At 45.6% G+C, this 72089-nt stretch overlaps 1 protein-coding gene across 4 annotated transcripts; it reads right to left on the reverse strand.

Moving 5' to 3' along the window:
- Positions 1-7062: 7062 nt before the first annotated feature.
- LOC136572541 (N-glycosylase/DNA lyase-like) lies at positions 7063-36204 on the reverse strand. Of its 4 annotated transcripts, none has more exons than XM_066573218.1 (8): positions 35907-36201; positions 18432-18542; positions 15463-15845; positions 14836-15015; positions 11763-11941; positions 10384-10500; positions 9387-9436; positions 7063-7234 (listed from the first exon to the last, which is right to left on the reverse strand). In XM_066573218.1, the coding sequence occupies exons 2-8, from the start codon at positions 18539-18541 to the stop codon at positions 7213-7215; spliced, it is 1041 nt and encodes a 346-aa protein (XP_066429315.1). In that variant the 5' UTR covers position 18542; positions 35907-36201; the 3' UTR covers positions 7063-7212. The 4 variants fall into 4 exon arrangements, with proteins under 4 accessions (XP_066429315.1, XP_066429306.1, XP_066429324.1 ...); XM_066573209.1 differs by having other exon boundaries at positions 10384-10531; positions 35907-36199; XM_066573227.1 differs by lacking the exon at positions 10384-10500 and having other exon boundaries at positions 35907-36204.
- Between the last annotated feature and the right edge of the window lie 35885 nt (positions 36205-72089).

Here is a 72089-nt window from a genome sequence, read left to right on the forward strand (position 1 = left end):
TATATTCTTCTATGTAGTTATATTTTAGTAGTTATATTCTTGTACATAGGGGGCAGTATTATATTAGTTATATTCTTGTATGTAACAGACAGTATTCTAGTAGTTATATTACTTTATATAGGGGGCAGTATTCTAGTAATAATATCTTTGTACATAGTAGTCCGTATTCTAGTACTTATATTCTTGTACATGAGACAGTATTATAGTAGTTGCATTCTTGTACATACGGGGCAGTACTGTAACAGTTATATTCTTGTACATAGGGGACAGTATTCTAGTAGTTATATTCCTGTACTTAGTGGGCAGTACTATAGTAGTTAGATTCTTGGGTACTGGTGTATCTTGTCTCCACCACAAAAATGGTTGTAGACCTGGAATTGTGCTGTGAAAGGTATAGGGAACACCTACAGCTGCTGATTGGCTTGGCTCCTGTCTCTGCTGTGCAATGCCTCCTTTTCAGCTTCAAGCGGCTTCCCCACCGGGCTCCTTGCAATGCCCCCAGCTGTGACATCATGGGACGGCTTCGCCTGTGTTCAGTGGGAGCATCAGCACCGTAGAGGGGAAGGGGTATGGAGTGGCGTAATAAATACCTTATTTGACAGCAGCACTCCACAATGCCCCTGAAATAGAGGGGAAGCACACCACGTGGGCTGAGATGCACGCTCCTGATAGGATGCGGATTATTCGTCTATGAAGATCCAGACCAACTTTTTGAGATGGAGCAGCATTTGGGGGACAAACCTTTAAAAGGACATATTTGTTTATTCAATGCATAGACACAATGTTTCGACCATTTGATAAAGACTAAAGATGAGCGAACGTGTCCGTTACGGACACATCCGCACCCGGACACCGGCTTTGCCGAACACTGCAGTGTTCGCGTGTAAAGGTCCGGGTGCCGCCGGGGGGCGGGGAGATGCGCGGCGGCGCGGGCGGCAGTAGCGGGGAACAGGGGGGAGCCCTCTCTCCCTCCCCCCCCCACTCCCCGCCGCACCCCCCCGCGCTGCCACGGCGGCCCCCGAACTTTTTCGCCCGAACACTGAAGTGTTCGCAAAGTTCGGTGTTCGGGCGAAAAAGGGGCGGGGCCGAACGTGTTCGCTCATCTCTAATAAAGACCATTGTCATGTCTATAGATTGAATAAAGAAATATTTCCTTTCAAAGGAAACCTGCATTGGACTTTTTTGCACTCCGAAAGGTTGGCCAGAGTCTTCCAGATGTTTCATGCACCACCAGGCATAAGGCCTTTCCCATAAGCATTCCCCAACTGACAAGAACTAAACCAACCTACCTGCCTACCTACCTATTCCTCTCCATGGAAGAATTGAACCTACAGCAGCGGACAATTAGATTTTTGTAGGCCGCTGTCTCCCCCTTGTGGGCTGAATTAAAAAGCGCTCTGTTAAAAATAAAAATTATCCAGCTCCTGTGGCTTCTCGGGTGAGATACAGGAGGACACATCTGCCCACTTTCAGCTGCAGCAGAAACTGCCTTAAGATGATCGCCAAGCTCTGACATTTAGTTCTATACTGCCCGTGTCACAATAGACTGATGACATCACAATGTAGTCTCAATTGCCAGACAGATGGGCTCATTAGCATACAGTGTGTATGCATGTCTGTGTTATCTATCTATTGACACATTATAAAATCTATAATAAAGATTATTATTAATCAATATAGAGCATAGAAACTACTACTATATATAATCCATATTTATAGTTATGTATGGTGGAAAAAAAGTCCTGCTGTACATGTAAATTCTTCAGCCTTTGCTGAGGGTGATGATGATGATAATGATAATCTATCATTATTCTTACTAGTGCTATAAATGGCAACCCAGGGGAAGGCAATAAACCACTATGGGGTTGAAGCCAATTTTCCTCATTTTAGGGAACAAGTTCTGTCTGTCCCCACTGGAAATGCGTCCAGCCAAAGAGATCCCTCGGAGCGACGCATCTTCAGAGGTAAACAAGTGATTGCAAAGTAATCACCCACTGAACGATCCTGCAAAGGGAGGGAGGGGAAGAGTGCTGCAGGCACTGCAAGACTAGGATGTGTGAGCGAGCCCGGTGCAAAAGGAATAGGGATAAGGAGTGGGGCAATTCACAAGGCTGTGCTATGCAAATGATTTTCAATCCGCTGCAGTAGATTGTGGGTGCTATCAGAAGGCTGCCTGAGCTTGCTGAAAATGCTGCTCCAACTGAACCAACCTACCTGCCTGCCTACCTACCTACCTACCTATTCATCTTCATGGAAGAATTGAACCTACCTGTTTTTTTTTTTTTGCTTTTTTTTTTTTTAAGTGCCACAGCTGCCTGTGTAGTGGCCCGGAGTAATGGGGCCCCTCCAGAAAAGTTTGCATACACTTGTCTAACTGTATTGTCAGTATCCTCAGTGTTGCATGATTGATGTGCATTGCATAGCTGCAGCATTGTAAGTGCTAACTGTCTGGTATGTAAGATGTTTGTCTGGAAATGTATCATTTTAAGTTGTTAGTTTGGAAGTCATGTGATCATGCTTCATATGTGTTTGCAAGTTAGCAAGTCAGTAGTAGTAGCCAGTCAATAGAAGTAACCAGGCAGTCAGGGAGTAGGCTGAGAGAAGAATTGGAGAATGGAAGTTGCCTGAGACTACTGCCCCCAGGAGTCATTTTCAGTAAACTAAGGAGAAGAAATCACCAAGCAGAGCTGTGACGCATCTAAAAGAGTGAGTGTTGACAGGATAAGAGTTTGGAGAAGAATAGAGTTTACTTGTCCAGGAGCGGAGCTGCACAGATAACTTGGACTGTGGGTCCGATAGCGATCCTGTGTTTTGCCTCCCTGTCTCATCATTCACGCTGTCTGCACCCATGCTAAGCTTTGGCCAAATTATTGCTGGACTGTTTGAAGTTGGCGTATTTCAGTAAAGCAATTTTGCCAACTGTTTCCGGCTTTGTTTACATCTATACTCTGTATGTGTTAACTCTCATTTTATTATCCAGTATCACCGCAGAGGAAGGAACGGTGGCGTCACGTGACATCGAACTGTAGTTTTTCAACACCGCTTGAATTGTTTTACCCTTGACGGCTACCCTAGCGGTGGCCTGGACGGGTCACGTTCTTCCCTTATGGGAACAGGATGGGTGTAATGTGCCTGTATAAAAAGATCAGAGAGAAAATGCCTCAGCCATTATTTTCCAGACCGGTGATGAGAAAGGTTGAGTGTCTAGGAATTTTTTTTGTTTTTTCCAGTCCACTGAGTTCTCTGAAGAAGTGTCAGAGAGACAAGACTGAGCCATCTGCTAAGAATGCAGAGACAAAAAGAAAATTCTTCACCTGGATCTCATTCTTATATTGCCAGGATGCATTACGCCCTGAGAAAAGGGCGTGTGAAATTGTTAGACCCTGTTATCTTGCCAAGTTTACATTCCGTGACTGTGGAGGGAGAAGCTAATATATCTGCACAAAATGTCGCCCAGTTTTGCTGTTCTTCTTCACCACCACAAGAGCCCACGAAAACTTCCCACCAAGGAGGTCCCACGAAGGCTGTGGAAAAAGTAGGGGGATCTCCCTTGCCATGGAGCAACAGTCTGCAGTTGAGAACCGCACATAGGAGGAGACTTCCTCTGCCACCAGCGAACCACTAGACTTGTCTCGGCAGACTAACAAGAATGCTGACCCAGGAGAGCTGGCAGCCAGAGTTATTCCTGGAATTTCTGCTGGCTATTCTCCTGTTCAACCCCGTTTTTATCGGGGCGACGAGCCGGAGCTGCAGCAGCTGGTTCTGCCACTACCAGCACCCGTTTATGTACCGTCTACACCGGTCTCCCCACAGCCGGAGAACTGCCTGAGGGAGTCTAAGAAATGGGACCCTATCTGGCCAGAGAGTGCGCCCTCTGCTTCAGCATCCACCTCTTCTACCGCTGCTCCTCCTGTGAGGAAGTGTCTAGGAAGCCTGCAACGATACCTTAATGGAGACGGCTATGTTGAAAGCCAGTACCCACCGTGGATACTGATCCAACAAGAGAATGCTGAGATCTGAAAACTATTGGCTCCATACCTGCTATCTTATGTAAAAGAATATGGAAACCAGAACTTTAACTTTATTTTTGCGGATAACCGGAGAGACTGTACAGCCAAGCGCTCCGAGCGGAGGATACAGAAGACAAACGGGGTGTCCCTGCTTGCTTTCTTCATCCAGCTGTTCCCTGCTTCGAGCGCCCAGCTGTTAGACAGCCTTGCGCTTTGAGTGGAAGATGCAGAAGACAAGCGGGGTGTCCCCGTTTGTCGCCTGCATCCAGCTGTTCTCTGCATGGAGCGCCCGTCTGTTATACAGCAGAGAGCACCGTGTGGGGTCTGGAGAACATAGCTGGACCGCTCTGTTCTTCATATACAGCCTGTCATCAGGGAGTGGGATACAGCTGAAACAATAGTATCAGCTGTATTCCGCTGTGAATCCCTGATAAGACTCATCGTTGTCCTTCAGCACACCTATGGCTGCCGGTCCACAGGCGTTGTGGTATCCTGTGGTGGATGTCCGCCGCGGGATACCGATGCGCGGGAGTAGGAGTAGGACAGGTAGGCTGACCGCGGAGAATCGCGGCAAGTCACAGCTGCTGGTGGACAGGGGGGAAGTGCTCTCCATAGCAACGCTATGGAGAGCTTTCACTGCGTTCCCCACATCTGGATTATCGCCGCGGGGAATGCAATGAAAACCCGCCTGTGGACAGACAGCCTTAATTTGGCGTTTTCTTCTGTTCCTTTTATTTATGTATAGAACAAAATAAACATTTCAACATTCTTCTGTGTCTTGTCTGGGGGCTACTCGTCCAGCCCCTCTCTCTCCGCCGTCTGGTCCCCCTAAGATAGCTCGCCGAGCGCCAACCCCTCCCCTCTTGTCCATTTTAGTCCAAAATTATATGAAAGTACAGAAGTAGTTTGAAGAGGAAAGCCAGATAAGTTGAATAGAAAATCTGAAAGAGGGATTAGTAGGGGACTTTAGGGAAGGGAAAATACCCTGGGGACATAGAGCAATACTGTTCATGAAAATTCACCTGGGATCTCTTATGTCATCAAACCACTCCTCAACCAAGATGTTAGAGAGGGGGAGTCTTGGAACTCCACCCAGATGGCCCAATAGCATTTTGAGATGTCTGCTTCTAAGCTCCTCCATCTATATCACGGAGTCCATGGCCTCCAACCACACCACTCTCAGAATAGCAATGCTCTGCCTCCAATATCCTGGGATTATCTGTCTCATTGCCATAATAAAGTGTTTGAGCAGACCTTTCTTCAACTGGGAGATTAGACCAGGGAGGATAGATAGGAGTGCCAATTCCGGTGTGAACTGCAGTGAAGATGCACACATGGCTTGGTATAATTGGGCAACATCTTGCCAAAAGGGGGCAATACCACATACGTAGCATGGAGCCCCTGCCTGACATACACCTCCCTCCAGCACTGTTCCGAGACTGAGGGGTGCATTCTATGCAGTCTGACCGGGGTTCTATACCACTGCGAAAGTATTTTGAAGTTGAGCGATATATTCATTTTACTTGACAGGGCATAAGATTTAGACCAGAGCTTTCTGGGAACAGTCCTCCCCAATGCCTCGTCCCACTTCCTGATCCAACTAGGGTCAGAGTTCCTCATCCGACCATCCAACAGGAGCGCGTGCACTAGTACGATCACGTGTGTGGGTGCCTTCTCTGCTGTGCATTGTCTTTTAAATGGTGTGAGATATACTGTCTGGTCAGAGTTTGGGGCAAGCATGGTAATATAGTTATGTAAATGGGAATACAATAACCAGGATCTCCTTGGCAGACTGTGTACTCCTTTTAACAGATCGGGGTTCCTTACCAGTGGGTTAAATAGTCCCGGTCTCGATATCATCAAACTCCCTCTAGCTCACCCATGCCAGGCATGTAGCAATGTCTGTATTAAAGTTGAGGCGCCAATCCTCCCTCAATTCAGTCCCCCTGGTATCCAGAATGCTCCCTTAATTCTAATAGGGCTTTTGACCTGCTCCACTTCCACACAGAATTTAGTCCTAGAATGTAGACAAATGTCTATAATGCAGTTGCCGATTGTTTTGGGTCGCTGCAAGCTGGATTCCTAAATATTTTATGGACGAGTTTCTCCACCTAAATGGGAAGTGTTCCACTTTCCCCACCGGGATAGATAGATTTAATATTTCTGAATGTTAGTTTTGAAGTTACTAATCCTACTATATTAGAAAATTCTTGTAGAAGCATAGGGATATCTACTCTCGGAGATGTGATGTAGAGCAGCATGTCGTCTGCGTACAGTGCCAGTTTGTGGGTCTGCTTGTTTAGATGAATCCCTCTAATGGAGGGGTTGCTCCTGATGGTGTTCGACAGATCTTGAGTCTTTTTATGTGAGTATTGCTGATTATGTTTTAAACAACTGCTGTAGAGGACCACAGCTGAAAAGTAATTTTGTAGCAGAGGCTTTCTACATCTCAAATGTGGGCATCTCCAATGGCACAAAGGGGCCTTCCTGGAGAGTTTGGTGCCATTGTTAAACTATAAAAGTTACATTAGTTCACATGTTTTTCTGCTGCTTGCGAAACAGGATCTAATTACCAAAAAACTTTGTATAGTGAAGCCTACAATAAATTTAGAATCTGTGCATTATGGGAACAAAATTTAGTTAGCAATGTTAAGCCGGGCTCACATGGCCGTATGGTAATGCGGTGCGTAAAAAAATTGTGCATTTACTGGGTTGCAAACACACCCTTAGAGAACAATAATTCTCTTAGGTACTAAAATAAAATACTTTCATTGACGCCATTTACTACATATTAGGCGTGTGTACATTGCGCATGCAATACGCAAAGCAAATATGTTCATGTGAGCCCGGCCTTATACTGTTTACCTGGACAGCCTAAGGCTAACATCTGTGGAGTTTAAAGAAAAACCCTACAACATTGGAAAAGATGCCAGAAACCATTATTCTGCTAGTTAGTATATTTATTAAGTGACTGTACCATTGTACCATATGCTGCAAAGAAGTTTTGCATTTGAAATTTATTTATAAAAAACTTATACCACCGACACAGGAGTAATATAGAATTAATACTTTATTTCTGTTGTACACAGGGAAATGATTATGTATAGAAAAACACAAAAGAAAAAGAAATACTATTTTTATCCTTTTAGCTTCTTTTTTGTTTTTGCGTTTGGTTTATATCCTGAACTCTCTCTGAATTTCTTTAGATCTGAACAAAATAAAACCTGTAAATTAAAAAAAATGCAATTAGTAAGAGGTGGAAAAAATGGTTTTCCAATTCTTCAAAATGGATGGCTTATCCTTAGATCAGATCGGTGGCGTCTGACTCTCAGCACCACCACCTAACAGCTCTCTGAAGGGGCCACCACCATGACTGTTTACAATGCTCCGTACAGCACAGCCCTAGTTTTATTAGGAGCGTTGGTGCCAGATATTTCGTCTCAGTCCCATTCACTTGAATGGGAAGAAGCTGTAGTATGAAGCAAAGCCGTTACTAAACAGGAATCTGCCTGGTAAACAAGGAAGTTCCTTAAAGAAGCTGTTCATCTGGGGTGGCAACAGTCAGTTCCCCATCAATCTACTGTTGATGGCCTATCCTAAGGATAGGCTATCAATTTTAACACCTTGATACCATCTGTCATATTTTTATGATAGATGCGCGCAAGAAGTGTAGATGTGCCCAAGAAGTGTATGGAGCAGGCTCATACAGCTGGCACTCACCCTCAACGGCTAGGATCAGAGGTCACTATTATGTCAGCCGTTTACTTCCTTGGATGCCATGTTCTTTATTGATCTAGGCATCTAAGTGGTCATTAAAATGCCACCATGGGATTGTCATGGTAACCTGTAACCAACGTCACACAGCTCCATTAAATAGCAAAGCTATGGGTTTTAGAGACTTTTGACACAAAGCAATTTTACAAAACAGATTTTTTCCCCCAAGAATCATAACAAAAGCTTTCTATAATTTGGTATCGCCATTATAAATACCCCGAAACAGCTATCTTTTCATGGAGTCTGGCTTTGCTTTTAATTCTCAGTCATTGTTACAAGGCTAATATAAAGAGTCTAACTTTGGTTTGAAGGAATGCTGCCCTCCAATAGGTGGCACTGTGGAGATATTATTCCATCTCCCTTATTTGCATTATCATACTGACAGATACCATACCATTTTACTTGCAGTGAACTTCGTAGAAACGAAACCTAAAAATTGTTCGCATTGCGATTTACACAAGCCCACATATGGTTACGTTGACATTAGAGATGAGCGAGCATACTCGCTAAGGGTAATTGCTCGAGCGAGCATTGCCCTTAGCGAGTACCTGCCCGCTCGAGAGAAAAGGTTCTGGTGCCAGCGCGGGGGAGCGGTGAGTAGCGGCAGCCAGCAGGGGGGAGAGATCTCCCCTCCGTTCCTCCCCGCAGCTCCCTGCCCGCCGCCGGCACCCGAACCTTTTCTCTCGAGCAGGCAGGTACTCGCTAAGGGCAATGCTCGCTCAAGCAATTGCCCTTAGAGAGTATACTCGCTCATCACTAGTTGACATAAAAACAAGAAAACACTATGGCTTTTGGAAGTCAAGGATGAAAAAAAAAAGAAAACTAGTTGTGGTGCCAATGAGTAAAATGATAGCAGCAACAGAAAGCTCGATTAGACCATGATTTGCAAGTCAACTTTAGAGTTTTAACTCAACTGTAAAAACAAGTTTTATATCATTTTTAATCAATAGGACAGTTATTTAGGCAGTACACAAAATTCATATTCACCTTGCATCTAAAAGTGAACTTTCCACTATTAGTCTAAAAAACTAAGAACTCAGGACCCATCTGTATGGCTCATTTCACAACATGTTTGTAGATTAAAGAAAATAAATAGATGTCAACTTTATGGACCTGTAGACAATTTTTCTCATTGGAGGATACAGCGAAGACCTTATGGTATAGCTCCTGCCACTAGGAGGCAGACACTAAGCAAAAAAGGAGGTAACTCCTCCTACCAGCTATATTCCTCCTGTGGCCACTAAGCTAAATCAGTTTTAGCTTAGTATGCATAGGAGGCAGACCTTCCTGCTGCAGGTCCTCCAAATCCTGGAATTCCTTGGACTTTTAGGGTTAGCAGGGTGACAGAACTCCACTGAGGAGGGACATCCAGGTTGCTCTAACTCCCCTGCTGATTCCCTGCCTCTGAAAGGCAAGGTGACACAGAGAAACCCTAACTTCTTTGTGACCCGCCAGCGAAGATCGTCTCGCTTAAGATTCCTGGGATCCCCTCATTTTTGTCTTGGCTCAAAAGACTGCATCAAAAATGCCACTAAAACTCCACCTCAAACCGCCACAAAAATTGTATATGTGATTGAAGTCTTATAAGCAAATGAAACTTACTCCTTGAGCCCATCCAGCGTAGGGACCCCAAATACTGCGAAAATAATCTCCTGAAAAGCAAGAAATATGAAAAGACATATTAGATAGTTACAGAATTACTTAGGCTGAAAATAAGAAACACACTTCTTTCAAGTTCAATCTTTCTCAGATCAATCATACATCACTGAATGTCAGAGAGCAGCTTAGGGTACTTTTCCACTGGACGACTATGCTTTCACACAGAAGTGACGATTGAGTGAATAGAGACAGAGCGCAGAAAAGATTTCTTCCCGACGCCGACCCACCTCCGTTCACTGAGAAGAGGAAGTTGTTCAAAGATGAAAGGCTGCCTGTTTATACTGAGCGAGAAGTCATTTACTAGTGGCTTCAATGAGCTAAAATGAAGTGACTGGTGACTAAATTTATGAACAGATGCCCATGGCATAAAATAAAACAATAGGAAGGATTCTCCCCTCTCTTCGCCCTCAGAAAAAAGTGTGTAACGACCTCCGCGACAACCCGGGCTCTGCTGACGGCGGAAGCCAGGTGACTGCTGCATTTAAACAGAGCCAACTGCTTGTTCTCCTGGCATCAACGCTCACATCCTGGGCACCAAGATGCCAGGAGCTTGGAACAAAGACATTGTAGTCTCTGGCTGCAGCGGTCAACTGGCTTCCACTGTCAGCAAAGACTAACAGTATCAACAACCGACAACTCACTTCCTAATCTTCTCTATTTATCTGCAAACACCATACAAATATCTTTTCCTCCTGCATTCAAGATGTGGTCTTACAAGAGATTTATAGAAACAATATTACACTCGGTCTCTCTTTTTATAAATTACAAAATCTTATGTTTTTGCAGCTGCTACTTGGCACTAAATCAATGTCCTTGAGAGGTCAGCTTGCCAACCAACTACCCTCTGTGCCATGTACCTCACTCCTATCTGCATTGCCCAGAAAACTGGAAATGGACATGAAAGACATAAATCTTCCCAACAATTCTTGAATGTTCATACCAATTTCCCGGTAAACCCGCTCTGTGAGAGTCTTGTTGCCATGACCGAGCTGAGGTAAATAGTCTCTTTTTGCAATCTGCCATACATGAGTGTCCACAGGTACCGCCTCCGGTTTATCTAGAGCCATCAAACAAACACAATCTGCAACCTAAAAAAATATACCAAATTCAAATAGAAGCATGTATTCTGGAAACTAACAGTGCAGTCTGAACAACTGCAAGATCCATCATTATAGTACCTTAAGGCCGAATGCCCGCGGACGGATTATCGCTGCAGAATTCGTGGTCAGCCACCTGCCGCGAATTCTGCAGCAATGCCAATCCATAGACATGCTGTGGTAAACGATTCTCCCCTGTCTACGAGGGAAATCAACTGCGATTTTCTGCTTGCAGGGTAGAATCGCAGTATGTTCTATTCTGTGCAGAAATAAAAAAAAAAAAAAATAGCACGGACGGCTCCTATTGCAGTGAGCACTGAGGAAGTACAGCAAGAATCCGTGTCACAGCGCAGAGCGTCATGTACTGCACTGTGCATGCGTGCCAGTTGAGACACTTCCGGTGGGTTCGGTGAGGTGGGTATAGGGTCTTTGGTGGGCGCCGGGTATTATTCCGCTGCGATATTTTGCAGTCAGAATCTGACCTGGCTGTGGGCATCAGGCCTAATATTACTGTAATCTACTACTGATGGCAATTCCAGTCTTTTCAGCTACTTAGTAGGTTACAATAATAATCTTTATTTATATAGTGCCAACACATTTCGTGTAACCACGGTTACATGTAGTAACCAGTTGATGGAGACACTAGGGGTGAGAGTTCTGCTCCAACGAGCTTACATACTACAGATAATAAGGGGATACGGAAGGTAAAGGGGCTGGAGATGTGCACGGTATGGCGGGGTGGAGAGTGTGGGATGCTATACACAGACAATGGTCAGACAATACGTGATGGGGCTGAATCAGTAGGACTGCAGGGGCGGTTGATGGTGGCTAGCAGGAACTGCAGTCGGTAGGACAGGGAGCATGTTATCAGGTGGATTACAGAGGGGTTTGGTTTAGGGAATATGGTACGCCTCCCTGAAGAGGTGCGTTTTTAAAGCACGCCTGCAGTTTTGTGTGTCAGTGATTGCCCGGTTAGTAATAATATGTGCAGTTAAGGGCTAACTTCATCATGAACATTTTGCTAAAGCTGCTCATGCATAGTAGATATGTTTCTACCAATTCTGATGGAATCCCCACTAGATCAAATGTCCCCAAACATTTGGATTGGATTTGGAGAACAGACTGAAGTTAACAAAGTAACACAATTTTAGTTCAAACAAGAACCATTTTTATTACTTGTACTGAATGGTCATAGCTTCTAAAGTGAAAATATCACACTCACTTTGCCTCCTACCCCCGGCAGGGCACATAAAGCAGACTTTGCTTCCTCATAGGGAACCAGTCGAAGGGTGTCCAACCAATCACTATCTTGCTTCTGTAAAATTGACCTGGCACTCTCACTGACAAACTTTGCTCTGTAACCGAAACCCAAATCTCGCAACTTTGCCTCAGTGTCATCAGCTGTAACAAACACAAGAAAACATCATACATTTGGATTTACTATAACCACGACCATTTGTATTTGCATCGAAACACATGGCTAGAAGACACAGCTTAACTAATTTAGTAGAGTATATGACATTTGGCTGAGTATATATAAAAGTACTCTAGCATCTTACACCTATCTGGCACACTAGGAGTCATTTATATCTTGGCATATGCAAATAATAATAATAATAATAATGAGTAAAGGCCCCTTTCCACGAGACAAATGTCTGTCAAACGATGCCTGACACTTGTCCCCGTACATACTCGCTCCCATGCTACTGCACAGTAGCAAGTATCGTTGGCTCACAGCGAGGCAGCAGAAGGAGATTACTCTCCTTGCTCTCCCCCGCCCCTCTCCGTTAACTGAACACAGCGGACGTTCAATACTGAATGGCTGGTATCTACACTGAACGACCAGCGTTCAGCTCATCGTCCATCACTTATTCTGCATGGACGATGAGCTGAACGATGATCATTCAGTGTAAATAGCAGCTGTTCATTATTGAACGGCCGCTATGTTATGTGAATGGAAAAAGGCAGGGGGAAGAGCGAGGAGATAAATTTCCTGCAGCCTCTCCGCCCACCTGCTGGCCGCTCTGTCAGCCAGCGATACTTGCTCCTGTGTGATAGCACGGGAGCGAGTGCATGCGGGGACGAGTGTCGGGCCTAGTTTGCTCGACATTCGTCCTGTGTAAATGGGCTTTAACCGTGTACACTATTAATGTTCAGTAAGCAATAATGCTTGAAAGAATACAGCCGATTGGGCAGAGTAGCCTTCAGTCAGCACTGGTACACTGTTGTCACCAACAGGGATGTACTGAATATTCAGAACAAACATATTAGCTCCAAGCAGCTTATTTATGGGAGTGCAACATCTACAGCAAACTTAGAATATTATTAGGCTCATGAAATCCATTTTTACCAAAAATTGTCACAACACTCTATGGGGAAAGCCGCTTTTCCGCCACTGAAAGCCTGCATAGGAGTGCATTACAATACGCACTCCTATGCAGGCGGCCGCAGTTTGGCCACGCGAAATCTCGCGCGGCAAACAAACTGCGGCATGTCCTATTTTTGTGCGGGGCCTGGCAGCCGGCACATGAAGGAGCCGGGGCCACCGGGCGCGGGTGAGTACGCGCTTGTCTCTGCAGGCGCTCGGGTCGGGTCCCACGGCGAGAATTCTCGCCGCCGGATCCGACCCGCTCGTCTGCAGGCGGCCGAAGTTTGTTGTGATTTGAGGCACAATATAAGGTAAACGATAACAGAAAACAACCCAACATTATCTTATGGTAAATAGGTTTATTGACAGCAGTATCACACTAAATTGCAGTATGTTACAAATGGTATATAGTAGTATAAAATTTGTATATTTCAATACACAAATATGCAATCCATATACTAAAATTATACACAAATATACCAAATATGCCATTAGAAAATACCTTTTAGCCCCCTAGCGATACGCATACATCTGTAAACACGCACAATGCCACTTCCTCATATTGAGAGACCTGTTTATCACCAAGGGGCCTAAAGGCCTATTTAGACACAACGATAATCACTCAAAAGATGTTGCTCAAGCGACTTTTGAGCGATCATCGGTGTCATTTACAGCGCAAGATGATCGCTCAAGATGAGCGATCACCTTGCGCTGTTAGCGGAGGATGCAGAAGATAAGCGGGGTGTCCCTGCTTGCCTTCTGCATACAGCTGTTCCCCCGCTCCAGTGCCCGGCTGTCATACAGCCCAGTGCTGGGAGTGGAGGATGCAGAAGACAAGTGGGTTGTCCCTGCTTGTCTTCTGCATCCAGAGGTTTTCGGCTCGGAGAGCCTGGTAGTTATACAGCCGAGCGCTCCGTGCCAGGTATGGAGAACAGAGCTGGTCTTCATACCAAGCCTGTTAATAGGGAGCAGGATACAGCTGAAACAATAGTATCAGCTGTATCCCGCTGTGAATCCCTGATAAGGCTAATCATCGTCTTTCTGATGAGCGACAGCTTAACGAAATCTGCACGATGGGCGAACATTTTGAGCAGCTTTTGAGCGAATTTTGAGCGATAATCGTTGTGTCTAAATGGGCCTTTAGGCTTGGTCTTGGTTTAGCCTAAAGCCAGCATGGAGTTCCCATACTTGGAAGAGCCAGGGCTTACCTGTCTACTGGCAGCAGGGCTCCTGCTCTAAAGGCCCAGGTGCAGAGAAACTTCTGACCCTGCCGTTTAACTCCTTACATGCTGTGATAAACAGCAATCACACCATGAAAGTGGTTGACAGGGAAAGGGGTTCCCCCTGTCACTCATCAGCACCCAGAAATGCGATTATCAGGTGTTGTCAAAAGTATATTACACTGCACTAAATAAGCATCTAAAAAAAGTGGAAAAGTTAGTTTAATTGCAAAAAGACCTTTATTATTAACAAAAAAAAAACATATCAACTTTTTTAAAGTCTCACATTTCTTTAATGTTTGTAAAAAAATCTCACCCCACCCAAGCCTCCTTTTCTAGACAGTTTATAAAAGTGGAGTAAGAAGCGTAGAAAAGCAACAATTTTCAACATTTTTGAGCAACACACTACTTGTGTAAAAATTCTGTGACTTTCTGATGATTGCAAACTACAGAAGACTTTGATACATTTGTCATTTGCCAAGTGGATTCTAAATGACTGATATTTCTTTTTTTAAGTGCTCATTTGTGAGTATAAAGACTCTTTAACATGTTAAAGCTGTTTTGCACTAGGTTATTTCTAATCATTTGTATATCTGCCTGAGATGTAACTGCATGCCGAGTTTTGCAGCAAAGGGCAATTCCTTCTAGGTGCTTGATTTTTTTTTTGTATGCATAGCCAGTCAGATGAAAACTGCCATGTTACCTGCCTGCCAGTGCCTGGAGTGTGGGGAATGAATAGTACTCCACCGTGTCAAGTTGGCATAGCCTTCTTCCCAGAGCAGTGCACAATCGCTCAATCATTCCAGTGATGCGAGAGATGTGGTTGTTGGAGGTACAGATGAAAGAAAAAAGGCATTCTACAGGATCCTGACGCAAAACTCGAATTCCTGGAAGACAGACAAAAGGCAATTACAGATTATATGTATGTAAATACACAGACACACACTGAAATTAACATTTTAGTTAGTTAAAGGGTATTTTCTCAATTCAATACTATATTTTTCTGTAATTCGGGAGAGGTACTCTTTCTCCTTGTGGAGGAGGACATGCAGGCACAAGGAGACTAATAGGTCATGCAATGCTCCTCTGGGAAATTTGGTATGCAAATGGAGAATGGTATAATGTCTCAGCAGCATCACTTATTAGAAGGCAGCTTCCCTAGAAGTCTATGTACAAGCTGCTAACAGGCCTTGTAACATGACTGGGAATTTAAGTTAGCCCACATACCAAATTTCTCAGTTATAAATAGAGTGAGAGGTCCCTAATAACGTTTTCTGCATTTATGGCTGGATGACACAGGTAAAAAATGTAGGGTTTTATATTATGTATATTACCTGAAAATTCCTTAGCTACTTTCAGAAAGTTCTGGTCAGACGCTCCCCATAAACTGTAGAGCTCACTGAGACTAACATGCAACTGGAAGTAATCCTGCAGGATGTCACCGTCTTTTGTACAATCTGTATGTAGAGAGCCATCATCTCCGGCTACCTCCTCATTCTCCTGCTTTATGGTGTCTTTTTTCCGCTTTATTGATTCTGGGACAGTATGGGGCAGCTTTCGTTTTGCCAACCTCTTCTGAGTGCTCTTTTCCAACCGACTTTCCATTGTCCCTGGGCTGGGATACACTGCGTACCACAAGTGGCCACCTTTCTGAGTCAGAGTCCACACACGTCCATGTAATACCCCTGTCCAGTACCCGGGACTGCTTTCTCTCCACCTAAATGTTTCATGGTGAAAAAAAAAACTGTAATTTAGAATTTTTCAATATGCACTGATACAACAAACGCTATACGTATGGTTATCTACAGCAGGCCTCATTTATGTAAATGGTGTATAAAATTTGGAGATGTGCAGAATTTAGTTAGTTCACAACTTTTCTGTCTACAATAGGCACAAGTGTACTGATTGTTATGAAAAGCTATAAAGGCCCATTTACAAGGAGCGATGATCGCTCAGACGGCAGTTTGAGTGACAGCTTTGAGCGATCATTTTGCCACTCAGCTACTTAATAGCTATTTAGTGTGTAAATGAAGCCTTTAGCTGAATGCAGTTAATAGCCAGAGGGCACTTATCTGAGCTCAGATCCTTTGTTCTCCATCAGGAAACAATGTTATCAGCACTCCCCATGGAGAACTGCTGCTAAGGCTGAATTGATCCATCATATGTGGCTCTGCCGAGCTCTCGCAGCTGCTGTGTAAGTCCCACGCCTGTACTATGAAGATACATCGGCGCATGCACTCTCTACATGGTATGCGGGGACGCGCTGTTGTGGTCTCGCGGCCGCTGATGCAAAATCCCGCGTCTGCGTTATGCAGACATATCGGCGCATATGATGTCTGAGAAGGACGTAATGACGTTACCATCCACGTGACGCGTTGCCGTTTATGCGACGCGTGACGTAGCGATCTATCTCCTAATGCATTCTCATGACGACCACCCCCAAGAAGGAGGTATGTTGGCATATGCATCTCTGATTGGTGGACTATGTGGAATGGAGGGCGGCACTGGACCATACTCGTCATGATGTTTGTATGAAGCTAATAGATTTCACCTGAGAAGGGGAGGATTATTTGTGATGTGTATATGTTTCATTGGCTGTTACTCTTTGTCTTGTACTATTTATATGTGGGTGTTACCACTCTGTAATTAAGCTTGAGAAAGGCCAAGATGGCCGAAACGTTGCTTGTCTTTTTGTGTGTGATGGAGGAATAAAAACTACCTACAATTTTGCACCTTCAATGCTGCTGAAGTCTTCCTTCTTCGTCTCTAAAGATTCTTTCTCTCCCGCTCCCCGCCGCAACTCACCTGTCACCGGCGCCGGCCCCCGAATCTTTAGAGACGAGCGGGGAGATACTCGGCTAAGGCACTACTCGCTCGAGTAATGTGCCTTAGAGAGTATACTCGCTCATCTCTACTCTCTATACGTCTATCCAGTATACTTTCATAGCCATACATTCCACATATCCTCGTATTTTGGCAAGTAATTAGAATGAATTGCCATCAATTTCCCCATCCAGGCATGCAATGTCAGTAAGTCTTGAAGGTTTTCTAATGTCGGGGTCAACAGTTTTTTTCCAATGTTTGGCAATTAGGTAAGATGCAGACATAAAAATATGTCCTATCATCTTTCTAAGTGGGTCGTGTATCCCTTCTAAATGTAAGAGCAGGAGGGCACTTTTGTACAGAAATGTCGGGCGCGCGCATGGGCAGAAGGTGACGTGAGGTCTTGGAAGGACCATACCGCCAGGGGACATCATAGAGGATGAGGGTGAGTATTTTCAACTTCTTCCATGGATCTGATCCATGAGGGGAGGTGAAATTTTAGCTTTATTTTACTTTTTACAACTTTTTCATGATCGCCGTTATCCATTGGATAGCGGCGATCACAGAGCCCGGCAACATCTCCTGCCTCCCGGCTACCTTCAGTAGCCGGAAAACAGGAGATTTCAAATGCCCCATGGCGATCTCGTTATCTGCGCATGCGTCGCCATTTTAACTAAGGTGCACATGCGCAGAAGAAGTCGGAGGGTCCGTTCCAGCCCAGATCGTCGCCGGACATCACGCAGGATGGAGGTGAGTAGTTTTAGCCTCCCTCATGGGTACATTCTGTGAGGGGAGCTGAAACTTTAACTTTTTATTTACCTTATTGCGATCGGCGCCATCCATCGGATAGCACCGATCGCATTGCCGGGTGGGGGCTCCCCGTGGGCCCTCATGATTGCTCCATGTTGTCAGCTACCCCCTGGAACCGACAACATGGAGCTGTCACGTCCACAGCCCATGGGGCTTTAATCCTCAGAAGATGCATGTTTTTACATCCTCTGGGATTAAAGCCCACTTAGCTAGGATGTAAAAACACTATGGGGCCGTCACTAAGGGGTAAAAGCATGCAGATTTGTTTTGCTGACCTTTTAGCACAGAAAACAAGTCGCAGCATGCTCCATTGCAGTGCGGTTCCCACAGTAAAGCAGGAGTTTAAAAAAAATCTCCACTGCACATGTGCGATGGCTGGCACTCCTGCACACATCTGCAGTCAAGAAAATTGAAGATCCAGACAGACACACAGAAGACCCAAACGGGTAAGCAGGGTTGGATTCCGCTCCGAGGACATGAGGCCTAATGTGTTCCGGAAAAAGTAAGGGTGCTAAAATGAGGCTGCGGGAGATAAGCTACAGAGTTTTCCAGTCACGAATTTGCAAGAAGTTTGCAGTCACAAAGGGGGACAAACGTAGTTCATTTACTTGTTGTCAGGAATATGTTACACTTATAAAAGAAACAAAAAATACAACAAAACCAAACCAACCGAAAAGACTGACCACCTGCCAGAACATAATCCAGGCGGAGCTCAGAGAGATGGCATGGCATGGAGCGCCAGAGATGCGGACAGATTGTCAGAGACGATAAATGTTTCATCCTGTAAGAATGACAAGCAGAAGTTAGTGTGATGTTATCTGCGTATCCAGTCATACACCGACTACTGCACTGCTATATGAACGTGCTAGAGATAAAGATCACTAATTAGAATCCATTTATGGGTACGTTCACACCTAGTGGAAAGTCTGCATCATTTCCGTATCATTCTTGGTGCAGATCTGCAGCGGACTTTACCCCTTCTATGGAAAGGGTGAAATCCGCACCGTTTCCGTACGTTGGTGTAAATCTGCAGCTGCGTCTGAACGCACCCTATGGAATATTTTTGTTAAAGGGAAAAAAATAATTCTCTTTTAACCCCTTAATGATGCAGCGCCTTTTTTTTCTACTTTTGTTTTTTCCTCCCCTCTTTTAAAAAATTGTATCTCCCTTATTTGTCCATGTATGAGGGCTTGTTTTTTGCGGGACGAGTTGTATTTTTCAATGGTGCTATTTAATGTACCTTATAAGGTACTGAAAAATGTTTAAAAAATTCTAAGTGGAGTAAAATCTAAAAAAAAACAAACAAAAAAAACAAAACACGTCATTCCGCCATCTTTCAGTGCATCCTGTTTCTAGCTACAACAAAAATGACACAATAATTTTATTCTATGAGTCAGTACTATTATTATACTAAACTTTTATAGTGTTTTTTTGCTGTACTACTAAGAAAAAAATACAAGACATTTAATTTTTTAGAATTATTCTCTGCTGCAAAAACTTTATTTTTCCATCGACATAGTTGAGTATGGGCTCATTTTTGGTGAGACATCCTGTAGTTTATGTTCGTACCATTTTGGAATAAATAAGACTTTTTGATCGCTTTTTTATTGCATTTTTTCTGGGAGACTGACTGAAAAAGTGCATTTCTGATGTTCTTTTTTTTTTCCGGACGAAGTTCACCGTGTGCTGTAAATAATGCGCTGTAAATAGATCAGACTTTTACAGATGTGGCGATACCAATTATGTATTTTTGTTTTATGATTTAGATTTTATTATAGATATGGCAAAAGGAGGGTGATTTAAATTTTTATTATTATTATTTTTTTTTTTACACAATTAGTAAAACTTTATTGATCTGACTTTAACTTTTTTTTTTTTAGGACCACAACTTGATCGCTCCTGCCATGGCATTACATCATACTGCAATCTGACAGGCAGCCTATCAATCCATCCCTGGCTGCCACCAGCACAGCTTTCTGCAATCTCACACGGGGCGTTAAAGGGTTAAAAAACGCGATTGGCTGTGCTACTGATTGCAGCTATTGCCCGCGGGTGTCAGCTGTAATAAACAGCAGGCGCCCCACGATCTCTCTTCATAATACCCCAATGCTGCATGATGTAAATGTACGTCATATAGAGGGAAGGGGTTAGGGACCGTCACCTTTTTTTCCCCCATTTTTGTTTTTTCCTCCCCAATTTTAAAAAATCATAACTCTTTTATTTTAAATTCCGCCATCTTTGATTGCGTCTTCTTTCTACGGTGTAAACATTGCAACAAAAATGACCTGATAACTTTATTTTAAGGGTCAGTACGATTACTAGGATACCAAATTTACCAAGTTTTTTTTGTTGTATTGCTTTTATTAATAAATTTTTAAAATTACTATCTGCTGCCATTTTCTGACAGCTATAACTTTTTAGTTTTTCCGTTGACATTGTTATGCTACATCTCATATTCTGCGAGATGTCCTGTAGTTTTCGTTGGTACCATTCTGGAGTACATATGACTTTTTATTACATTTTTTGACCATAAAAGTGCAATTCTGGCGTTCTTTCTTTTTTTTCTGACGACGTTCACCATGTGGAGTATATAATGTTTTACATTGATAGATCGGACTTTTGCAGGCACAGCGATACCAAATATGTATTCTTGTTTTATTATTTCGATTCTTTTATTATAAAATAGCAAAAGGATTTTTTTAACTTTTATTACTGGTTTTTTTTTTCATAATTAGTAAAACTTTTTTAACCCCTTAACGACTGCCCCATCGGGAAACTACGTCCTCAGAAAGTGGGCTTTAATCCTAGAGGACGTAGTTTTATGCATCCTCTTTGGATTAATGCCCACTGGCCTGAGGACATGACAGCTCCATGCTGTCAGTGCCCGCAGGTAGCCGACAGCATGGAGCTGTCATCCCAGGATGCGGGCAGTCCCCCCCGGTATTGCGATCGGCGCTATGCAATGGATAGCGCCGATCGCAAAAAAGTAAATAAAACAGTGTAAAAAAGTAGTAATTCAGCTGCTATGATGGATCGGATCCATCACGGCAGCTGAAAATACTCACACGGCTTGTCGGCGGTGTCCCCCGGAGATCTGGTCCTCCCGGACCCGCCGGCGGCCTTCTGCGCATGCGCGCCAGGCGATGACGTCACGCGCACGCGCAGAAGCCCGGGTGTCCCCGGCAAATTTAAAATCTCCTGGCTTCCGGCTCCTGAAGGTAGCCGGGAACCAGGAGGTGTTACCGGGGACCACTGTGAGCGGTCCCCGGGCCCGCGATCACCGCTATCCATTGGATACCGGTGATCGCGAAAAAGTTGAAAAAGTAAAAGAAAAGTAAAGTTTCACCTCCCCTCATGGATCGGATCCATGAGGGGAAGTGAAAATACTCACCCCCGGTCCTCTGCGATGTCCCGATGTCCCGGGACCCGAAATCCCCATCTGCGCATGCGCGCCCGATGATTGACATCGGGCGCGTGCACAGAGGGGCTCGAGCCCCGGGAAATTCAAAATTGCTCTGCTCCTGGCTGCCATGTGTAGCCAAGAGCAGAGGGATGTCACTGGGGACATGATCACTGTCATCCAATGGATGACAGTGATCATGTAAAGTAAAAAAAAAGTGCAAAAAGTAAAAAAATAAAAATAAAAAAAGGGGTAAAAAGTAAAAAAAAAAGTTTTAAAAAGTTAAAAAAGCTTGCGTTTCATCTCCCCCCACGGATAATATCCGTGAGGGAGGATGAAATGACGTACCTAAGGCCCCCGGATTTATCCGCGGACCTCACCCCAGCTTCTGCACATGCGCCCGTTGCCAATATGGATAATGGCGATCACATAAAAGTTAAAAAAAGGGGAAGGTTCATCTCCCCTCACGGATGCGATCGGTGAGAGGAGATGAAACTTTTTACCGGAGGCCTCCGTATTTGCACCCCGACGCAATCTTCTTCCGTGAACTTTCCCGTATTCTGCGCATGCGACCGCCGGCAAAACACCGGACACATGCGCAGGAGTCGGGGAGCCCAGGAGACTTAAAATCTCCTTGCTTGACCGTTGGTCGCCAAGAGCCTGAAGCAGTAGCGGGTGGCCTCATTGAGCGGTCCCCGGTCACGTGAAAAAATGGTAGCGATCTACCTTTGGCCGGTCTCACATGACCGGATAGGAATTACGGATCCGCATGCGTCTGATCCGCGGTAATACACAGATCAATCGCATTGGATTACACAATTCCGCTCATATTAGCAGGTTGGAATTGCGTAATCCACTCGCAGAAAAGAGAACACAGCAGGTTCTATTTTACCGCGGATATCGGCAACATAGAGCCCATTGTGCTCCATGGTCATGGATATACCCGCAGCCCACACGCAACTACCTTGTATACGGGCTGCGGGTACCCGCGTCATCGCTAAGTGGCGGTGTGGGAAATGCAAACAACAACAAAAAAAAATGTGTACTGCGAATGACCGCCTGTGTGAGTAGGCAGTTATGCGCAGTACATTACGCGGCCGTACGCAGGGTCACAGCCGGGCTCACAGCTGGGATCCGCTGCGGGCCTCCGCAAGCGGATTCCACCTACGGCTGCGTAAGCCCGGCGTTATTCAGACCGCTACCTGTAATACGTAATTTACAAGAACGCTTGCCTTCCTGCAGTTTCAGGAGCAGCTTGTTGAGCGTCTTCTGTGTGAGACTGCCGCACCTCATCAAGCTTACGGAGACTCACAGTGCGCCACTTTTTACACCCCATACCCGCCACTGAGGTCACGAAATGACCCCCAAAAAGCATGAGAGGAGGGGGGATACACGGTTTTATTGCCCTATGTGCCCATCCCAACCAGCCTCCATAATTACCCGTCTTTGGAAATACTACACAGTTCACATTATTACTTTTATCTAAGATTTGGGGAACGCCGAAAAGGGCGCGGGGGGGGGGGGGGGGGGGATTTTTAGGGAGTCAATTTTTATTCCGTACAAATGAGCAATGGGGCCTGGGATTTATTCAGTTGTGCCCTGCAATCCAACTGGTGTTCCCTCCATTACAGGCCTTGCCATATGTCCTATAAATAGTAGATTAGGGCCACAATGGGTATGTTTTTGAACACGGGACAAACGGGGGGATCCATTTTGGGGTGAAGGTCTTCATTCCTATGTACACTGTACAAAAAAAAAAGTTTTTTAAATTGACAAAATTGCCAAAAAAATGAAAATCGTAATTTTTTCCTTCTGCTTTGCTTAAATTTATTCAAATACTGTGGGGTCAAAATACGCAGTACACCCCTAGATGAATTCGTTAAGGGGTCTAGTTTTTAAAATGGGGTCATTTGTGGGGGTTCTTTCTCGTTTTGGCCGCTCAATGGCTCTATAATTGGGCGATGGGGCCTGGAATTTATTCCGTTGTACCCTAAAATCCAACGGGTGCTCCTTCCATTATAGGCCTAGCCATGTGTCCTTTAAGTAGATTGGGGCCACAAGGGGTATGGTTCTGAACACGGGACAAACAGGGGTATCCATTTTGGGGTTAAAGTCTTCATTCATATGTGCGCTGTACCAAAAAAGCAGTTTTTAAAACGACAGAATTGCCAAAAAAATGAAAAACACAATTTTTTCCTTTTGCTTTGCTTCAATTCATTCAAAAACTGTGGGGTCAAAATGGTCAGTACACCCCTAGATAAATTTGTTAAGGGGTCTAGTTTTCAAAATGGGGTCACTTGTGGGGGTTCTCTTTGATTTTGGCCGCTCAAGGGCTCTACAAATGTGTTACGGGGCCTAAAACGCCTTCAAGGAAAATCTATGTTCTGAAAGCCACCGACTACTCCTTTCGTTTTGGGCCCCGTTGTGCATCCAGACATGAGATTAGGGCCACAATGGGTATGTCTCTGAACACGGGAGAAACGGGGGTATCCATTCTGGGGTGAAAGGCTTCATTCATGCGTGTGCTGTACAAAAAAAGCTGTTTTTTTTTTTTTAAAGTCCCCCGAGGGAACAAGAACTAGTGATGTTTTGATCGCTCCTGCAGTATGATGTAATGTCATAGCATAACATCATACCGCATTCTAAGGCCTTAGTTACACGGGCGTTTTTTCGTGCGGTTTGCGGATCGCATGACGGATGCGCATCCGCAAATCGCGTGACCGATGCCCAAAAATCTCCCGAAAAGCTGCTCCTAGCCGCGTTTCATTAGAAACAGGCCGGAGCTGTCCAGCGCATTGCATTCAATGGAGCCGGCAATACAGCCGGCTCCATGAAAGCAATGCGCTGCGGGCGAGCGCGGGATGAATTGTCGGGAAGGGCTTAAATATATAAGCCCTTCCCTGCAATTCATCCAGAAACGTGTTAAAATAATAAAAAAATATATACTTACCTTGTCCCGGCAGATGGAGTTCAGCGCGGCCGGCCTGCGGTGGGTGTGAGTCAGACCTGCCCCTGATTGGCTCAGCCTGAGCCAATCAGAGGCAGGTCTCACTCACACCCATTCATGAATGGGTGTGAGTGAGACCTGCCTCTGATTGGCTCAGCGCTGAGCCAATCACGGGCAGCTTTGAGTCACACCCACTGCAGGCCGGCCGTGCTGAACTCCGGCTCCTGGGACAAGGTGAGTATATATTTTTTTTATTTTAACACATTTCTGGATGAATTGCAGGGAAGGGCTTATATATTTAAGCCCTTCCCGACAATTCATCCAGCGCTGTCCGGCAGCCCATTGCTTTCAATGGAGCCGGCTGTATTGCCAGCTCCATTGAATTCAATGGGCAAACATCGTTCTTCTCTGCCACAGCTGTGGCAGAGAAGAATGATTTGTCTTCTATATGTTCTCAATGGGGTCGGCGCTGCTGCCGCCGGCCCCATTGAGCGCATATAGAGAAGAGAACAGGAATCGCAGATCGGTGCGATCTCTGTTCTAGAATTTATCGGACGAGCGCATAAAAAGCGCTCATGTGTCCGATACCATTGCAAAGCAATGGTTTAAAAAAAAAACAAAAAAAAAACGCCGGACGCATGCGCAAATCGTGCGAAAAATCGCCCGTCTGACTGAGGCCTAACAGGCATCCTATCAAGCCATGCCTCAGGCGTGGTTTGATAGGCATTTTGCTAATACAGCCCTGGGGCCTTCAAGAAGGCCCCAGGCTGCCATGACACCCGCATGACCCACTGGAACATTGGCCGATGGATTTTGCAGGCGGATGTCAGAAACAGCCGGCACCTGCGCTGTATGAAAGGGAATCACCCCATGATCTCCCTCAATGGATACCCCAAACGTGGAGGACGTAATCTTACATCCTGTGTTGTTAAGGGGTTTATGTCATTTTTTGATAGTTATCAAATATATAACAGAAGACACCAAAGAATCTATACATTTATAAAAGAATATATATGTTATTAACATTTATCATACATGTACAAAAAAGCAATCCATAAGATTTACTTTAGGCTACCTGCACATGGGCGGGCGGATATCATCCTGAGTTTCTCAGCCCAATATTGCGCTCGCTAATGTGCATTCTCACCGCAATGCAAAATGTTTTTATGGCAAAACCGCCTCCCATCACTTCAGTAAAGCAGCGATCCTCTGCCACGTCGGAGGATGAGCGGTTCCCATTGTTTTCAGTGGGATTCCTCACATTGCACACTGTGTCATGTGTTTTACTGTTCCATTGAAAGGAATGGGCGATGCGTTCCGAGGAACAGGAAAAGATACGACTCGCTGTGATCGCTCACGTATAGGACTCCATTCCAAAAAATGGGCCTCATAGTAGCGCCAGATCTGTGCATCTTGCAGCGAGTTGTTCACAATGCGATGCAGGAAACAATGTGCTATATTTTTGCGACCCTTGGAACGCTTCACCCACTGTTTTCAATGGAACAGGAAACTGCATTGCACGGCGTGCGAGGTGTACGTAAGTGTGATGCGAGGTTACCCATTGAAAACAATGGTAACACTTGGCGGAGGATCACTGCTCTACAGAAAGGATGGGAGACACTTTTGTCAGTAAAATGCCTCACGTTGCTGTGAAAATTCACATTGACGAGCGCAATATGGGGCCGAATTTCTCCACCTGAGATCGCACTCACCCGCGTGTAGGCAGCTAGATACGTTCTTTATTTGTAAGCGTATTCACGCTGGCCGATATACGGTGTCCCTCTCTGCAGGGGGAGAAGGTTGGAAGAGGCGGGAGCACTGCACTGAGCTCCTGCCCCCTCTCCACTATCTGCAATGAGAAGGGGCAGGATGGAGGCGGGGGCTAAGTTCCTGGAATTAGCTCCGCCCCCATCCCATCTCCCCTCATTGCAAATAGTGTGGAGGGGCGGAGAGGGGGCGGGAGGTCAGAGCACTGATCCCAGCTCTTACAGCCTCCTCCCCCTGCAGAGAGAGACGCTGTATATCGGCCGGCGTGAATACCCGGCCGATATACGGTCGTCTGAATAAGCCCTGAGCCACAGCCATAACTGGAAGGAAAGGCACATTCCTGATTCCGCACAAGAACGTATGCAGGACAGTCGGGCGCCACCATTGTTCTTCCTTTGCACCTCTAGGACCGTCATGCGCTCTGCTTTGGGAAGCTCTAACTGTACAGCCTTTGGCCGTATGATGTAGTATGACCACGATACACCATTACTGCCCAGCCAGTAGGAATCTCACTGCCAGTACTTCTGCCAAGCAGAAGAATGAAGGTGCATCGACACTACAGCGTTCCTGCGCCCGTCAGCAGCACTCTGATAGCCATATGGTCGGCCAATTATACTAAACGACCAGACAGGCAGCCACCAATATACGTGCCCTGCTCTGATATTAGGCTACAGGGGTCTATAGAGAAACAAGAGTAGAAGCATATCCGTGTATGAAGGGGTTAATACCAGACATCCAGCATGCAGGAAGGGGTTAATGCTAGACGCATCCCTCGTTCAGCAGGCATGTATGAAGGGCTCTCCACATCCAGGCACCCACAATGCACTGCGCTGCATGGTGCCCCCAATATACTGGCTATGAATGAACCGCCAGCTTCTCTGAGGAGTGCGGAGCCCATTACCTTTCCCTCTCCGTAAGGTCCTCTTACGTCACCACAACACGTGATGAAGCACCTGACCCATTACATCACGTGGTACGGTTGTCTCACGTGAACAAGGTAACGTGCCTCCTCTGGCGGCTGAGGGTAGTGCGGCTCAGATGGGGACGTGAGCGGCACAGGAGGGGAGTGCCTGCGGCAGGGAACACGGTGATGTGTACTGTGGTCAGCGTTACTTGAGGGGAAAAAAGGCCTTGGACCAAGCTGATGGTAGTAAGGGCAGGCCCACTCAACTGGCAACTACAGGCGGATCCCACAGTAAATATGCACCCGGCTGCTTTTAGCCCCTCCCTCACACAGGAACGCGGGAAAGCAGCGCAATTTAAATTCCGGCGCTTTGCCGCACGTTACGTTTTCACTGGCTTTCAGCAGTCCTCGTCATTGAGGAGCAGTACACGCTCAAAAATAGACCAAACACGGAAATCGCAGCAGTCTGAGGCCGTGTGAGAGGCTGCGCCTAAAGCCAAAAATATCGCCTGTGTGAGGGAGGCAGGACGCCATCCTTTGTTATCATGTTTGTTTTTTCCTTCCCCTTTTATAAAATCATAACTCCTTTATTTATCCATCGACGTCGCTGTATGAGGGCTTGTTTTTTGCGGGATGAGTTGTATTTTTCAATGGTCCTCTTTAATGTACCATATAAGGTACTGAAAAACTTTTAAAAAATTCTTAATGCAGTGAAATGGGGAAAAAAAATTGACATTCTGCCATCTTTCAGTGCGCCTTGTTTCTACAACATACAAAAATGACATGATAACTTTATTCTATACGATACCAAACTTGTGTAGGTTTTTTTTTGTTTGTTTTGTTTTTTTTGCTGTACTACTTTTTTTTTTTTTAATTAACCCCTTCCTGCCCCAGGGCGTAAGTTTACGTCCTGGGAGCGGGGTACTTCCTGCAACAGGACGTAAACTTACGTCCTGGGGATAGCGCGGGATCACATATAATCCCAAGTTATCCTGCAGCGGGAGCCGGCTGTCAGTCACAGCCAGCGTCTCGCTGCAACAGTGGGGGGGTGGCATCGGAGATGTTAAACCCTTCCTTGCCGCTTTTTTTTTTGCTTTTTTTCTCATATTAGCATAAAAAACCCACTTATTTGGTATCGTCGTGTCCATAAAGACTTTTAGAATAAATCAAACATGGTTTTTATCCTGCACGGCAAAAAGCGTTAAAAAAACACAAAAAACTGAGGCAACATGCTAATTTTTAGCATTTTGCCTCTCAAAAAACGCAATAAAAGTGATTAAAAAAAACATATGTACCCCAGAATGGTACCAATAAAAATCTACCAAAAATCATTTGGTCCTCAACTCCAAAATAGGCCATGTCATTAAGGGGTTAATGGCATCATTATTGGGTACGTATAGCGCATTCTTGAACTTTTATCAAATTTGGGATTTTTTTTTTTAGACCCTTTCCGATTGTAGAATAAATTACTAGTATTCTCCGGCTCAGCTAATTTCCAGTGATATTACCCCCATTGTGCCACAGGGCAAAACTGTACGTCCTGGCAGGGAGGTACTTAGCGTAACAGGACGTCCACTTACGCCCTGGGGATAGTGCGGGATCAGTAGACATCTGGTGCTTTCTGGCAACAAGAGCCGGCTATCACCAATAGCCAGCCTCCCCTTGCAACAGCAGGAGTGCATCGGGACAGCAACACCCATTGTTAACACTTTCCCTGCCGCAATCTACGTAGATCGCGGCATGTAAAGGGCTCACAGAGGGAGCGCGCTCCCGCTGTAACTTCATCACACTCTTGCGATGTAATCGCAGAGAGCCCAACAGGTTGCCATGGCAACAAGACACCAGATACAGGCGTCCTGCTTTGCCATTGCCTTTGATCGCTATTACAAGCGATAGGGCATTTCAGGACAGAAGTCCTGCAATGCGTTATCATAGTGATCAAAGCTGCTATTGTACAAGTCCCCTACAGCAGGGGTCCCCAACTCCAGTCCTCAGGGACCACCAACAGGTCATGTTTTCAGGATATCCTATGGTAAGAACACCCGTGGCAATGTCTGAGGCACCTGCAATAATTACATCACTTGTGCAACACTGAGGGAATCCAGAAAACATGACCTGTTGGCGGTCCCTGAGGACTGGAGTTGGGGAACACTGACCCACAGGGACATAAAAAGTGTTTAAAGAGAAGTGTAAAACAAAAAAGTAAAAAACTTTTTCTGCTTTTTCCCATATTAGCATAAAAAAATAACAAACCCACATATTTGCTATCGCAGTATCCGTAACAACGCGTACAATAAGTTGAACACTTTACCCTGAACGACAAAAAGCATAAAAAAAAAATGAGGCACAAAGCTTATTTTTTTTATTTTGCCTCCCAAAAAACACAATAAAAGTGATCAAAAAATCCGTATGTACCCCAAAATGGTACCAGTAAAAACTACTGCTTGTCTCGCAAAAAATAAGCCCTCACAGAGCTCCGTCCATGGAAAGGGGAGTAATTTCTTACCGAAAATTCCTTTTTCCCGAGTCATCCTGACGGCAGACATGGAGGTTGCACCTTGACCTCGTAGGGACAGGAAGCAAGAGACTTTAAAAGGCTCCTCCCGTCTCCCATTCACCAGTGTCTTCTAAATTACTTACATGGACAAGTCGTGGTTAACCAAGGAAGGTATTTATTTGCTCCGAAAAAAATAACATGGTTAGTTCTATTTGAATATAAACAATAAGAGGGTAGCTTACCCAGACTTAAACACAGGAAATATGCACAAATTTACCGCATGAAGGGAAATGTCCAACATAGGAGCCTCTGGGCTACTGGTTCGTGCCCGCATAAACGTTAATATAAACGTGTGAATTTTTGGGAGGGAAATACGTGCCGTCAGGATGACTCGGGAAAAAGGAATTTTCGGTAAGAAATTACTCCCCTTTCCCGGCGTCATCCTGACGGCAGACATGGAGTATACCAAATTAACTCTTAGGGAGGGACCACTGCTTGCAGGACCTCTCTCCCGAAAGAGAGAGATCGGAGGAGAGGTCCGCATTCGGCCTGTAATGTTTTGCGAATGTGTGCAGGTTGGACCATGTGGCTGCCTTACAGATTTGGTCCGGCGTCGCCATAGCCCTCTCTGCCCAGGAGCAGGATACTGCCCTGGTAGAATGGGCCTTGATTCCTTCCGGGATAGCGCTGTTGCAGGACGGAGTAGGCCTGCTGGATGGTGGATTTTATCCGGCGGCTAATGGATCTCCTAGAAGCCGCTCTTCCTCTGCCTGGCCCCTGAAATTGAACAAAAGACAGTCAGCCTTCCTAAAAGGATAATGTCTGCTCTGGGTAGCATAGAATGGCCTTCCTTGCATCCAGGCTATGGTAGTCTCTTTCCCTATCGTTTTGGGGATTTTGACAGAAGGATGGGAGAATAATTTCTTGCTGTCTGTGGAATTTTGAGGCTACCTTTGGAAGAAAAACAGGGGTCTGTTTTTTTTTTTTTTTTTGTATGACCCTATCGTCCTGGCTTAATAGGTAAGACGTCTTACAAGATAGGGCCCGGGGCTCGCTTACGTGCCTTGCTGCTGTGAAAGCTACCAGGAACACAGTTTTAAACGTGAGGAACCTAATCGGAATCTGATCAGTAGGTTGAGGGGGTCTTTGCAGAGGCTTTGGAGAACTAGGTTCAGGTCCCATGGGGGGGGGGGGAACTGTACTACGGCTACTGACCTCATTCTTTCTGCCGCTTTCATGAGCCTGCGGATCAGTCTATGATCCGCCAGAGGTTGGTCTAGAATGGCTGAGAGCGCTGCTACCTGTACTTCCAGGGTTCGTGGTCTCAGGTTTTTATCTGGAGGAAGTCCAAATCTCCGCCACCAAAGTGTCAAGATTGGAGACCTCCAGCCCCCTCCAGGAGAAGAATTTTTTCCCCCGATCTTATTATAAGTAGCTGAGGTTACAGGTTTTTCGGGACTGGCGTAGAGTCGCGACAACTCTGGAGGACAGACCTTGTCTTAGCGTCTGTTCCTCAATATCCACACTGCGAGGTTCAGTCTCTCTAGGTTGGGGCAAAGAACTGGGCCCTGCGCTAGAAGGTCCTTCCTGGATGGAAGGCGGATTGGCTCCGAGATTGCGAGCTTTAGGAGCACCGGAAACCATGCCCTTTTTTCCCCAGTGTTGGGTGATCAGGATCAGCGTGATGTTGCTCTGCTGGACCTTCTGAAGAACTCTCGGGATCAGGTGTATGGGGGAGGGGGAAGGCGTACGCCAGACTGAAATCCCAACTATGGGAAAAAGCGTCTAACCCCTCGGACTTGTCCCTCGGATCTAGGGAAAAATAGCCGGGACATTCTGAATTTTTGCTGCTCGCAAACAGGTCCACCTGTGGACTGCCCCAGGTTTCTGTAATGAGACGAAATTCCTCTTGATTCAGAGACCATTCCCAGGGTCTAGGCCTCTTTGACTTAGAAAGTCGGCTGTCAGGATCTGGGATCCTTTGAGATGGACCGCTGTCAGGACTGTACCGTGGACTCGGCCCATCAGAAAATCGGGGCTGTTAATTTCAGCAGGTGAAAGTTTCTGGTGCCTCCCTGGTGGTGAATAAGTGAAACGGCGGTCCCGTTATCCGAGAAGATCCTAACATGCTCCCAGATGGCCCTAAGCTCTCTGGAATTTGAGGTCTAGGCATGCAATGTCGGACCCCATTTGCCCTGGAGCAAACGCTGCCCCACTTGCGCTCCCCAGCCAGGCTGGCTTGCGTTGGTGACTACGGAGATGAAGGGCTTTGTCACCCATGGGGACTCCGCCTCTAGGTTGCCAGTTGACCGCCACCAGCGGAGGGACCTTGTGACCGCTGATGACACGGGCATTCTGCGGTCCAGAGAGGTTGTTGCCCCGTCCCAGTTGCCCAGGGTGGCTCTCTGAGTGAGCCTGGGCCCAAGGAATAATGCCGATACAGGAGGTCATGAGGCCCAGGAGCCTCGTTGCATCCCTAATCGTTATTTGTTTCTTCTGGCCGCATTTCTGCGCTGCCAGCCTAAGGTTTTCCTGCCTGGGGTGAGGCAAAGACAAGATCTGAGACACTGAGTCTATCTGTACCCCCAGGAGGTCTTTCGCGTCTCGGGGAGAAGACTAGATTTAGGGAAGTTAACTATCCACCCCAGTCTCTGAAATAGGGAGATGATTCGGCTGGTATCCTCTTTGAGGATCTTCGGCGAGGATGCCATTACCAGCAAATCATCCAGGTATGGGACAATGTTTATGCCTGCCACATGGAGATGCGCCACCATCTCTGCCGCTATTTTAGAGAATATCCTGGGTGCCGTTGAAATTCCGAGGGGTAGGCACTGGAATTGAAAATGGTGTACACGGCTGCCCATCCTGATGGCAAACCGCGGGTACTTGTGATGTTCCGACAGGACTGGGACGTGGTAGTACGCGTCCTTTAGATCGACGGTACTCATAAAGTCCCCTCTTTTGATCAGAGTTACTGCAGACCTGATGGTTAAACCTTTTGTAGGTAATCAACCTGTTCAGGCCCTTCAGATTAAGGATCATCCGAAACTGTCGTTCGGTTTTTTGATCAGAAATAGGGGTAGAACCCCAAGCCCTGTTCTACTGCGGGGACCTGGACTACCGCCCCCATCTGTAGCACCTTAGAAATTTCGTTTCTAAAGATACCCTGCAGGGCGGGGGATCGCGTGGGGGCCAGGAAAGCTCAACAGTCTATCCCCCACCTGGTACTCGCCTACAGGGGAAGGGGTTGTTTTTGTTTTACTCCTGCCTCCTTTGGGGTAGGACCAGCACCCCATCTTTCCTTTGCCTCGGTATGGCTTGAAGGATGGCTGAGGTTTGTGGGGAAATCCCGTTCTTGCTTGGTCCGGGAAACTGCGGGTCCTGTCGGTAGCTCTTTTTAGGATCTCCTCCAAGTCCGCGCCAAACATGTGCTGGCCATGAAACAGAGATGTTACATGGCCTTTCTTTGGAAGCTGTATCTGCTTTCCATGTTTTCAGCCAGACCGCCTGTTGCTGATCTAAGTAGAGGCATGCATTCCAGTAACACATCTCTAGAGGCCTTCTGTTTAATCTGGTCATCGAGTTCCCCCAATCAGAGGAACATCGACCTTGCCACAGAAGTCGCTGCGACCTTGGACTTCAGCGTATAGGCCGTTGTTTGCCAGGCCCGTTTCATCAAGGCGTCGACCCTGTCCATCGGGTTTTTAAGATGAGAGGAGTCCTTGAATGGCAGGGCTGTCTTTTTTCCCATTATGGCCACCTGTGCCCGGCGCCGCGCGCGGCCGCACCGGCATGCCTGGAGGAGAGAGGCATCTGAGCCTATGGCCCACCGCTCTCCCCAGCTGAAACTACTGCGCCGAGCTGTGGCAGGGGAAGGAGGGGACCCAAGGACCTCTGGTCCGCCGCTCCGACTGCTGCGGTGGTGAACCCCGGGCGGTCAGACCCGTGGCCCGCCGTGCTCCCGGACCGTGCGTAGATGCTCACGTCTTTCTCCGCAAAGCAGAGTCTCTCTTTATATTCGCGGGACAAATCGAGGTGTTTGTCCGCGCAGCCCACTCCTACGTGATTACTTTCTTCGGGGTATCATTAACCGGAAACACTGTGCGGTTCCTTGGTCTGAGCCCGCCGGACACGGCGTCCTGTATGGACCTTGGCTCGACCACATCCTCGACCTTCCTTGTATCCCTGACTGCTTTGATCGGGTCAACCAGGTCCCCAGATGAGAAATAGTACTTTTTATTCTCATCCCTGGCGTCAGGGGGACGGTCAAAGAGTTCGCCATTTGACAAGTCGCCCCGGGATTGCTCAAACTGTGAGCTCGTTAGCGGTATGTGGCTCGCCCTTTTAGCGGCCCTTCCCTCCGCTGGGCTGGGGGGGGGGGGGGGGGGGAGAGACTGGAAATTGATGCCCGGACCTCCTCTCTAACCAGGGATATAATATCTTCCCTGAATGCAGCCTGTTCATCTGTAAGGATCTTGGAGGTACAATCGGGGCATAGCGGCTTTTTTATACGCCTCGTCCAGTTTTTTTTTTTTTTTTTTTTTAAAGACACAGAGCGCCTTTCCTGTGTTTTTTCTTTAGGTCCTGTTTAGACCGAGTGGATTCCCTGTCCTGCAGAATATACATGCATGCACATAAGGGAAAACCCCCACACAATGCTAAATTCCTGAGCATAACATTCCTGCAACAAGTAACACTTACAGTTTGCAGGGCTTCCATCTCTGGTTCCTTTGTAGTCCTGATGCAGAAACGCAGACAGAACCAGGTAGACAGATAAATCCTTCTCTGAAGGTGTGCTGTCAGTGGAAGCTTGTCGGGGGGGGTCTCCATTTTCAAATCTCCCGCTGTTCCGGGTCAGCTGACGGCGTCTGACGTCACCGCGTCACGCCGCTTCATTGGCTCCGCCCCCCCCCGACGCCGCGCACGGCCGCGCCGGCATGCCTGGAGGAGAGAGGCATCTGAGCCTGTGGCCCGCCGCTCTCCCCGGCTGAAAAACAACTCCGAGCTGGAGGAGGAAGGAGGGGACTCAAGGACCTCTGGTCCGCCGCTCCGACCACTGCGGTGGTGAACCCCGGGCGGTCAGACCTGTGGCCCGCCGTGCTCCCGGACCGCGCTGACTCTCCGGAGGGGAGATGAGAAGGGAAGCAGCCCTGTGGACCGTCAATCCCTCCAGTCAGCCTGCTTGGAAAAGGGTGAGGGGGGAAAACAGCCCTATGGACCGTTCCCCCAGCTGTCATCCTGCAGCTCCCTGGAGGGAGCTCCTCTTGCATGTCCCTGTAGGGACAGGAAGCACTGGTGAATGGGAGACGGGAGGAGCCTTTTAAAGTCTCTTGCTTCCTGTCCCTACGAGGTCAAGGTGCAACCTCCATGTCTGCCGTCAGGATGACGCCGGGAAAAATAAAAACGTTATAGGACTTTGAATGCCGCGATTTAGAAAAAGAAAATAATTTCCAAAAAAGGGTTTTTATTGCGGAAAAGTGAAAAAAGAAAAAAAAAAAAGTTTTGGTATCGTTGTAATCGTTACGGCCCGTGGAAAAAATGTTTTGTGTCATTTATGCTGCATGATTAACGCTGTAAGAAACCCAACCAAAAAAATCTATAGCAGAATTGATGCGCTTTGAATTTGTATTTTTTATAGACTTACTTTTCAGTCGCTGCATTCCAGGAGACATTATGTTTTTTATTTTTCCATCAATGGATCCTCTGAGTGCTTGTTTTTCTTTTTTGTTTTTTTGCCGGAAAGGAGACTCTAGTACCCTGTTGTACCGCCTCTAGCTATGATACAAGGTATGATACAGGCGGGCATGGAGGCTCTAGTACCCTGTTGTACCACCTCTAGCTTGAATACAAGATGTGATACGGGCCGGCATGGTGGCTTAGTACTCTGTTGTACCGCCTCTAGCTTGGATACAAGATGCAATATGGATGGGCATGGAGGCTCTAGTACCTTGTTGTACTACCTCTGACTGGGATACAGGATGTGATACAGTGGGCATGGAGGCTCTAGTACCCTGTTGTACTACCTCTAGCTGGGATACAGGATGTGATACAGGCGAGCATGGAGGCTCTAGTACCCTGTTGTACCGCCTCTAGCTGGGATACAGGATGTGATACAGTGGGCATGGAGGCTCTAGTACCCTGTTGTACCGCCTCTAGCTGGGATACAGGATGTGATACAGTGGGCATGGAGGCTCTAGTACCCTGTTGTACCGCCTCTAGCTGGGATACAGGATGTGATACAGTGGGCATGGAGGCTCTAGTACCCTGTTGTACCGCCTCTAGCTGGGATACAGGATGTGATACAGTGGGCATGGAGGCTCTAGTACCCTGTTGTACTGCCTCTAGCTGGGATACAGGATGGCAATATAAACACAAAGAAAAAACCTTGGTGCTCCAGTATATTTGGACAGATAGATAATAGGTGGAAGGCTGACTTACTTCGTAGGGGTGTCAGTGATGTTGACACCCCTAAAATCCTGGTCGGTGTGTAGAGAGTAAATTCTTGGGTTCTCAGAAGGCAATGTTTATTGGAACATGTACACAACGTGTTTCGGCTATGCAATAGCCTTTATCAAGCATAAAATAACAAGTACAATAGGCATATTTATATATATGACAATAAGAAAGTACCTTAAGGTGTGGGATCTGCATCTGTGTCAGAGCAAGCAGGGTTGTGAAGGTCCACCCCTTCCGGGTTACAGATTCAATCATGTGGAATGGGTCAGGGAGGAAGAAAGGGAGACATTTGGTTTACAACATGATAATAAATGTGTACTCAGCAGTGTTATATGGGTGTTCCACCTGTTGGTTAGCAGGGGAACGCTGTGTTATATAATGAAGCTATGGTGTGATCATGGTATAAAACGGAAGCAAGTGCAGGACCTGGTGAAATGACTATCACTGATACAGGACCTGATGATGTAAGAGACGTCACATGACCGGGGGAGTACTGACATTACAGAGACTAATGGAATGAAAGGCATCACGTGACATAGATGTAGCTGGTGCAGGACCTGATGACGTAGAGATGTCACATGACCGGGGGAGGGGAGCGGGCGCTGACATAACAGTGGCTGATAGTATGAGAAGCATCACGTGGCACAGATATAGCTGGTGCAGGACCTGATGATGTAAGAGGTATCACATGACCGGGGGGGGGGGGGGGTGCTGACATTACAGAGGCAGTTGGTATGAGAGGTATCACGTGGTATAGATATAGCTGGTGCAGGACCTGATGATGTAAGAGGTGTCACATGACCAGGGGAACACTAACATTACAGAAACTGACATTGCAGAGGCTGATAGTATGAGAGGCATCATGTGGCACAGATATAGCTAATGCAGGACCTGATGATGTAAGAGGTGTCACATGACCAGGGACTGATGAAATAAGAAACATAAAGTGGTACAGATATAGCTAGTGTAGGACAGGATGTTGGGAGAAATAATTTATTAGTTTAGAAGGGGGAACGGGGGGAAGGGGGGCAAGCTGATGACATATAATCATCATCACAGGGGTCTCTGGCATCCTGGGAGTATTATGGTGAGTTGCAATGTACTGCAACTAGATGTGCAGATCACTATTACAATGTATGTACATATAAATAAAGGATGCATAAATAGACATTTGGATTATAAAATGGAATAGGCATATAAAAATATAAAAAAAGTAAATATGTTAAAAAATAAAATGTGTATAAAAAACATGTATCAATTTCATCACATTATGTAAAACTGAAACTAAAAGGCTGCGTTGCAGTCATATCAAACAATGGATTGTCAATAGTAATAAACAATATAGAAGAATCATTCAGTGCGTGTTGAGTACATGTATAGTCAGTCAGCCTAGGATTTTCCTGTAAAAGTACTATCAGAATATGAATTATGGATGTATGAAAGGTATAATGATGGGATTTTCAATAGCAAGTTTTCTATTTTATGTGTACTGTTGTATATATATGTAAGTGATTAAATTTTTTCAAGAACCTCATTTAGTCCATGGGGGTGTAGGGTGTTAAAGTAATAAATGAAAAACATTTCCTTTGCTCTAAGCTTTGAAAATTCACCTTTAGGTATCTGTTCAATTGGAGTTATTTTCATTTAGGGAGGGGTCAGAATTATGATGGAGAAAAAAATGTTTGGAAAGACTGTGTTTAAGGAAGTTTTTATTTATATTATATCTGTGCTGATTGCCCCGGGCTCGTAGTGAGTTGATTGTGCGGCCAACATATCTTATCTGGCAGGGACATTCAATCAGATAGATTAAATGTTCAGAAGCACAATTTAGATGTTGCTTTATTTCAAAAGGTGTATCGGAAAGTCCTGTATTGACATTTTTTCTCCTGTGGCAGATATTGGCGCAGCATTTGCATCCTGATGATCCACATTTATAAGCCCCTGTAGAACTGAAAAGAGATATGGGATTCTTCTTATGTTGATTTCTGCTTTTTTTGGAGTTTTTTAAGGGACGGGATGGGGCCAAAATGTTGCCTAATGTTTTGTTTCTTCTAAAGATTAAATTTGGGTTAGTTGGTAGATGATCCATAATAAGGGGGTCGCTTTTCAGGATATTCCAGTGTTTTTTGAGGACTTCTCTTAGTTCTGTTTTGAATTGAATCTTGTTATGAAGCATAGAGTGGAGTTTGTATGTCTATTGTTTTTCTTTTGTTCTTTATCACTTAGAGGGATCAAACGTTCTTCAAATTTAGCCCTATTGAGGGAGCTGTCCAAGAGGCTTCTTGGGTATTTCTTCTCTGTAAACCTCTTATATAGGGTTTCTGATTGTTTATCGAACATTTCTATGGTGGAACAATTTCTGCGTATTCTTTTGAATTGGCTGTATGGGACGTTGATCTTCCATTTTTTCGCGTGACAACTTCTAAAATCAAGAAAACTGTTCGCGTCAACCTGTTTGAAATGAGTTTTGGTATGGAGATTACCGTCCTTGATGTATATATCTAAGTCCAAGAATGTGATTTCTGTTGTACTGAAGGTACCTGTAAATTCTAGGCCCCAAATATTAGTGTTTAATGACTGAATATATAGTTTGGCTTCTTCAATCGGGCCATCCCAGAATAAGATGATATCGTCTATGAACCGTTTATAGAAGATTATATGGGGGTCATTGATCTGCTGTTCAACTACACCCATAAAGAGGTTCGCATAACATGGCGCACATTTAGTGCCCATGGCAGTCCCTTTTACCTGCAGGAAAAAACGGTTCTTAAATTTAAAGTAATTATTTTGAAGAATAAATTCTAGACTGTTGAGTATAAATTGTTTTTGTCTTGGTGGCAGTAAGGTGTCATTTTCCAAAAAAGATGCGGTAGCTTGAATGCCTAAAGAATGTGGAATACTGGAATATAAAGAACAAACATCAAGGGTTATTAAGGTATATGTTGTTTTCCATGTAAAATTTTGCAGTAATTGAAGTAGATGTGAGGTGTCCTTCAAGTAAGCTGGGAGTTGGATAACGAATCTCTGGAGTTGTCGATCTATATATTCTGACAGATTACTTGTAAGGGAGCCTATACCGGCGATAATAGGTCTGCCCGGTGGTTTCTCTATGCATTTATGAATCTTGGGTAATATGTAGAAATATGCTGTATCTGGATGGGAGGGAGATAAGAATGATTTCTCATCTTTCGTTATGCAATTGTTCGCATATGCATCCTCAATTAATGAGTGGAGACTCTTTCGGAAGATGGGGGTTGGGTCTTCTGCCAGGGCCTTATATTGGTTGGTGTCATTTAGAATTCTCTTAGCTTCTTCTTGATAGTATTCTGAAGTCATTAATACTATCCCCCCCCCTTTATCTGCTTGTTTGATGACTAGGTCTTCATTTTGTACTAGTTTCTTTATAAGGTTCCATTGGCGTCGATTAAGGTTACCTTCTTTACTTTTATTTTTGGGATCTTTGCTGTTTTTGGTAAGACGTCTGAAGTCTTCTAGGACTTCGTTATAAAAGGTGGTGATATGGGGGCCTTTTGCATCAACTGGATAAAACTTGCTTGGTAGTTTTAGGTTGGTAACAAGGGCTTTATCTGTATGGCTACTTGCCTCTAGGTTAGATGTGGACTCTATATGTTCAAGTTGATGGATTCCGTCATTGGGGTGGACTTTATTACTATTGATTGAAAAATATCTTTTTAAAGTAAGTTTTCTAATGAAACGATTTAGATCTATAAAGAGTTCGAATGGATCCGGGCTGCTGGAAGGACTAAATGAGAGGCCTCTCGATAAAATTTCAGCTTCACCGATTTTGAGGGGATAATCGGAGATGTTGAAAATCCCCATTTTTATCGCTTGACTAGGGGGGATGATGTCTTCCGGATCATTGGGAGTTTTTGATTTTTTTTATGATTCTTTCTCCCGGCCCGTTTCCCCCTTTTGGTATGTCTTTTTCTAATCGGTTGGGGGATTGATAGAATTGGGTGATCTTCGTGGATGTAGTTGAATGATTTCCTACTGGCCGGAGCAATATTTTGCCCTTTAAATTTGTAGATTGTGTGGCACTTCTGGTCATCCGAACAATGGTTTGTGATCCCTCGGTTGAGATGGGCCGGGGGATCCTTTCTTCTAAAAAAATATTCGTAGAGGAAATGTCGTCAGTGTTGCAAGTTGAGTTTCTTATATTCATCGTTTCAGAAGGAACTGTACGATCAATAGTATTGTCACTATTGACAGAAATGATGGCTATAGATGGAGTCATATGTTCCACATTTTCGTCACTGTTAGGTATAGAGTTGGAATTGGTGCATTCGTTATTAATGAAGGTAATTAAGTCTGAGGGACTTCCTGGGGTACTGTCGAAGGATGGTGTAATAGGATTATGGCTGGAGTGATGAGACGTGGTTGGTATAGAAATATTAAAAGTAACCTGAGGTATGCTATGTGTAGTTGGAAGGGAAGCTACCAGGGAATCAGAGGGGTTGGTGTTTTGTGTGGACATGATCTCTGTGGGATTCTGTCTAGGTCTTTTGGTCAAAGGATCCAATGGATTTTGAATTTCGGGGTTATGTCCTTTGTTATGTACCAAAGAATCAGATGGTTTATGTGTTCCAGAACGTGTACTGGAAGCATATCTAGGTGAAGGTAATCGAGAGTTGGATCGAGCATATGAGGTAGGATGATAAAAATTCCGCTCATAAATCCCATAGGGGGTAACAATATGATTATGAAGATGAGAGTAGGAAGAATGTATATGTCTGTTAGGAAATGGATGGTTAAATCCTCTATCGGTATGATCATATCTCGTATGGTAATTGCTGGGCCTATGGTAGGACGGATGATCATACCTTCTGTGAGCACGGGTTGGTCCCGTATCATGGTTCTGTGTCCCTGGATGGTCACTTGGATGAGTATCATGTGGGGGGCGAGTGGTATTATTTCTATGTGAACTAGATTTATATTCCCAAGGGAAGTAACTTTTATTGTTTTTATCGCCCCAATCTCTACGTAGTTTTTTTATTTTTCTAGATATAATTTCCTTCTCTATTTTATCTATAAAGTTGGATATAAAAGTGACATTGTTCTTCCCACATTTGAGGCCTAGGTAGAGGGCCTTTGGTAGCAGGTTGTCACTGTATTGTTTGCGCTTATCTATCAATTTGTTCAGCATAAGATCAGAGAAGGTGCCCAGCATAATTTTCCATTCACCTGAAAAGGAAGAATCATTAAAGAAAGCAGGTTTAATGGCAACCCGCAGACCTCTAGGAGCCATATTGTTATTTTTATAAAGGAGGAGTGAAAACCAATCTAAACTATGTCGCCATAGTTTCTCTATGATGTCCTTTAGTGTGTACAGGATGTGATACAGTGGGCATGGAGGCTCTAGTACCCTGTTGTACTACCTCTATCTGGGATACAGGATGTGATACAGTGGGCATGGAGGCTCTAGTACCCTGTTGTACTGCCTTTCTTTAGGTGTTTAGCGCCGGTCTGCGGCACCGCCGGGAACTTTTGTTCTAAACACAAGGCCCGCTGCCTCGTGTCATGTGCGGCGTGCCGACACCGCTCACCACTGAAGCGATTACCAGCTCGGGTGCCGCAGCTCCCCGCTGGTAATCGCGCTATTCCCACTGATCCGGCGCACACTGACGTCAGTGTGCAGCTAGGATCCTCCTCCCCGAGTCCCCTGCTCATTAGTTCCGCAGGAGAGGACTCGGGGAGGAAGCATGCCAGGCTACACACTGACTACAGTGTGCGCCGGGCTCAGGGCAATTAGAGAGGGAGCGACGCTGACAGCAGGGAGGAGGTAAGTATATGGGTTGGGGGGGTGCTTATTACTAGGGGGGGCTGTTTATTTCTGAGAGGTGGTGGCTGCCTATTACTGGGGTGGGGGGTGCTTATTACTGTGGAGGGGGCTGCCTATTACTGGGGGGGCTGCTTACTACTGTGAGGGCTGCTTATTACTGAGGAGTGGGGGCTTCCTATTACTGGGGGGGGGAGATAAATTATATGCTGCCCTATGTGTGTGCTTGGGGGGGGGAGATAAATTTTTGCTGCCCTATGTGTGTGCTGGGGGGGCGGGGGGGGGATACATTTATACTGCCCTATGTGTGTGCTGCCAGGCTGGGGGGGGGGGTATATTATACTGCCCCCTTCATAACCCCACCCCATATAACCAAAGCCCCGCCCATGTTCCGCCCCACTCTGCCGGGCCTTGTAAAAATGGTCTTGCTTGAAGCCGGTCCCTAGTGCCAAAAAGGTTGGGGACCACTGCTCTGGATCATGCAAACTCGTGGGCTGTGGGAGTTGGCGTCCCAAATGGTCATATATATGTTCTATTGGTGATTAATCTGATGACCCACACCCTCACTTGGACGTCCGTGCCCTCGACCCTTACCCCTACTCCTCATCATGGCGGATTAAGAATAGAGCAGGGCCCAAATTAATTACCCGACTGTACAGCACTGACAACTGTGGCTTAATTCACCGCACACAGAGACTTGTAGATAGCGGAATGCTATGCTGTGACTTGAAAAAATTAACCCGCTGTCTTGCGCTGATACCTAGGAGTAATTTACCACTCGCAGAGATTTGTAGATAATAGAGGCTGTATGGAGTGGGAGAAGACTCTAAAGCCAGTGGATAGTGCTGGTAACTGTGGCTATCTCAACCCCACCAAAAAAAGGGTATGGTGAGACGCTCTGCACAGCGGCAGAGCTGAAATACTTTGCAGTGGCCCAGGAAATATTACAGTACTGTTTAGCGGTGGGGCCTCTGTCTAATGCACTGCAGACACAGAACGGTATAACTGAAGTTGTTTGCAGTAGGCTAGGAAATGTTAGCCTGGGTTCACACAGGGCGGATTTGCTGCGGTTTTGCAGCGGATTGCCGTTGCATATCCGCACTGCGGCAAAACCGCTGCCTTTGCAGTGCAATGCAGCACAAATGAGTTTTGCAAAAAAGCTGTTCTCACAGGGCGGATTTTTTCCGTACAGCCGCAGTGCGTAAATGCAACTGCGGCGCGTTTTTCAAAGATGCAGCATGTCCATTCTTCTGTCTTTTCCGCAGCACTTTTTTCCATAGACCTCTATGGACGCAGCAAAATCCCTACCAAAATACTCGGCAAAAACTTTTAAAAAACTGCGGAAAAAAATGCTTGCGGATTTTTCCACAGGAAAATCCGCAAGCCAAAATTAACCTTTGAAGTGGTTTTGCCGCAGAAGCATTTCTTCTGCGGCCAAACCGCAACGGAAAAACTGCGGCAAATCCGCCCTGTGTGAACCCAGCCTTAGAGTGCAGTTTCATGGTGAGAGCTGGTTGTACGGCACTGCAGGCTGAGAACGCTATTACGGAAAGACTGGGAACAGGCCTAGATGCGTAATACAAAAGTTGGTGCACTACTGCTCCCAGCCAGCCACAATTGTAAAGTACACGGATCAGATGTAGCCCTAAGAAGGACCGTTGGGGTTCTTGTACGGAGGATGAGGACTGTATAACTTTCCCTATAGAAGCAGCTCTGTCCCTAAACTCTGCGTTATGCACTCCAGGCTGAGAACGCTATAACTGCAAGGCTGGGAACAGGCCTAGATGCGTAATACAAAACTTGATGCACTACTGCTCCCAGCCAGCCACAACTATAATGCACACGGTCAGATGTAGCCCTAAGAAGGACTGTTGGGGTTTTTGCACAGAGGATCAGGAGTACTGTAAAACTTTCCCTATATAGGCAGCTCCGTCTCTAAACTCTGCGTAATACACTGCAGACTGAGAACGCTAAAGTTAAAATGGCCTGCACAGCCCGAGATGGTTAAAAAAAAAAATTGGTGCACTACTGCTCCCAGCCAGCAACAACAGTAATGCAGACGATGTGGAGTAGCCCTAAGAAGGACCGTTGGGGTTCTTGACGACAGGATCCTACTCTAACACTGTCCCTATATCAGCAGCAGCACTTTCCCTAACCCCTGCCAGCATGCGTCTGAGACGAGCCGCGGGCGGGACCAGTTTAAGTGCTCGGCGGACACCTGATCGGCCCAGCCACTCACTACTGGGGTGGGGGGCACGTCACAGCAGGAGGTGGTAATGCCTTCTCCGCATGTTTAATGGCTAGAAAATGGCGCTAAACATGCAAGGAAGGAAATGCAATTGACTCGAGTACCGCGTCGTGTTCGTCTCGAGTAACGAGCATCTCGAGTACCCTAGTTCGCTCATCTCTAAACTAGATACATCTGATATTGTTGTAATTATTCTGACAAAATAAAGCCAACACATCATTTTAGCTGCAGGTTGTTTACTGTAAAAACACCCCCCCCCCCCTTTACAAAAAATGGCAAACCTGAGGGTTTGTTTTTCATTTCAGCTCACTTAGAAATGTTTAAAAGCTTTCCAGTACATTATGTGGTACATTAAATGATACAATAGAAACATACAACTTGTCCACAAAAAACAAGCCCTCAGGTGGCTATGTTGCCGGACAAATAAATATGGTATGTTTTTTTTTTGCTTTTTTTTAATGGGGAGAAAAAAAAGAAAAATGTTAAACCAAAAATTGGCCGTTAAAAAACCTCTTTAAGGAAGGTCTCTTTACATATGGATGATAATCACTATCGTCCACATGTGCCACAACGCAAGAACGCAGATGAGGAGGGCATTGATGTCTATAGATGGCACCGCTATGTAGTGTATTAACTATGTTGGCTCAGTGCCTCCCTCTAGTGTCTGCTTATTAAACTGCATTTAAAGGGATAATCCTACCCTACACATAATGTCATTGATGGCATATTATGTTAATCTGATACTATGTGATATCCATGGATGTCTGCACCCCCCGGGTAACGGCCCTACTGCCTCTTTAGCTTTTCCATCGCAATAATGCTGGTGAATGCAGCTGCACTTCCTTTACAGCAAGGTGTGGGGATTGTAGGGATCCCAACAGCGGACCCCTCACTAATCAGACAATGATGAGATATTCTATCAATATACCATCCGTGTGAACCTGCCTCCAGTTCTGTCATATGGCACTGCTAACGTGGGCACGCCGTGGCTGGCACTGTGCAATGCTCTGATATTGTGAACGGGGCTGTTGTTAGACTACTGGGACACTATGGCTGCTGCTCTTTATAGGGTCACTGTCAGGCACGTGTGATCGAGCTGTTCATAGGGGCACGCAAGCTGCCTGTGTACACTGTTTATGGGGGCACTCTATCTAGCACTATTAATGGGGGTGCTCTGTCTAGCACTATTTGTGGGGGCACTCTCTATCTGATACTATTTATGAGGGCACTCTATCTAGCACTATTATTGGGGGTGCTCTGTCTAGCACTATTTGTGGGGACACTCTATCTGATACTATTTATGAGGGCACTCTGTGTAGCACTCGGGTGACATTCAGTATCTTGCCCTATTTGTTGGGTCGCTCTCTATGGGTCACTATGAGGGCATTCTATCTGATACCATTTGGCACTATTTATGGCTTTTGCTCGTGATCAATATGTGGATTTAGATCTGTCAGTGGGCAAAATTCGCGTGCTGAATGTCTGACACGTTTTTGCATGGATCCGCATGAAGAAGTAACATACGACTTCTTTTCTTGAATACACGTCAAAAAACGTGCTTGCAAATTTTTCCCACTGATGGCTGCAGCCACGTGTGGATCCATGGCGAAAACTGCAGCAGAATGGAATTCCAGGTGGAATCCACCGTGTGAACATATCCTTATTGTCCCCCCATCTCTGCATGTGTCACTTTCATTACTGTCCCCTCCTCTCCCCATGTGTCACATTCATTATTGTCCCCTCATCTCCCCATGTCTCACATTACTGTCCCCTAATCTCCCCATGAGTTACATTCATTACTGTCCCCTCATCTCCCTATGAGTTACATTCATTACTGTCCCCTCATCTCCCCATGTGTCACATTCATTACTGTCCCCTCATCTCCCCATGTGTCACATTCATTACTGTCCCCTCATCTCCCCATGTGTTACATTCATTACCGTCCCCTCATCTCCCCATGTGTCACATTCATTACCGTCCCCTCATCTCCCCATGTGTCACATTCATTACTGTCCCCTCATCTCCCCATGTGTTACATTCATTACTGTCCCCTCATCTCCCCATGAGTTACATTCATTACTGTCCCCTCATCTCCCCATGTGTCACATTCATTACTGTCCCCTCATCTCCCCATGTGTCACATTCATTACTGTCCCCTCATCTCCCCATGTCTCACATTACTGTCCCCTCATCTCCCCATGAGTCACATTCATTACTGTCCCCTCATCTCCCCATGAGTCACATTCATTACTGTCCCCTCATCTCCCCATGTGTCGCTTTCATTACTGTCCCCTCCTCTCCCCATGAGTTACATTCATTACTGTCCCCTCATCTCCCCATGTGTCACATTCATTACTGTCCCCTCATCTCCCCATGTGTCACATTCATTACTGTCCCCTCCTCTCCCCATGTGTTACATTCATTACTGTCCCCTCATCTCCCAGTATGTCCCATCCATTACTAGGGTTGCCACCCTGCCGGTAAATGACCGGCCTGGCCAGTAATTACATCTAGAGGCCGGTGTGGGGAATAATATTTTACTGGCAATTTTAATTATGAGAATAAATGATGTTATTGCGGGGTGGCAACTTGGACAAATGGTGAGAAAAAATAAGTAGCACATTTTGTGCACAAATATAGCCAGCACTAAGACTTGTAACTTTTGGGATTTTTGCACCACACTCCACACTTTTAGAGAAGTAGGTGGGGGCACCCACTATGTTTAGTAGAATTTACACCAGGGGACTGCCTCATAGCTGGTAAAGATTTCTTCTTCTTTAACATGAGCCGCCCAAGACACATCTATTAAGTGGCATAAACCTCCTAACCCCTTAATGCCACAGGATGTAAAGTTACATTACTGGTTACAGTTATTGGTCTTATTAAATCAGCCCCATAGTGTTTAAACATAGAAGAAACCCGTGTTGTGTCTCAGTCCAGCATGGAGAGGGTCCTGAAGCCGCTTGGGGAAGAGTTGGGAGGATCCACCACCCTCATTCCTCACCACGTCAAATGTTTAGGGTTGTAATCTGCCGTGAATTTGCACCAAAATCTGGACAATACATCCCATGTGGAGGTATCCTAAGTGTTTGATGGTTACTGGACAATGTTCACCCATAGCACTAACTGTGCTAACATAACATAAGTAGCTGTACTTACCCGTCATCTGCCGCAGGGACCCATCGCTGCAGCACCGCCATCCACCCGGTGTTTGAAGTGGAAGATGTCGTCACAGGTTATCACCTGACTTCTGTAATGTCACTGCCCGCTCTCCTGGCATCAACACTCACATCCCGGCACCATGATGCCAGGAGTTTGTAATAGTGTTACTTACAGCGATTTACAATTGGCTGCAGCGGTCAGAGGATATCTGTTGATGTCTTCCTTAACTTAACATCGGGAGCACGGTTGGGCTCATCACCATGGCAATGGAAGGGTAAGTACAGCTGATTTAGTTATTTCTAGAACAGTTGGACCTGTAGGAGAAATTGTTATCCGATAACCAGGCAACCCCTACAGCCGAACATGCATGCCTGTAAATGTATTTAGTGTCTGTCATCTCGTGCCTCTTTTTTCTTTTATCTTCTTTATTACTTGCAGGGAGAGCCACCTGCTAAAAAGGTACGAGCTAACCCCCAGGTATACATGGATATCAAGATTGGCAACAAGCCTGCTGGACGTATTCGCTTCCTGTTACGAGCCGATGTTGTTCCGATGACGGTAGGTGAGTGTCGGAATCTGATATTGCATAAATAATTCATGGTCACGGTAGCGTTGGCTGTACATAATAGTTCTAGATCAGAAGAAAAGCAGATAACATTGGTATTAAAAATACAATTTCCTTTGTGAGAAGACATTAATTCATTCTTACAATTTGTCAATTACACACACCTATTTTGCAATCAACTCATTTAGCAGTGTTTAACCCCTTAGTGACCACCCAATAGTCCTGGCCCGCTGGGCTTTATCCCAGAGGAGGTAAAAACATGCTTCCTTCAGGGATTAAAGCCCTGCAGGCTCTGGACATGACAGCTCCATGCTGTCAATTACCCCCCACCCCAGCGATCGCATTAAAGGCAATGTAAAGTTTAAAAAAGTTAAAGTTTTAGCTCCCCTTAATGGATCGGATCTCAGGATACTCACCATCCTTCGCGATGTCCCCCGGCGTTCTGGTCCTGCAGGACCTGGCGTCTGTGCATGCGCGCCAGACAGCATTACGTCACGCGAATGCGCACAGGGCCGGGAGGCCTGGGAAATTTAAAAACTCCCTGCTCTTGGCTAGTATGAGTAGCCGAGAACACGGAGTTGTCACCGGGAGCCGCTGTATGTGGTCCCCAGTCACATGATCGCTGTTATCCAATGGATAACAGTGATCATGTAAAAAAATTTTAAAAAAGAAAAAAAGTTTGTTTCATCTTTCCTCAAGGATCATATCTGTGAGGGCAGATGAAATTACATCCCTAAGGCCCCCGGCTTTATCTGCGGACTTTACACTGGCTTCTGTGCACACGAATGGGTATGTTTCTAAACACAAGACAAATACTGGTATCCATTTTAGGGTGCAAATCCTCATTTTCATGTGCACTGTAGAAAAAAAAAAGTATTTTAAAATGACATATTTTCAAAATTATGAAATTTCATTTTTTTCCCTCAAAATTGCATTAACTTCTGAAAAGAAACTGTGGGATCAAAATACTCATGACACCCATGACAGTGAATATATTAAGATGTGTATTTTTTTTGTGGGGGTGTCTATAATTCTGACACTTATGAGCCTTTGCAATCTTGGCTTGGTGTAGGAAAACAAAGTGTTCCTCAAAATGTTAATTAATGTTACATTTGTACATCTGCTAAATCGTGTGTGTAAGAAAAAAAGGTTTTCAAATGTGAGTCCAGAATAGAGTAAACGGATGGAAATATATATCTTATCAAAAATGTGTACGGTATGTTTGCATATGTTTGAGACATTGCAATTTAAAATAAGAAAAAATTACAACTTGTTTTTCAAATTTTTTCCAATTTTGGCGCTTTAAATAAATTATACACAAATTCTATCGGTCTAATTTCTAAATAAAGTACAACACGTGGCGAAAAAACAATGTCAGAATCACCTGGATATGCAAAAGCTTTACAGAGTAATAATATTTTATGTTAAAGTGACACATGTCAGATTTCCAAAATTTGGTCTGGTCATTAAGGCGCAAACTGGCTTGGTCACTAAGGGGTTAATAGATTACACAAAGTCCTTGAATAGAAGGGTTGTACCAGTAATATATATGGCCTTAAAGCAACCTTCCGGTCCTGAAACAAAATTTTTCTTGGTACCAGACGCGGGCGTTCATTTTACCTGCTGCTCTTCTTTTCCAGCTTCTTGCTACGAATTCACCAATTGATGGGCCCTTTTTAGTTCTCGGAGATGGTCACATAGGTTCCCTAACTATCTGATGCACATGGTGTAGTGTCGGTGCATAGGTACTCTAAGGCGCTCCACATTGCTTTGATTGGGCAGCAATGCTTACATGAGAAATCTGCAACCGTGGTGGTGTGCACGGAGTAGTGACAGGAGCTGTACCAGCATCTTGAAAGACTGAAGGGGGGCTAGGAACTATTAGATCCAGGGAAGAAAGCTGTGAAGGGAGAGCTGCAGGCAATGTTACTTCCCTCTCCGGTGCCTTCTGAAAAGTCAAACAGTTTTGTAGTTTATAGTATTTAAAGCTGTTCCCTGGTTACCAGATAACATCCATTTAACAGGGCTAATGCCACGGGAAGTTAGGTGACTGCTGTGGTGTCGCTGCTCATTCTATCGGCGTTGGTACTCCCATTCTGAACACCGTGATGCCAGCAATTCGGGAACGCGGATGAAGAGCAGGTAGCGCTATAGAAGTGCAGCGCTCCCATTGATTTCAATGGTAGTGAAGCCTCCCCTGCACGCTGATGACAATGTCCTGCTGCACTGACATCCACAGGATAGATCATCAGTTGAAAGAAGGCCAGAATACCCCTTTAATCAAGAATTAAGATACAGAGGTTGGGCTGCCTAGCATTCTATCCAGGAGCCTTATATTGGTGCTGGGAATAGGATCAATGCTATCCTGTGTACTTGGGAAAACCTTTCTTAGGCCTCATGTCCACGACACGCGCAGATTTTTTATGCGGATTTCCGCAGCGGATGCACTGGGAGTCATTAAATAGATTTTTTTATTGCTTGCAGGAGATCGCGGATTGCGTTTTTTTTCCCACGCAGATGCCCTTCGGATCATCCGTGTGGAACAAATCCGCAGCCCCACCTCCCAGCCTTTCCGCCACCTCCCGAATAGATTATAACCTTTAAATCTGCGAATGTATTTATGGATGCACTGCGGATCGTAAGCTCCCATAGAGATGAATGAAGCCACATCCGCGGTAAAATGGAGCATGCTGCGATTTATTATCCCCAAATCAAATTGAAAATCCACAGATGTTAAATGAAGTGCGGATGCCCAATGCTTCCCCATGGGGGCTTGATTTGCAGATCTCACACGCAGATGCCACGCTTAGATTCAGCAAATCAAATCAGCCCGTGGACATTAGGCCTTGGGTTTAAAAATAAAAATTGAATCTACTTGCTGTTGATGGGATCAGAGCTGTTCTGGCAATGTATACACGGCTCTCTGGCAGAGCTGGGTTATTACAGACTATTGCAGGATATTTCTCTGTGAATGACCAGCATGTTTCATTTGCATTTCCTGTCTTTATCCAAAAGAAATCTTTTTTTTCTTCTAATTTTATGTTCGTTAAGCTTGTCCAATGTACGATGAAATAGTATTCTAATTTATTTCAGTTTCTCACTTTTTGAGATGTTTGCTTTCAGTGATTTAAAGCATTTATGTTTACATCTAGAGGCTTAAGCCCTGATCATGTCCAAGCGTTGTCCAGCTTTGGTACAACCCATGAAGTTTGACATGTTCAAGGCAAGTTTTTCAGCCATTGTAATGTAACAAATTTCCACACTCACTGATGGCAAGCAGAGATCTGCAAAATAGAATTAAAATGGAGCAATTAAAGCAAAAGGGATGTTAGAAAGCTGCAAAGCTATTTTACTATTGTACAATGATGAGTATTGGAGAGATACTTGCAGAGGCATGATTCTGGGTGGGGAGACCTCTGAGCGCCTGCCCGCCAGGTGATTTAGTCAAATGAACCATAATCCAGCCATCGCTTCAGATTGTCCGACCCTCTGAACGCTACCCATGGTTGCCATGTCTTGTAGTATGCTTCCCAAGTTTTGGGGTCATCGGCTCCCAGTTCATCAAATCTCATGAGGCTGTGGAGTTCCTCCACCCACACGCCCCTAGTGGGAATGGTTGAAGAGCGCCAGAACCTTAGGATAAGTCTTCTCACCGCTAGTATGAAATGTTTTAGAAGGCATAATTTGGCGGCTCTCATGCTGTCCGGGAACAGCGAGAGCAGGGCTAATTTCGGTGTCATAATCACTCTTGAGTGGTTGATGTGATTATATAGGGTTGTCACTAGAGATGAGTGAGCACCAAAATGCTCAGGAGCTCGTTGCTCGAGTGGAACTTTCCACGATGCTCGAGGGTTCGTTTCGAGTAACGAACCCCATTGAAGTCAATGAGCGACTCGAGTATTTTTGTATATCGCTGATGCTCTCTAAGGTTTTCATTGGTGAAAATCTGCAAAACCCAAGAAAGTGCTGGAAACGACACAGAAACGGGGCAGAGGCGTCACGGAGGACGGTGGTACGATCGGCTGCGTACTCCCTCACCATCTTCTTACAGTGCTCCCTCCGACTCAGCCTGGACTTGGGAGGTGTGAGACAGTCTTGCTGGGGAGCCATAAAGCTGGCAAAGGCCTTGGAGAGTGTTCCCCTGCCTGCGCTGAACATGCTGCCTGATCTCCGCGCCTCCCCTTCTACGTGGCCCTCGGAACTGCACCTTCTGCCATTAGCGCTGTCAGATGGGAAGTTTACCATCAGTTTGTCCACCAGGGCCCTGTGGTATTGCATCACTCTCAAACCCCTTTCCTCTTTGGGAATGAGAGTGGAAAGGTTCTCCTTATACCGTGGGTCAAGCAGTGTGTATACCCAGTAATCCGTAGTGGCCAGAATGCGTCTAACACGAGGGTCACGAGAAAGGCATGCTAACATAAAGTCAGCCATGTGTGCCAGGGTACCTGGATGCAACATATGGCTGTCCTCACTAGGACGATCACTTTGAGTATCCTCCTCCTCCTCCTCCGGCCATGCACGCTGAATGGAAGAGAGGCAAGCTGCATGGGCACCCTCTGCAGTGGGCCCAGCTGTCTCCTCAGGCTCCTCCCCCTCCTCCTCCTCTTCCACGCGCTTAGATATAGACATGAGGGTGCTCTGACTATCCAGCGACATACTGTCTTCCCCCGCCTCCGTTTCCGCCCGCAAAGCATCAGCCTTTATGCTTTGCAGGGAACTTCTCAACAGGCATAGCAGGGGAATGGTGACGCTAATGATTGCAGCATCGCCGCTCACCATCAGGGTGGACTCCTCAAAGTTTCCAAGGACCTGGCAGATATCTGCCATCCAGGCCCACTCCTCTGTAAAGAATTGAGAAGGCTGACTTCCACTATGCCGCCCATGTTGGAATTGGTATTCCACTATAGCTCTACGCTGCTCATAGAGCCTGGCCAACATGTGGAGCGTAGAGTTCCACCGTGTGAGCACGTCGCACAGCAGTCAGTGCACTGGCAGATTAAACTGATGTTGCAGGGTCCGCAGGGTGGCAGCATCCGTGTTGGACTTGCGGAAATGTGCGCTGACCAGGCGCACCTTTCCGAGCAGGTCTGAAAAGTGTGGGTAGCTTTTCAGAAAGCGCTGAACCACCAAATTAAAGACGTGGGCCAGGGATGGCACGTGCGTGAGGCTGCCAAGCTGCAGAGCCGCCACCAGGTTACGGCCGTTGTCACACACGACCATGCCCGGTTGGAGGCTCAGCGGTGAAAGCCAGCGGTCGGTCTGCTCTGTCAGACCCTGCAGCAGTTCGTGGGCCATGTGCCTCTTCTCTCCTAAGCTGAGTAGTTTCAGCACGGCCTGCTGACGCTTGCCCACCGCTGTGCTGCCACGACGCGCGACACCGACTGCTGGCGACGTGCTGCTGCTGACACATCTTGATTGCGATATCTCACAAAAAGGTTCGTGGCAGCATCCAGGGCGTAATGCAAAAATAAATAATTTATTCCTCCAAGAACATGCTACGTTTCGACCCTCATGGGGTCTTTCTCAAGCTTGAGAAAGACCCCATGAGGGTCGAAACGTAGCATGTTCTTGGAGGAATAAATTATTTATTTTTGCATTACGCCCTGGATGCTGCCACGAACCTTTTTGTGAGATACTGTGATATACTTTGGGGGGTCTTCTGAGGCTCTGACCCCCACATTGCTGGCGTGCACCCGTTGGACTTATTAGTCCCCTTTTCGGTTTGGTTTGAAGAACCCTGAGGTGTGCTGCGAGTTAAACCCGTGTGGATTACATCTTGATTGCGAGACAGAGGTTGCGTAGGAGAAGGAGGAGGGTGGTTTAGTGGAGGAAGCCTACACCGCCGCAGATACCAGCACCGAGCTGGGGCCCGCAATTCTGGGGGTGGGTAGGACGTGAGCGGTCCCAGGCTCTGACTCGGTCCCAGCCTCCACTAAATTCACCCAATGTGCCGTCAGGGAGATATAGTGGCCCTGCCCGCCTGTGCTTGTCCACGTGTCCGTTGTTAAGTGGACCTTGGCAGTAACCGCGTTGGTGACGTTGTCGTGCAGGGCTGGGACGGCACATCGGGAAAAGTAGTGGCGACTGGGAACCGAGTAGCGCAAGGCCGCCGCCACCATCATGTTTTTGAAAGCCTCCGTTTCCACAAGCCTATACAGCAGCATCTCCAGGCTGATCAATTTGGCTATGTGCACGTTTGCGCTTGCACTCAAACAGTTGCGCTAGCGACGGCTGGACGGTGCGCTGAGAGACATTGCTGGATGGGGCCAAGGACAGCAGAGGTGAGGGTGTGGTTGCAGGCCGTGAGACGGTAGTGCCTGTGTCCTGAGAGGGGGGTTGGATCTCAGTGGCAGGTTGGGGCACAGGGGGAGAGGCAGTGGTGCAAACCGGAGGCGGTGAGCGGCCTTCGTCCCACCTTGTGGGGTGCTTGGCCATCATATGCCTGCGCATGCTGGTGGTGGTGGCTCACCGGCTGATCTTATCGCGACAAACCTTGAACACCACAGTTCGTCGGTTGTCTGCACTCTCAGTGAAAAACTGCCACACCTTTGAAACAGTTGGTGGATTATTCGGTCTGGCCCTGTCTCTACCCTTGGCCACCGCACTGCCTCTTCCAACCTGCCCTGCTGCTGCACTTGCCTCCCCCTCTGAAGACCTGTCCTCAGTAGGCTTAGCAAACCAGTTGAGGTCAGTCACCTCATCGTCCAGCTGCTCTTCCTCCAAATCCTCTGTGCGCTCCTCCCTCGGACTTACTGCCCTTACTACTACCTCACTGATAGACAACTGTGTCTCATCGTCATCTTCCTCCTCACCCACTGAAAGCTCTTGAGACAGTTACCGGAAGTCCCCAGTCTCCTCACCCGGACCCCGGGAACTTTCCAAAGTTGGGCATTGGTCATGAGAAACTCCTCAGGTGTTAGAGGATCCATTTTTTCGCACTCAAGGCCGGGACCCGAGAACAGTTCCTGGGAGCCTGCCTGCCCTTCTGAATGTGTCATTTGCTGGGAGGGAGGAGGCTGGGAGAAGGGAGGAGCAGCAGCGAGAGGATTCAGGCGTAGAAGACTGGGTGGTGACGGTGGATAGTTTGCTGGATGCACTTTCTGCCATCCACGACAGGACCTGCTCACACTGCTCAGTTTCTAATAAAGGTCTACCGCGTGGACCCATTAATTGTGAGATGAATCTGGGGACCCCAGAAACTTGCCTCTCTCCTAATCCCGCAGCAGTCAGCTGCGATACAACTGAACCAAGAGCTCGGCCTGTGCCCACACCCTGACTTGGGCCTCCGCGTCTTCGCGCGCGTCCACGTCCACGTCCTCTAGGCCTACCCCTACCCCTCAGCATGGTGTATTACGAGTAGAGCAGAAACAGAACGCTGTAATTAATTGTGCCGCTTATTGGCCTGTGGTTGGAGGCTGACTTCGCTTACGGAACGCACAACAGAGCCAGGAAACAATTATGCGCAAGCCTGTAGTGAGACCCAGGTGCGTATGACTGACCTACTGGAATTCACAGGGCAGAACCAGTCAAGTGGCCAAAGGCTAGTGGTAGGCCTTAAGTATTTTGCTTCAATTTTTTAAAATGGTGCGGTGAAAAACCAGACAGACACTGTATGCAGCGTATATATGTATACTCTTTCCCTCTGGCTGGATGACGGCGATCATGTAACGGACACAGCAGAGCCAGGAAACAATTATGCGCAAGCCTGCTGTAACGCTTAGCTGGGTAATAATGAGCGACTACTACCCCCAGCAGACACGCAGTAAACTGTACACGGTCACAGGCTTGGCTGGGTAATAATGAGCGACTACTACCCCCAGCAAACACGCAGTAAACTGAAGACGGTCACAGGCAGCCCAAATATAGTTTTTTTCCCAATTTTTGGGAAAAAGCCCACTGCCTATATAGCCTGTATATGGATTTCCCTGTTGGAGGATGACTGTGGTTATTGAAAGCACAGTGCAGCCAGAAAAAATTATGCGCAAGGCTGGGTATTATTGAGCGACTACTACCCCCAGCAAACACGCAGTAAACTGTAGACGGTCACAGGCTTAGCTGGGTAATAATGAGCGACTACTACCCCCAGCACACACGCAGTAAACTGAAGACGGTCACAGGCAGCCCAAATATAGTATTTTTTTCAATTTTTGGGAAAAAGCCCACTGCCTATATAGCCTGTATATGGATTTCCCTGTTGGAGGATGACTGTGGTTATTGAAAGCACAGTGCAGCCAGAAAGAATTATGCGCAAGGCTGGGTATTAATGAGCGACTACTACCCCCAGCAGACACGCAGTAAACTGTAGACGGTCACAGGCTTAGCTGGGTAATAATGAGCGACTACTACCCCCAGCACACACGCAGTAAACTGAAGACGGTCACAGGCAGCCCAAATATAGTATTTTTTTCAATTTTTGGGAAAAAGTCCACTGCCTATATAGCCTGTATATGGATTTCCCTGTTGGAGGATGACTGTGGTTATTGAAAGCACAGTGCAGCCAGAAAGAATTATGCGCAAGGCTGGGTATTAATGAGCGACTACTACCCCCAGCAGACACACAGTAAACTGTAGACGGTCACAGGCTTAGCTGGGTAATAATGAGCGACTACTACCCCCAGCAGACACGCAGTAAAGTGAAGACGGTCACAGGCAGCCCAAATATAGTATTTTTTTCCACTTTTTGGGAAAAAGCCCACTGCCTATATAGCCTGTATATGGATTTCCCTGTTGGAGGATGACTGTGGTTATTGAAAGCACAGTGCAGCCAGAAAAATTATGCGCAAGGCTGCAGTAACACCTAGCTGGGTAATAGTGAGCGACTACTACACCCAGCAGACACGCAGTAAACTGAACACGGTCACAGACAGCCCAAAGATTTTTTTTTCCAATTCTTTTGAAAAAGCCCACTGCCTATATAGCCAGTATATCTCTTTCCCTGTACCACTGTCCCTGCCTCACCAGTACTGCCCCTATACTCAGTAAAATGACTGCAGACTGAGGACGCTATGGTCTGCACGCCCGATATACAAAAAAAAAAAAAATGTGCAAAACTGCTAAAAGCAGCCTCAACAGTACTGCACACGGTCAGATGTGGCCCTAAGAAGGACCGTTGGGGTTCTTGAAGACCAAGATAACAGCCTAACACTCTCCCTATAGCAGCTACAGCAGGACGGCACTTTCCCTAATGTCTTTCAGCGTGCATCTGTGGCGAGCCACGGCCGGCCCCAGTTTATATACTCGGGTGTCACCTGATCTCCCCAGCCACTCACTGCAGGGGGGTGTTAGGGCTGGAACTTCACAGGAGGAAGTTGTAATGCCTTCCCTGTGTTTCTATTGGCCAGAAAAGGGCGCAAACTTTTCTGGGAAGAAAATGGAAGTGACTCGAACACCGCGTGGTCCTCGTCTCGAGTAACGAGCATCTCGAGTACCCTAATACTCGAACGAGCATCAAGCTCGGACGAGTACGCTCGCTCATCTCTAGTTGTCACCCCTTTCCATAGGTCTGCTACTGGCCGGCAGTCCCACCAAATGTGGGTCATTGTATCTCGGCTCCCACTGCATTTCCAGCATGCCGGGAAGAACTGGTGAAAGATCCTCTGTAGGTGGTCCGGGGTCCTATACCACCTTGAGACTATCTTATAGTTGAGGTCTTGTATTTTGCCAGCTGTGGATAGTGCCCAGATTTTACACCAGTCCTCCCCCCTAATGTTTTCTCCCAACTCCCGTTCCCAGGCCTCCCTATAATTCAGAGTCTCATCCTCCGTCTCCCGATCCAGCAACATTTTATATAACGTGGAGATCATATGCCTCTGATTTAGACTTGACAAACAGAGTTGCTCATACTCAGTCAGGGGTGCCGTCAGATTTTCTTTCGGGATCAGCGTGCTCACAAACCCTCTCAGCTGAAGATATTGCAACCAGAATCCTGGCTGTGGTGGAGACTGGTTTAAGATCTCCATCATGGGTTTCAGTCCCGTTTGCGTCACTACGTCCCTCAATCTAGGGATTGGGTCCGCAGGAATAGCCAGAAGGCCCTTCTGATTTGTAGTAGCTTCAAAGAGGGGATTTGCTAAGAGTGGAGTTAGGGGGCCTGGGGCTGTAACCAGCCTATATTGAGGGGCGAAACTCGCCCATGCCTTAAATAGTTGGAGGCTGAAGGGGGAGATTTGGGTATAGACTTGATCCATTTTGGCAGAATCCAGGGAGCTCTGTATAGGCCATCTGTTTCGCCTGTGTGGTCTATATCCACCCATAGCTTTGAGTTTCTGCTTTTGAGGATGTCAAGTACGCAGTTTGCTATGTTAGCTTTTTGGTAGAGCGAGAAGTCCGGTAGGCCCAGGCCCCCCATCTCTTTTCTCCTCTTTAGCAATGAGTATCTCAGGCGCGGTTTGCGTCCTTTCCAAACAAAGTTGGAGATAAGAGATCGGATTTTTTTCAGGTATGTTCTTGGGAGCCCGATGGGAATTGTTTGACAAAGATACAGGAAACGGGGCAGTACATCCATTTTAATTGCATTAACTCGACCATTCCATGAGAGGTATAAGGGGCTCCATTTGCTTATGTCTCTCCGCAGAGGTTTTTTTTTTTTGCAGGGGTTTATTGGACTTGTAATGTTAAAATCGCGATTTCGTGGTAAATTGCGATATTAACATTACAAGTCCCATAGACCCCTGCAGTAAAAAAAAAAACCCCTGCGAATTTCGCAGTGAAAAAAAATCTGTAGTGGGTAGTCACCATAAGGACATGGCCTATTTTGGGCTTAAGGAAGCAACGATTTTGGGGGATTTTCATCTCACTTTTCAAGAGTCATAACATTTTTATTTTTTTGGCGACATGCCCGGCTTGTCTTTTGCGTGGCGAAGTATATATTTTTTTTATTGCTACCATTTTTGGGTGCATATATTTTACATTTTTTTAACTGTGTCAATCAAAGAGCATAAATAATAATAATAATCTTTATTTCTATAGCGCCAACTTATTCCGCAGCGTTCAGGCATGGATAAATGCAAAACGATACAATTACAATGTGAGGTACATTGGGTTAGATACAAATAGTTGGGGGTGGTACAGGAGGTGCAAGGGCTGGGGAACACAGCCAATAGGAAATTTCATGTGCAGATCAATTATTAGAAGGCAAACAGGGTGGGGCACTATAGGGAGGGGTAGGGGACTAGGTCAGGAGATTTGGTATCCTTCCCTGAAGAGGTGCGTTTTTAAGGCACGTCTGAAATTTCATGCATCGGAAATTGTCCGGATACCTTGGGGTAGAGCGTTCCAGAGGATGGGTGCTGCTCTGGTGAAGTCCTGTAGGCGAGCATGAGAGGTTCGTACTACAGGGGTGTTTAGTCTGAGTGTGTTAGCCAATCGGAGTGAGCAGGCTGGGTGGTGTACTGACAGAAGAGAGGCGATGTATGGTGGTGCAGCGCCATGCAGAGCTTTGTGAGTGAATTAGAGGAGTTCAAATTTAGTTCTGCAGTGGATGGGCAGCCAATGCAGCGACTGGCATAATGCAGAGGCGTCTTTTTGAAGGTAAAATGAATAAATAAGCCTTTAATCTTTTTTTTTATTTTTAACAGTTTTTGCTGCACAGGATTACTGTGCTCAAATTATAGCACAGATCGTTACGGACACAATGATACCACACGTGTGTTTTTTTTTTCTTACTTTTTTTCATATAAATAGGGGGTTGTGTTTTTTTTTTCTATTTTTTTATGTTTTTCGTTTTACACTATTTATTTAGTTTTTTTACACTATTTAGGTCCTCAGGAACTTGATCCATTGCAGCTATGATCGCTGTGGTAAGGCATTGCAGGACTTCAGCGTGCAGGGGAGGCACAGGCATTTACCTTTCTGCCAGACCCCAGTAGCATTCCGCTCGCTTTTCCACTCCTCCTTTTTCTTCTTTTGAGGCCTGTTCCTGTAATTCAAGCAACAGAGAAATATCTACACCTGTTTCAGGTGCAAGCAGGTTACCAGCCGTTACCTCATTCAAGGGAAGTCAGGCTGCTGCGGTGCCTGCTCTCTGGTTCCTTCCAGCCTCAGTGGTTGTCTCTGTGGCATAAGCCTGGACTTGATGATAAGTCACCTGTGCGGAAAGAGCTAAAAACCTGTAGAACAAAGACACTGCTTCTGCATTCTGGATTGGCTTACTCAAGGACCCAATGAAACTTCCACTGTGCCCCATAAGATGTGAAATCGTGTACGATTCCCAATGTGTACCTTAAGTCGGTGCAGACACAAACAGCTTACATTTTTCAGTGAGCGCCATCACCTCTATTTCCTGAGTAACTGAGTCTCTCAGGAGGAAAAAAGTGTTTTTTGTACAATTACCTCTTTCTGTTGGTTACCACTGCATAGCCTGTTTTACTTGTCCATTTCACCGATATTTGGAAGCATCTATGGGTAAAACTCAAGATTTACATTAATCATGGCAGTTACAACATTATTGTTAGGACCCCTAGTTTCTCTTTTCATTTGTGTTTCTACAATCATACAACCATGTGCTTGCTATTTAATGTCATGGTCTGCCCTTGCTGCCCCTTCCTCTCAACCTTCTGAATTCAGTAAAAGACATGAAACGGCATTTGGAACTATACCCCACTTGATTGCGATATGTGAGAGTGCTAGCAGGGCAGTCTCATACTTAGCTAGTCTGGAAGCTGAAAGATGTTTAATTTGCACTCTATACAGTATTTTTATGACCCCTTGAGGGAGCATGATGTTACAGGGCCCCACACCATCTCTGGTACCTGCACGAAAACATACTGCAAACAGGAGAGGAAATATTGTTATTACAATCTGCAACCATAACAACGGCACAAATGATGGTTAACCACTGGTTTACTAAGGGACTAATATCCCTGATAGCATTTGGGATATACTCAATTACTGGTATCAAAAATTTACTTCTTTTTTTTCAAATGTAAGACTCTTCACGTAAAATACTGTTAATTGAAAATGAGATACATTATAAAATAGAACTTGTGTTACTAATTTGACTAAAGTACTTATCGGGTGTTTCAAGTACACAATTATCTCATTTTAGTATCTTAATTCAATATTATTCAAATTAAAATACAACTCAATATTTTTAAATTCTCCACATACTCCAAGAACCTATATATATATATATATATATATATATATATATATATATATATATATATATATATATATATATATACACACACACACTGTGGCAATCCTGGACTATTATCTCACACAACTACCCTCAGGAATAAAATTAGATGCCCCTCCTTTGGTCACCTACATTTGTTCAAGTGAGAGACTTAAAGGGGTTGTCCAGCGCCGAAACGTTTTTTTTTTTTTTCAATAGCCGGGGGGGCGCGAGACAAACCCGATGCATGTGTTGAAAAAAAAAACCGGATAGTACTTACCCGAATCCCCGCGCTCCGGTGACTTCTTGCTTACCTTGCGAAGATGGCCGCCGGGATCTTCACCCTCGGTGGACCGCAGGTCTTCTGTGCGGTCCATTGCCGATTCCAGCCTCCTGATTGGCTGGAATCGGCACATGTGACGGGGCGGAGCTACGAGGAGCAGCTCTCCAGCACGAGCAGCCCCATTCAACACGGAGAAGACCGGACTGCGCAAGCGCGTCTAATCGGGCGATTAGACGCTGAAAATTAGACGGCACCATGGAGACGGGGACGCTAGCAACGGAACAGGTAAGTGAATAACTTCTGTATGGCTCATAATTAATGCACAATGTACATTACAAAGTGCATTAATATGGCCATACAGAAGTGTATACCCCAACTTTGTTTCGTGGGACAACCCCTTTAACATGGAGTCTAAGAGTGACCTTCCCTCTATACATTACAACAATATACATATATACCAACATCCACTTAAATGGAGACACACTTCTCTCCTAGGCTGGTCTGTGTTGAGGGTGGAGCAAAACCTCTTCCTATTGTTCTTCCCATCTCCTTACATCACCTAGCTCCACCCCCTGTGGTCTGGCTCAGCGTTTGCTCATTCTTGCCTCATTTAGTTTCTAGCCACCGAACAGTATATACCATATAACACAATCTAACTCTCATACGGGCCCTTCATTTATACACACAAATTCACACTCAGGCCTTAGTCAGACGGGCGTTTTTTCACGCGATTTGCGGATCGCATGACGGATGCGCATCCGCAAATCGCGTGACCAGTGCGCGCAAGTCGCCCGCAAATCGCCCGAAAATCTGCTCCTAGCCGCGTTTCATTAGAAACGGGCCGGAGCTGTCCAGCGCATTGCATTCAATGGAGACGGCAATAGAGCCGGCTCCATTTAAAGCAATGCGCTGCGGGCGAGCCCGGGATGAATTGTCGGCAAGGGCTTAAATATATAAGCCCTTCCCTGCAATTCATCCTAAAATGTGTAAAAATAAAAAATATATGTATACTCACCTTCTCCCGGCAGCCGGAGCTCCGCGCGGCCGTCCTGCAATGGGTGTGAAGGGGGTGTGAGTCAGACCTGCCCCCTGATTGGCTCAGCGCTGAGCCAATCAGAGGCATGTCTCACTCACACCCATTCATGAATTCATGAATGGATGTGAGTCAGACCTGCCCCTAATTGGCTCAGCGCTGAGAGGCAGCAGTCACTCACCCATTCATGAATTCATGCATGGGTGTGTGAGTGAAACCGGCCTCTGATTGGTCAGGGCTGTGAGCAATCAGAGGCAGATCATTCAGCAGGCGGGGATTTTAAAGCCCCGCCGGCTAAATAGTGCCGAGAAGCAGTTCAGGAGAACTGACAGCGGCCGCGGCTGGACTCCGGCTGCAGCGGAAAGGTGAGTATACAATTTTTTTTTATTTTAACACATTTTAGGATGAATTGCAGGGAAGGGCTTATATATTTAAGCCCTTCCCGACAATTAACCCCGCGCACGCCGGCAGCCCATTGCTTTCAATGGAGCAGCTGTATTGCCGGCTCCATTGAATTCAATGGGCAAACATCGTTCTTCTCTGTCACAGCTGTTACAGCTGTGGCAGAGAAGAATGATTTGTCTTCTATATGTTCTCAATGGGGTCGGCGCTGCTGCCGCCGGCCCCATTGAGCGCATATAGAGAAGAGAACAGGAATCGCAGATCGCAGATAGGTGCGATCTGCAATTTTTTGTTCTATAATTTATCGGACGAGCGCATAAAAAGCGCTCATGTGTCCGATACCATTGCAAAGCAATGGTTTTATAAAATCGCCGGACGCATGCGCATGCGCAAATCGCGACTAAAAACGCCCGTCTGACTAAGGCCTCACTGGGGTTTTCATTCACTCATATACAGACTGATAAGTATCTCATGTGAAGTAGAAACTGGGATTGTATTTACTGTACATAGAACTTCCCATATTGAACAAAGTATATATATATATATAAGAAAACTCTTATGTACCGCAGTTTTTACATATTTTGTTCAGAATAGGCTATCCAATGACAAACACAATACAACTTATGCCCATTTCCACCCACATACTTATATTCACCACTCCAGATAGCAACTATTATCACCGTTCATTGTTAAACCTTCTACCTTTCCTTAACTCATTGACTTGCTTTTTCCTTCTCCCATTTTTGTGTGTCCAGTTGTTTTTACAAACATCATCTCATTGAATTTGCTTGCGAGTCATACTTTGATTTTTCCCACACCTCACGACACAGGTCTGGCTTACCTCACTAATAAGCACTTACAATTTCGTCCCTGCCCATCTTGTCGTAATTGGAAAAATCCTTAATTAATTGAGATTCTCTACTCCCGCACCTCATGGCACAGATCTGTACTTTTGGCACCACATTGTGGAACCTCAACAGCCTGCTTGGCCAAGCCATAATCGGAGGAGACTTCTCTGGCTAGCCCACATCTTTACTCCAAGCCCAAATTCCCTTGAGTTGATGTATGCCAACATGGCAAATGCAAGCATTCCATGTGCACCCCTCCCCCCACATAACAAAGGGAGACCTCATCAACCACATGTTGAACAATGGAGACTCTCTCACCACATGGACACTACTGTTTTTAACCCTTGAGTTGATGTAACTTTAATCACTACTATAACCTTCAGCTAAAATTGCTTATATCAACTTTTCTTTTTACTTTCTTTTAACAAGTTCTCCTACACATTCTTTGTTCCTTATTAACCTGCACAGTCTGTTCACACCATTCACTACTACAGCGACAATATAAAAACCCCCTATAGCTCACACCTTTTTACACTCAGGACATTACTTCACAGACAACATAAAAAAACCGCACAGTATATCTACTTCATAGTTCTTTTGATACCGACATCATATTTCAACTCACCCGGCCTGGGGCGGATCATAGCAGAGAGGGAGAGATGGTACAGGTATAAGAATAGCTTATTACCTTGTTTGAGCTCATTATCTGTCCGTCTCTGCTTCGAAGTCCCCTTGTGTCCGGATAACGATGAAATATCTTCATATCTCTGTATCTTCATTATCTTAGCGGTGCCTCCAAATTTGTTAGCGCAATTTTCGCTATCTCAGATATGCTGTGTGTTTCAAATTTAGATAATATGTGCAGGCCTGGAGAGCCTTTCAAAGACCACACGGCTGACCATCATGTGTCCCAAAAGAATCTCTAGCTTTATTAAGCGCGGGTAAAACTTAAATAAGTTTCAACACAGGAAGTCAGGCAATTTAGCAGTTACAGTGAGCTGATAGGCCATTTCTCAGAGGGAGGTATTTGTGAGGTAGCTTGTGATGTCATCCATCTGGGGGGAACTTCAGTGAGCACGCTCAGTTCATTCTTGAATTTGGTCTCATGAGAAGAACATCCTGTTTCTTCTCTCTGCTTGACCAAGACAAAGACAAAGATATTTCTAGATAGGTTTCTGCCAGTTAGAACTGGTTTAACCAGTTCTTGGACACACAGCACTGCTTCTCCAATTCTTGTGGAGGTGGGGGGGGGGGCGATGTTCCCTTCCCCCAAAGGATTAGACCATACACAAAATACAGTATATTCACAGTTGACAACAGAAAATACATATAGGATATCTCCCACACTACCATATGTGACTCAAGATAAAGACGATGCGTTCACCAGCTTGTCATTTTGTTATTCCCATACAATACAGGTCACAGTAGGAAATCGTAACGTGCAATGCTCTGCCATGTTAGGTTCTGGAGCAGGAGCCAATGACAGAGGGAAGCAAACTGGAGAGGAGAAAACCATTTCTGCTAAATATACCGACAAATGTGACTGCGCTGAAGCAGAGGCTCAAAATAGAAACCAAAGCGCCCTGCTTGGCACGCACCCTGGGAGAGGCCCTTTTACCAAGCCAAAAAATGTTTGAAGCAGAAACAGCTGGAAGTATTAGGCTAAAAAGATGAGTTCAGCCAACAGTAAGAGCATTGTAGAGAGCCATTGTGAAATGGCAGTACACAGAGTGGCCTGCAGAGGGCTGTACAGCAGGCATTCTGTGTGCTAATCAGTAGGGATGGGTGTGTCTGCAGGAGTTAAAAGCCCCAGCCACACTGAGCACTGGGGTTCAGTGGAGTTGCTGTGGCTGAATACCACAAGTCTGACAGGGAATGATGCCCGCAAGACTGACACCCTGGATGGGTACGGTGTTATGGACATTGCTAGTACCATGAGTTTGAAAGGTCAAGATGCCCCCTAGACTGGCACCTTGGATAGATATGATGTTATGGGCCTTACTATGTCATTTTGAGGCGCTAGCTCTGTGTGATAGATAGGAGAAGCAATCATGTGTGAGTTAGCAGCCAGACAGCTAGGCATTCTGTTGTTCAATGCATGTGCACTGTGATGCTTAACAATAGTGTGAAGATTGGTACTTTTGATGCCTGCTATGCTACCAAAATAAATGGGTTTTACCAACAATTCTGGCCTGGATGTGGGTTACTGTGGCGCAACCACCCATCTAGGTGGAGAAAATGGAAGGTTTTGCATTTGGGCTATTCTCTTCTGCTCTTTGGAGTGAAAGAAATATATGCTTTGAGTAGGCTTCTGTAAGAAATTGCACAGAATACTGTATCTGCTCAGCATCTATAAGCATCTTTAACCCCTTAAGGACCAGGTTGTTTTGTACCTTAAAGGGGTTGTCCCGCGGCAGCAAGTGGGTCTACACACTTCTGTATGGCCATATTAATGCACTTTGTAATGTACATTGTGCATTAATTATGAGCCATACAGAAGTTATAAGAAGTTTTTCACTTACCTGTTCCGTTGCTAGCGTCCTCGTTCCCATGGAGCCGACTAATTTTCGGCGTCTAATGGCCAAATTAGCTGCGCTTGCGCAGTCCGGGTCTTCTTCTTTTATCAATGGGGCCTCTCGTGCAGGATGCCGGCTCCGTGTAGCTCCGCCCCGTCACGTGCCGATTCCAGCCAATCAGGAGGCTGGAATCGGCAATGGACCGCACAGAAGCCCTGCGGTCCACCGAGTGAGAAGATCCCCGCGGCCATCTTCATCAGGTAAGTAAGAAGTCACCGGAGCGCGGGGATTTAGGTAAGCGCTCTCCGGTGTTCTTTTTTAACCCCTGCATCGGGGTTGTCTCGCGCCGAACGGGGGGGGGGGGGGGGGGGGGGTGTGTTGAAAAAAAGAAAAAACCCGTTTCGGCGCGGGACAACCCCTTTAACCCCTTAATGACGCGGGCATTTTTCTTTTTCCATTTTCGTTTTTTCCTCCCCCCTTTAAAAAAATCATAACTCCTTTATTTATCCATCCACGTCGCTGTATGAGGGCTTGTTTTTTGCGGGACGAGTTGTATTTTTCAATGGTGCTATTTAAAGTACCATATAATGTACTGAAAAACTTTTAAAAAATTCTAAGTGGAGTAAAATTGAAAAAAAACGACATTTTGCCATCTTTTAGTGCGTCTTGCTTCTACGGCGCACAAATGGCAACAAAAACGACATGATAACTTTATTCTATGGGTCGGTACGATTACTACGATGCCAAACTTGTATAGGTTTTTTTTTACTATACTCCTCTTTTTTTTTTTTAAAGACATAACATTTTTTTCAATTATTTTCTGCGGTCATTTTGTGCGCGCAATAACTTTTTCATTTTTCCGTCGACGTAGTTGAGCAAGGTTTCATTTTTTGCGGGATGTCCTGTAGTTTCTGATAGTACCATTTTGGAATATATACGACTTTTTGATCGCTTTTTATTGCGTTTTTTCTGGGAGACAGGGTAACTAAAAAAATGCATTTCTGGCGTTCTTCATTTCTTTTTTCGAACGACGTTCACCGTGCGGGAAAAATTATGTGGTACTTTGATAGTTCGGACTTTTACGGACGCGGTGATACCAAATACATATTTTTAATGTATTATTTAGATTTTTTAATAATAGATATGGCAAAAGGGGGGTGATTTAAACTTTTACAACTTTTTTTTTTTTTCAATTAAAAAAAAACTTTATTGATTTTTTTTTTTACTTTACTTTGAAGTCCCCCTGGGGGACTTTAAGAAGCGATGCTTTGATCGCTCCTGCAGTATGACGTAATGCTATAGCATTACGTCATATTGCTTTTTGACAGGCAACCTATGAAGCCACCCCACGGGGACGGCTTGATAGGCAGTCTGCTAAGGCAGCCCTGGGGCCTTTCATTAGGCCCCCGGCTGCCATGACACATGCACGGCTCTCCCGATCTCACCGCGGGGGGGCCGTGCGAGCGGCATTTAAATGGTTAATAGCCGCGAACGGCCGCGCGGCCGCTCGCGGCTATTGCCCGCGGATGTCAGCTGTCATAAACAGCTGATGCCCGCACTGTATGAAGAGAGGTTGCATCGCAACCTCTCTTCATACATACCCCGACGCTCCATGACGTACCAGGTACGTCATTGGTCGTTAAGGGGTTAAGGACCAGACACTTTTTAGGGATTGTACCCATGTGGCGGTTTTACTGCTCTATTTTTTTTTTCCTTTAGCTACCAAAATTATTTTTGCTGCGTTTTTTTCCCCATGACATATAGGACTATTTTTGAAATATCTTTTTCACTGACTTTTTTTTCCGTTTTTTAGTTTTATTGGGGGTAAAATGCTAAAAAAAATGATTTTTTTTAACATTTATAGTTTTTTTAAAATTATTTTTATATTTACACTAAAATAAAGTATGGAAATGGGTTCCTCTATTTATTTCGGACGTTTTGATATATAGTATGTGTGGTTTTGGGTTACAGGGCACATACGGCGATGATTTTTGTTGGCGTCTGCTTTGTGTTATTCTCTTTCTTTTGTATGTATTTGTTGTTTTATTCTGTTGTTTTGTTTTACTTATGTATGTAATTGTGTTTTTTACTATCTGTGTCCCCCATGACGTCATATAAGACCTCTGGGGGCCACTCCCTTTTTTTTTTAAAACTTTATTTGACACTTTCCCATTATAGTTAGGGCGTCCATAGGATCCCCAGTTACAGGGGAAAGCAACCCCTGTGGTGACATTAGTCACCTGCAGAGCTGCCAGGGTCTAAGTCTGACCCTCCAGCTCTGCATAGCAGGGAATCCCAGGAGGTCACATGACCCCCCGAGGCTCCCGTAGTGAAAGTACATGTTACTTTCACTTTGCCCAGACAGTGCTCATTGAGCACTGGATATCGGGGAAGCAGAAGGCAGGAAGGGTTAAAAACCCCTCCTGCCTTCTGCTCCGGGTTATCAGCTGTCACTAACAGCTGATAACCCGTTCCTGCCTCTGACTGATTGCAGAGCCAGGAGACTTAGAGCACCGCCGTATTTTTACGATCGGTGGTCCTCTAAGCCCAGGACCAGCCGCCGTATATATACAGTGGCTGGTCCTAAATGGGTTAATCTTTATCAGCAAAAAGCAAACATTACCCACACTCACAGTGGTGGTATTTACCATTTGAACGCAGGTTAATTTTTCGTCCCGTTTGGCAGGTAAAGCATAGATTCTAAAAACTTTAAAAGGGTGCTTCGGTTACGCAAAATTGCTGTCAAATGAATCGTAATCAAATGTTATTAAAGTTTGCAGTGTGGTTCTGCTTTTGATTTTGTGTCTGTATCTCTAAAAACCATTACCTTCTCCTGGCACCTCAGCAGTGTTTCTTCAGAGGTTGCATTGGATCCCACCTGTAGGCATCCCAGCGCTGGAGGTGGGACTTGCTCAGTAGGGGTGCTTCACACTTGCCAAAAAATCACACATTTATTGAGCAATGCTAGAGTGAGTGAATTATGAAACCAATGATTTTCAATGTTTTCCTTCACATTTGCGACGTTTTCACTCATGTGATGTGCAGTGAAACAAAATTGCAGCATGTCCTATCGTTTTGCGTTTTTTTTTCTTCTAATCTTCCATGTTTCTCTACGCAGCCTCCTTTTTATCGCATTGCAAAGCACAAACTTGCAATCTTCGTGCGATGTGTTTTTAACATTAGAAAGTCCTATTGACTTTTGCGTTAAAAAAAATCACGGCAAAATCGTGTGAAAAAAAGTGCAAGAAAATTGCAAGTAACAGTGATGTTTTTGTAAGAAAAAAAGCAGCTCTGATGCTCAAAAATCACGGGAAAAAAGCGATTTTTGCCACAATTTTTTACACGGCGATATCACAATAGCCATTCTACAAGAGCCCAAAGAACAACCAGCTTTTTTTTCTCTTCAGCTCTCAGGATCGGGTTGCTGACCAATAGCAGGGTAGCACTTAGTGGGGACATATACAGAGCTGGGAATAGTGAGTAATGTAGTTCCAAGCTGCAAGTCAATAGAAATATGGCAGCCATCTTGGAAAACTGGGATGCAGGTAAACATTAAAAACGGAGGGCAGGATAAAAAGCTAATGGCTGTTCGATTTATACCCATAAACAGCTGTGTATAAACATGGCGCAAACACCTTTCATTAGAATTTGCTACACAATTGGAAAACCTCTGTAAGACAGGAACATTCAAGCTTGGAATATACACTGAGAGATAGACAGTGCTACAAAGAGTCGTCTACAGGAAGCAAGGTGGTAAATGTTTTATTTCTATAAACCCTTCACAGAATAGATGTTTGTCCACTAAAACATGATTTTTATTAATTCCTATTAAAAATGCAGGAACCGCACTAAGTGTGGATTCGTGAAATGGGAGCAATGGATCAGATAGTGCACAATTGGGAGGTAGGAGATATAGGCTAGGATCCCTCTATTGCAATAAACAGATGAAGTGCACAGAGATTGATTCCGAGCTCGGAGATACTTCTCCCAGATGTCCAAAAAATATTGTTGGTCATCAGGAGGTTTCACATTCATCACCACCTCATAAAGACCCACAGTGATACACTATGTATCAGGCTTCTAGCAATATAGATCAATAGCTAGATATGGTCCCATCAAGAAATAAACGATTATCCCGATGCGTTACTGAGAAATCAAGGTGTATGAGATCGTTCATTTTCCATGATTCATACTCTGGGTTCAGACTCTATTTCGGTTCATTGCGGTTCAACGCGTTCACTGTAAATTTTACAGCTCATCAGGAACCGTTCTAGTCTTGGTTTTATTCATAGATAATTGAATTTTAGTTTCTAATAACTATCACTGAAGTGTCAGCAGCATAGTGGTAGTTAGAGATGAAATAAGGTGAGGAGTGACCAGGAGTAAGTATAAACCTCTGGTCAGCAAACCCCTAACGAACCCTTATAATTTCGTTCGGGTGAGCTTAATAATTAAAGGGGTTGTCCCGCGCCGAAACGGTTTTTTTTTTTCAATAGCCCCCCCCGTTCGTCGCGAGACAAACCCGATGCAGGGGTTTTAAAAAAAAAAAACGGATAGTACTTACCCGAATCCCCGCGCTCCGGTGACTTCTTACTTACCTTGCGAAGATGGCCGCCGGGATCTTCACCCACGGTGGACCGCAGGTCTTCTCCCATGGTGCACCGTGGGCTCTGTGCGTTCCATTGCCGATTCCAGCCTCCTGATTGGCTGGAATCGGCACACGTGACGGGGCGGAGCTACGAGGAGCAGCTCTCCGGCACGAGCGGCCCCATTCAGAAGGGAGAAGACCGGACTGCGCAAGCGCGTCTAATCGGGAGATTAGACGCTGAAATTAGACGGCACCATGGAGACGGGGACGCTAGCAACGGAACAGGTAAGTGAATAACTTCTGTATGGCTCATAATTAATGCACGATGTACATTACAAAGTGCATTAATATGGCCATACAGAAGTGTATACCCCCACTTGCTTTCGCGGGACAACCCCTTTAACAGCACATTAAATAACCTCCCTATTATAGACGATGATGCAGATACTTTACCTGCTACCACAATCCGAGATTAGTTATCTGAGTTACTTGATGGCGTGAGCTCATCTAACCATGCTGTCCGGTGCTAGCTATCAAGTTTCTCCAATACCATGTTTCCCCGAAAATAAGATCTAGTAAAGGTTTTGTTGGAGTACTAAATATAAGGCCTCCCCCGAAAGTAAGACCTAGCCCTGTCCTTGCTGTGTGAGTCTGCTGTGATGAGCTCCCCCTAGTGGCCAAAAGCTGCAATACCGTCCCTGCTGTACAAGTGGTCCCGGAACTGCTGTCGGTGATCGTTACAGTCTCCAGACCATGTGTGGAAGCCAGGTACTTTACAGTCCTTATTTTTTGAGGCCTGTGTGTGTCTGGCAACCAGTGTGTCACTTTAATTCTTTAGGGGGTGATCGTTACAGTCTCCAGACAGTGTGTACATGGAAATAATGGTAGTAACAAGAAATTCTTGATAGGATTCACAGTTTGTCTGGTTATGCTGGTCTGTGATGACAACTACTGTACAGTATATAATAAATGTTCATGTTTCTTGTTCAACAAAACATTCTTCTTTATGGAAAAATAAGACATCCCCTAAAAATAAGACATAGCACATCTTTGGGAGCAAAAAATTAATATAAAACACTGACTTATTTTGGGGAAAACAGGGTAGTCGCAATGTCCTAATGGTTCAACTCATAAATTAAGGTCTCTGTATCTCATTGTAGTATTATTTGATCTCCAGTGTGAGAGAAGCTCAAATGAGTTTGATAACCTGTGCATATTACAACATGGTGTCTTATCATGTCCTTGGTGGCCAGACATGGGATCTTAGAGTCTCTCATTATATGCAATGAAGGCAAATAAATTCTAAAACACAAGTCAACTAGAATCAGTAGATTTATTATAGGAGAGGATGAAATGAATACTTACCACATCAGTGTACCTATTATGGTACGCGGTGTCAGTAATTCTTTGGTACATGTCAGAGAGGTGGTCTGCTGTTCCCACCAGGGCCTGGCCCTGCAAAGAGACTACCTATGGCCTCCGTTTGAAGAGAGAGTGAAAGCCCAGACATGATGAAAACGCGTGAGTTGCAGCACCATTACCGCATGCAACTAGAGGAATGGAAAACTGCTACCAAGCAAGAGGAATGTGAGCGTATGACAGGAGAGAGAGAATTTGCCGGGAGAGAAATCTTACAGATAACTTAGACTATGGATTATACAAATGCCCTGAGAGTCCTCCCTGCTGTACTATGATAATTAGCTACTGTAAAAAGACTGTTTTATTTGAATATAATTTCAAAAGTTTAAGTAAACGAACAGAATTGACCGTTCCCGTTTCTGGTTCAGAAAATACCCCC

This window comes from Eleutherodactylus coqui, chromosome 1 (genome assembly GCF_035609145.1).
Source record: "Eleutherodactylus coqui strain aEleCoq1 chromosome 1, aEleCoq1.hap1, whole genome shotgun sequence".
Lineage (NCBI taxonomy): Eukaryota > Metazoa > Chordata > Amphibia > Anura > Eleutherodactylidae > Eleutherodactylus > Eleutherodactylus coqui.

Bases quoted from the DNA above. Each gene is read 5' to 3' on its own strand.
- LOC136572541 (XM_066573209.1), bottom strand. From the start codon at position 18,541: ATGAAACATTTATCGTCTCTGACAATCTGTCCGCATCTCTGGCGCTCC. The intron at 11,942-14,835 runs GCAGGTAACATG...TGTTTGTTACAG, and splicing joins CACACTCCAGGCACTGGCAG to CTGATGACACTGAGGCAAAG. The intron at 10,532-11,762 runs GTGAGTGTGATA...ATATTTTTTTAG, and splicing joins TGCCGGGGGTAGGAGGCAAA to GTTGCAGATTGTGTTTGTTT.